The sequence below is a fragment of the Aedes albopictus genome, chromosome 1 (genome assembly GCF_035046485.1).
Source record: "Aedes albopictus strain Foshan chromosome 1, AalbF5, whole genome shotgun sequence".
Taxonomy (NCBI): Eukaryota; Metazoa; Arthropoda; class Insecta; order Diptera; family Culicidae; genus Aedes; species Aedes albopictus.
Genome location: NC_085136.1, coordinates 144153012 through 144224121, shown reverse-complemented (window position 1 = coordinate 144224121; position 71110 = coordinate 144153012). Strand labels below are relative to the sequence as shown.

The 71110-nt window shown below is 42.4% G+C and overlaps 5 protein-coding genes across 9 annotated transcripts in view; 2 read left to right on the top strand and 3 right to left on the bottom strand.

Moving 5' to 3' along the window:
* Positions 1-22150, top strand: part of LOC109422772 (uncharacterized) — a 141298-nt gene extending 119148 nt beyond the window's left edge. The window contains exons 4-12 of one of the 3 annotated variants that reach the window (XM_062845541.1): positions 8480-8978; positions 9034-9350; positions 9434-9569; positions 9658-10269; positions 10336-10839; positions 19143-19529; positions 19587-19756; positions 19842-20231; positions 20739-22150. In XM_062845541.1, coding sequence (XP_062701525.1) covers positions 8480-8978; positions 9034-9350; positions 9434-9569; positions 9658-10269; positions 10336-10839; positions 19143-19529; positions 19587-19756; positions 19842-20231; positions 20739-20922 — 3199 coding nt within the window. In that variant the 3' untranslated portion in view covers positions 20923-22150. Of the gene's footprint in view, positions 1-8479; positions 8979-9033; positions 9351-9412; positions 9570-9657; positions 10270-10335; positions 10840-19142; positions 19530-19586; positions 19757-19841; positions 20232-20738 lie in introns of all 3 variants that reach the window. The other 2 variants (XM_029861737.2, XM_062845540.1) reach the window with 2 other exon arrangements.
* A 5476-nt stretch (positions 22151-27626) lies between these two features.
* On the bottom strand, positions 27627-29204 carry LOC109421838 (prostaglandin reductase 1). 2 transcript variants are annotated; one of them, XM_062845537.1, is made up of 3 exons: positions 29060-29204; positions 28696-28866; positions 27627-28580 (listed from the first exon to the last, which is right to left on the bottom strand). In XM_062845537.1, the coding sequence occupies exons 1-3, from the start codon at positions 29136-29138 to the stop codon at positions 27694-27696; spliced, it is 1137 nt and encodes a 378-aa protein (XP_062701521.1). In that variant the 5' UTR covers positions 29139-29204; the 3' UTR covers positions 27627-27693. The 2 variants fall into 2 exon arrangements, with proteins under 2 accessions (XP_062701521.1, XP_029717596.2); XM_029861736.2 differs by lacking the exon at positions 29060-29204 and adding an exon at positions 28923-29050.
* Positions 29205-29517: 313 nt separating this feature from the next.
* LOC109421839 (prostaglandin reductase 1-like) lies at positions 29518-30817 on the top strand (the record flags this gene model as incomplete). Its single annotated transcript, XM_029861686.2, has 1 exon — positions 29518-30817. A coding segment is annotated over one exon (1179 nt), but the record flags the coding sequence as incomplete, so codon positions are not given.
* An 8705-nt stretch (positions 30818-39522) lies between these two features.
* LOC109421829 (zinc finger protein 675) lies at positions 39523-44748 on the bottom strand. 2 transcript variants are annotated; one of them, XM_062845535.1, is made up of 6 exons: positions 44499-44747; positions 43879-44439; positions 43537-43611; positions 42434-42887; positions 41148-41622; positions 39523-40869 (listed from the first exon to the last, which is right to left on the bottom strand). In XM_062845535.1, exons 1-6 carry the CDS (start codon positions 44634-44636, stop codon positions 40452-40454), a joined length of 2121 nt encoding a protein of 706 aa, XP_062701519.1. In that variant the 5' UTR covers positions 44637-44747; the 3' UTR covers positions 39523-40451. The 2 variants fall into 2 exon arrangements, with proteins under 2 accessions (XP_062701519.1, XP_062701520.1); XM_062845536.1 differs by lacking the exon at positions 43537-43611 and having other exon boundaries at positions 44499-44748.
* A 1964-nt stretch (positions 44749-46712) lies between these two features.
* Positions 46713-70866, bottom strand: LOC115253884 (sushi, von Willebrand factor type A, EGF and pentraxin domain-containing protein 1-like). The gene is made up of 9 exons (XM_062845534.1): positions 70718-70866; positions 62451-63048; positions 61304-62219; positions 53134-53397; positions 51783-53065; positions 51420-51564; positions 49451-51358; positions 47089-48564; positions 46713-47024 (listed from the first exon to the last, which is right to left on the bottom strand). The coding sequence occupies exons 2-9, from the start codon at positions 62994-62996 to the stop codon at positions 46864-46866; spliced, it is 6699 nt and encodes a 2232-aa protein (XP_062701518.1). The 5' UTR covers positions 62997-63048; positions 70718-70866; the 3' UTR covers positions 46713-46863.
* Between the last annotated feature and the right edge of the window lie 244 nt (positions 70867-71110).

Here is a 71110-nt window from a genome sequence, read left to right as displayed (position 1 = left end):
CTTCTTGTGCTGATCGGATCCATAGCGAATCCAATTTTGTAGAGTTGTTTTCCGGAATTTTTACAACGCCCTGGCCACCGTATCCGTCTGGCTTCGGCCCCTCTCTGGATGCTGGGTTCACCGTAGCGTGCAGCGAGCTCGTGGTTTATCCTTCGTTACTAAATATGTAACGTTTTCCTACACACTGCTGAAGATCATCCTTAGAAGGGTGACGCGCTCGTTATCAAGACTGAGGAGTCTAAGTACTCGGAAGTCTTGAAGGCGATGAGGAATGACGCCAAGCTCGTGAATCTGGGAGCCGACGTGCGTAACATTAGACGTACTCGTATAGGTAAGGTACACCTGACCTCAAACTCAACCTCAACCACACCTCAACATCAAGAAATCCCATTGCAATTTTGCATACACACTTTAGAGGCACAAATCTGAAGAACGAAGCATCAAATCAAGCCGCACTTGTTTATCCTGGCTTTGCTCACTCGGAAAAAGAGGCAGCTTTTCCAAATCGAGCGCATTTGTTTACGATTTTTTAGTATTGGTGCTCTTGAAAACGTGAGTAGGGGTCCAAGCCGGCCATTGTGGCAGCCATATTTGTATTATCTAAAGTTTCTCCTTAAGTTCGACAAGCAGCGTAAGGGAGCGTCCATAAATTACGTCACGCAAAAATTTCCCATTTTCAAGCCCCCCTTCCCCCTATGTCACACTTTTTGTATGAGACCTATGAAATTTTTGTATGGGTTGTAACATTTTGCTGAACCCCTCTCCCCCTAAAAGCGTGTCATAATTTATGAACGCTCCCTAAGGACGCCGCCTACAAAAGTTTGGCGGAAGCAATCCTTTGCGAAGGTGTCCAGGTGAGGGCTGTAGAAACTAGACTTGATCGTTTAATGGTGGACTCTTACAGCGGAGGCGACTCTGAAGGTAAAAACTCTAGACGAGATCATTGACGCGGAAGAGCTCGTCACGGCACTGCGGCAACATTGCGAGGTGCAGGTGATCACTGCGGCCGTTAGGCTATGGAAGGGCCCGGCATAGACACAGGTAGCCTTGGTACAGATACCTGTGTCGAACGCTAACAAGTCCGTTTAAGTAGGGAAGCTCAAGGTGAGCTTGTCAGTATGCCAGCGATCGAGCAGTTCATGCAGATGTTGAACTGTATGATGACCGTGCTGACAGGTCGAAGGTCAGTGGTAATAGCGAGTGACTTCAATGCCTGGACCGTGGAATTGGGAAGCCGCTTTTATGAACCATGCATCGGTGTCAAATCCTGCTAGAGGCACTGGCCATGCTAGATGTCGATTTGGCTAATGGCCAAAAGTACCTTTAGTCGGAATGGAGCGGAGTCGATTATCGACGTTACTTTTTGTAGTCCTGGCCTAACAAGTAGTTCGAACTGGAGGGTAGACGATGGCTACTGAGTGAACGATCAGCAGTTTGCTACAGTATCGACTACCGACTACCGACCAGGCTCTACCTCTTCCATACTTCTGGGAAAACTTCTTCGTCCAGGAATTTCTACATAGTCGACCTGAACATATCGGGAGCCTCTTCAATAACTACTTTTAAGGCCAGGTTCGGAACTCCGGTCGGACCTGGGGCCTTACTTTGCTATTCCCGCCAGTTCCACATTGGTTACCCTTTCCTTATCGCCAGCCCCAGTCCCCGGCTGTCCTACGAAAGGAGGTCATGAATTAGGATCATGACGCGGGAGAAGCCCCTTGATGATCCCCTCCAACATCTCTGGAGATTACTCTGTAGCCGCCATTACACATCTCGTCTTGGCCATCACGATCCTGTAGGCATCACCCCACGGATGCCATTGCCAATGCGCATTGGCACTCTGAACCCCTCACAGAAGGCCTTTTTGATTGCCCTTATCTCGGTCTTCAGCGCAACTTTTGCAGCGGCGAACAGCACCCGTCGTTCGTTTTGCTATTCCTCAGACCGTGCTCGTTGCATCTTGCGCCTAGCCCGTAGGCAGGGGCGGTGCAGGTCCGCAAGCGCTTGAGTCCACCAGTAAGCCGGCGGCATCCCATTTCTAGGGTAGACTTGCCTAGGCATGGCCGCATCGCGAGAGCACCGCTACCAACTCGTCGTCGTCTAAACCAAGCAAGTTTCGCTCACAACGGAGCGCCTCCCTAAATACCCCTTCGTCGAAGTATGATGCCTTCCACCTGTGAAGGTTTGGACTTGGCCTAGCCGCCTCTTCCTCTACCCGCTGCCTGCTGCTGTTGGAAACGGTACTGTAGCTAACCGCCAGGTGATCGCGTTGAGTACAGCTATCGTCTACTCTCCAGTTCAAACTACTTGTTAGGCCAGAACTACTAAAAGTAACGTCAATTATCGACTCCGTACTGTTCCAACTAAAGGTACTCTTGGTACCGACATTAGCCAGGTAGACATCTAGTATGGCCAGTGTCTCTAGCAGGATCTGACCCTGCTGGTTTGAGAAACGGCTTCCCCATTCCACGGCCCAGGCATTAAAGTCACCCGCTATTACCACCGGCCTGTTAGCACAATCGCCATACAGTCCAGCATCGTGAACTGCTCGATCGGCCACCGCGGACACGCATAACAGTTATAGAAGAAGACCTCATTTACTTTGGTGACCACGAAGCCCTTATAGGTAGTAGACACGAACTCCTGGACGGGGTATTCACTCATCGCCATATCTCCGCCATTTTTCTGGTCCCATGCGCGACCCAATTGTCGTTGCCGGCGGGTACTCGGTATGGGTCCGCTATAATGGCGATATCCGTCCCCCACTCAGAAACCGCCTGCCAAAGCAGTTACTGAGCTGCGTCACACTGGTTCAAGTTGAACTGCGTTACCTGCACTGTGGTTGGTTTAATGCGGCTTTCTTAAAGGCTGGGCACCTTGGACCACCCGTTGGATGCCTGTTGTTCACGGATTTCCCGGAACAAATCAGATAAATGGGTGGGCTCGTGTAGCCGTGTGGCTTATGGCCTTCGGCACCGCATCTCCTATACAGTTTGCTCCTGTCAGGTCTTTTGTAGTCCCATGATTTGTGTCCTGGTTCCAGACACCTGAAACAAACATCCGTTGGCTCGTGGAATATCAGATGACTGCACCAGCCTTCCTTAATCCTTCCTACCTTAGTGGACTTTTTATGTCCACCACAGGTAGCTGAACCAAAGCTTCCTGTGTCCCTGCCGGCCCCTTTCCGTAACCTAACGGCTGCGGTGGCCATCTGCACGTTGCACTGTTGTCGCAGTGCCGTGACAAGCTCTTCCACTTCGTTGACCTCGTCTAGGTTTTTCACCTTCAGAGTCGCCTATTGTGTGAGAGTCCTCGCGGCGCCCTTGCGTTCCTTATCGCGCTTCAGCTCCAGGATCATCTTTCCCGTACGAATACGTCTGATACTGCGCACGTCGGCTGCCCGATTCACGAGCTTGGCGTTGCTTCGCATCGCCTTCAAGACACTTTCAAGTACTACAACTGTTTGGTCTTGATGACGAGTGCGAACGTTTAGAAGTAATCATACCATCTACCAGAGCTGCGGCAACACACGCGAGCTGGAAACAGCTTTCATCGTGATGGGTGATATGCAGAGGCGCGTGATCGATTGGTGGCCGATCGACGAAAGAATGTGCAGGTTGAGAATCAAAGGCCGATTCTTCAACTTCAGCATAATAAACGTGCACAGCCCACACTCCGGAAGTACTGATGATGACAAGGACGCATTTTACGCGCAGCTCGAACGCGAGTACGATCGCTGCCCAAGCCACGACGTCAAGATCATCATAGGTGATTTGAACGCTCAGGTAGGCCAGGAGGAGGAATTCAGACCGACGATTGATAAGTTCAGCGCCCACCAGCAGACGAACGAAAACGGCCTACGACTCATTGATTTCGCCGCCTCCAAAAATATGGCCATACGTAGCACCTTTTTTCAACACAGCCTCCCTTATCGTTACACCTGGAGATCACCACAGCAGACGGAATCTCAAATCGACCACGTTCTGATTGACGGACGGCACTTCTCCGATATTATCGACGTCAGGACCTATCGTGGCGCCAACACTGGCGTAGCCACGGGGGGGGGGGGGTTTAGGGTTAACCCCCCCCCCCCCCCCCCAGCCAAAAATTTTGGAACAAATTTTCAGTATAAAGCGCTTTGCGACGAAAAAATTTTTCGGCTGTGCCGCTATTTTCAAACTACGAATACAATTGCTCATTACTGTTTACAAAATGTAAGTGGCAAATCAAAAAAGGTATCATTGACCGTTGGAAACCCCTCCCAGAGACAATTTCTGGCTACGCCGCTGGGCGCCAACATCGACTCCGACCACTATCTGGTGATGGTCAAACTGCGCCCAAAACTCTCCGTCATCAACAATGTACGGTACCGGCGACCGCCACGGTACAACCTAGAGCGACTGAAGCAACCAAATGTCGCCTCAGCATACGCGCAGAATCTCGAGGCCGCGTTGCCAGACGAGGGTGAGCTCGATGAGGCCCCTCTAGAGGACTGCTGGAGTACAGTGAAAGCAGCCATCAACGACGCAGCCGAGAGCACCATCGGGTACGTGGAACGGAATCGACGGAACGAATGGTTCGACGAAGAGTGCAGAACGGTTTTGGAGGAGAAGAATGCAGCGAAGGCGGTAATGCTGCAACAAGGGACTCTACAGAACGTGGAACGTTATAAACAGAAGCGGAAACAGCAGACCCGCCTCTTTCGGGAGAAAAAGCGCCGCGTGGAAGAAGCGGAGTGTGAAGAAATGGAACTGCTGTGCCGTTCCCAAGAAACACAACGCATCCCGCAACGGCTTCGTGCCGCGAGCCGAAATATGCAGGGATAAAGACGGAGGCCTCTTGACGGACGGACGTGAGGTGATCGAAAGGTGGAAGCAGCACTTCGATCAGCACCTGAACGGCGTGGAGAACGTAGGCACGGGAGTCCACGGCAACGGAGGAAACGACGACGCCAGTGCAGCGGAGGACGGAAATGAACCAACCCCCACGCTGAGGGAAGTTAAAGATGACATTCACCAGCTCAAAACCAACAAAGCAGCTAGTAAGGATGGTATCGCAGCTGAACTCATCAAGATGGGCCCAGAAAAGTTGGCCACCTGTCTGCATCGGCTGATAGTCAGGATCTGGGACACCGAACAGCTACCGGAGGAGTGGAGGGAAGGGGTAATCTCCCCCATTCACAAGAAAAGCGACCATTTGGAATGTGAGAACTTCAGGGCGATCACTATTTTGAATGCTGCCTACAAAGTGCTATCCCAGATCATCTTCCGTCGTCTGTCACCTAAAACAAATGAGTTCGTGGGAAGTTATCAAGCCGGCTTCATCGACGGCCGGTCGACAACGGATCAGATCTTTACCGTACGGCAAATCCTCCGGAAATGCCGTGAATACCAGGTCCCAACGCATCACCTGTTCATCGACTTCAAAGCGGCATACGACAGTATCGACCGCGCAGAGCTATGGAGAATCATGGACGAAAACGGCTTTCCTGGGAAGCTGACTAGACTGATTAAAGCAACGATGGACGGTGTGAAAAACTGCGTAAGGGTTTCGGGTGAACTATCTAGTTCATTCGAATCTCGCCGGGGACTGCGACAAGGTGATGGACTCTCATGCCTACTCTTCAACATCGCTCTGGAAGGTGTGATGCGACAAGCCGGGCTCAACAGCCGGGGAACGATTTTCACAAAATCCGGACAATTTGTGTGCTTTGCGGACGGCATGGACATTATTGCCAGAACATTTGGAACGGTGGCAGAGCTTTACACCCGCCTGAAACGCGAAGCAGCAAAGGTCGGACTGGTGATGAATGCCTCAAAAACAAAATACATGCTGGTAGGCGGAACCGAAAACGACCGGATCCGTCTGGGTAGTTGTTGGGAACCACTGATCAGCTCAGCATTCTCCCTCTATACTGTCCCCACTGGCACAACAGTCCCATGTGAATAGGAAACCCAGCAAACATGGGACTGTTATGCGAATAGGGGCAGTATACTGCTCGCTCACCGAAGGCGATGAGTCTGCCTTTCGGTTGATCCACAAAGTAGTTAATTAGGATTAGAAGTATTGTAGTCGTCATACCGTGTACGTGTCGCGTCAATGTAATGTAGCTTGTACGTTCAATAAAGTACATTTTTATTTGTTTTATGTTTACACCTGGAGTTATCATTACACTACTATGTGTCTCGGCCACCCCGAACCCCAGGATGTAACAGTAGTAATGTTACGATAGACGGGGATACTTTCGAGGTGGTGGAGGAATTCGTCTACCTCGGATCCTTACTGACGGCTGACAACAACGTGAGCCGTGAAATTCGGAGGCGCATCATCAGCGGAAGTCGGGCCTACTACGGGCTCCAGAAGAAACTGCGGTCGAAAAAGATTCACCCACGCACCAAATGCACCATGTACAAAACGCTAATAAGACCGGTGATCCTCTACGGGCACGAGACATGAACCATGCTCGAGGATGACTTGCAAGCACTCGGAGTTTTCGAGCGACGCGTGCTAAGGACGATCTTCGGCGGTGTGCAGGAGAACGGTGTGTGGCGGAGAAGAATGAACCACGAGCTCGCTGTACTTTACGGCGAACCCAGCATCCAGAAGGTGGCAAAAGCCGGAAGGATGCGGTGGGCAGGGCATGTTGCAAGAATGCCGGACAACAACCCTGCAAAGCTGGTGTTTGCAACTGATCCGGTTGGCACAAAAAGGCGTGGAGCGCAGAGAGCACGATGGGCGGACCAGGTGGAGCGTGACTTGACGAGCATCGGGCGCGACCGAGGATGGAGAGCGACATCCACGAACCGTGTATTATGGAGAAATATTGTTGATTCAGTTTTATCTTGAATTCGATGTAATACTACCCTCCCCCTGGATATTCAATCTTGACGCGATGGGAGGGCTTAACCCATTAGCATTTTAGCGCCAGTTTATTCTCCACTGCTTGGACTTTGAGCTAGATATATCTGGTTTACGAGTTGATCGCAAGTGAAGGAATCGGCCGTAAATGCTAATGGGAACCAAAGGAGTATCCGTAGTGCATTTATCACAAGTTATAATTCAGCTTGCATAGACCTAATCTTTGCATTCTTTAAATCTTCTCAAATTTAACAATAATAATTGTTAAATTTAACGTAACGCAAGAGTGGGTAGGGGAGGTCTCTGCGTTACACTCATCATTCATCACTTGAATTCGAAAGTACACAGGATAGGGGACGCTAGGATAAGTTGACTTACAGCCTTACAGATTAGGTAACGTTAACAATTAAATTTATTACCTTTAGAAAATTCTGGACCCTAATCAGTCAAAACTGCTGATTTTACAAATGAGTTTATATTTGTATTTCTTCTTTTTATAGGTTTTGTAGTAGCGATGAATATATAGAAGTTGACAAATAATCCTAATCATTTTAATTTTTGACACAAAAATCAGCTGACTGAACTTTTTTGTTTTATATTCTAGACGGTATTATAACACTGACCAAAAAAGCAGGAATTTTGTTTCATGTTTCTTTAGGACTTAGGACGGTTGACAATCTAAAGGGTTACGGTGGATGTAATAATACTTCGGACTTAGATGATCACAGATATGCAGAAGACGACTAGACGAAATTAAGAACGGATTATAGACTATATTTCGACGTATAGGGTTTGACTGATTTCATTACAACATCGAATGGAAGCTCAAAAAGTGTTACCTAACACTAATATGAGAGTTATTTGGGGATGATGCTGGTGCTGTCAATGACCAACATCGGTTATTGACACTATTGGTAATCAGCTTCAAATAATTTTCAGAATGTATTGTAAAAAACTTAGGTTATTATTTGATTTATTGTTTAGAGATGCTGTCAGAAAACTAGTTGCCCATATCGGCTAAAAACGCTACCTCTGGCAGTTGTCTCCGAATAATTTTCAAAAATATCAAGCCTGTAAACATTAGCTATGACAAATTTTTTGCTCTTCTTTGTAATATTTCTCAGGAATAGTACCTTGAAGGCGTTAACATGTACAGCTTTATTTCTCTGAATGTTGTCCAGTGATCTCGGATATTTTCGATTATTGAAATATTGTTCAATTATCATATCATCTTTGGAGCTTCCATTCGGTCAAAACACTAGTGCGATGGGAATAGTTAAAACACAGTAATTTTAAAAACTACTACGACCCAATACTAATTACTACACACATTGCTCAAGTTGACGACATCGTCTAGTCCATCGTGAGTATTGGTACTAGTAGGGGGAAAGTTAGGAAAGGGTCCAGGCTTTGCTATCAGCTGTCATGCAGCTCCACCTGGTCACTCTACAAAAAAAAAAAAAAAAAAAAAAAAAAAATTCGATGTAATACTAAATAAATGAAATGAAATGCCTATCTTTTGGGTCTGTCAATTACTAAATAACACACATTTAAAATATGGATTTTTAAACCTACAATTTTCAAGCCTGACATTAAAGTTTTGATTTCTCTTTGCTTTCAGACCTCCTCCGAAATATCCTCGAAGGGCGGCGCCGGTCGAACCTCCAGTTATTCCTGCAGCCGCCATGCACAACCTACGGAGGGACCAATCATCGGACGGTACACCGGATAGTCCCGGCAGTTCCCTGGAACGCAACATCAAGCCATCGGAAATATACCGACAGAAATCGTCCGACTCGTTGGACGTTAAGCTGGGTTCGCGATCTTCCAAAGCGTCGGCCGAATTGACGGAGGAGTTCGGCAAAAAGCTACTACCAAAGTCTGATAGTCTCAAATCGAAGGCATCCAGCACCGATAGTCCGACGGGATCGTTGGGAAAAAATGTTGGTGCTTCACCGACCGGAAGCCTTGGGAAGCTGGCGCACACCACCGGCAGTAGCGATAGCCCTACGGGGAGTCTAGGCAAAATGAGCCACCAAGCCAACGATAGTTTGCAGTCGGTAGGCTCGAAAGAGTCGTTGGCATCTGCGGGTGGCGGGACAGGTGCTATTTCTGAAAGGGTAAGATCGTTTGAAAGTTAAAACTTTGGTTCAACATTTCTTGTGTTTTTCGCAGATAAAGAGCTACGAATCGATTTCATCGCTCAGTTCGGATAGCATGCGGGTAGGACCAGGTGCGGCGCAGGCCGAAACGGAACACTACTACGATACGGTTCCGTTGGAAAATGGCGACGGAGACTATGTATACATTCAGGCCGGCGGTACCGGAACCGGCTCCACATCTAGTCGAGATGATATCTCAACGGCGGGTAGCACGTTACCCATGCCGGTTTCGCACCCGCGGAGTCACAACAGTAGTCAGACGAGCGTTCAGCTAGAACCAGAATCTCCGGGACGAAGTTCCAACTATGTCAATATTGATTACTTCATCCAGTAAGTGTATTTTTGTTGTAACGTATTTTTGTGTGTACTGATGTCCATTATTCTAACGCAAGTTCCATTTGTGCTGGTAGCAGTCAGAATCACGAACACCGTACCAGTTCAATCGATAGCGACGGAGAGGCCGACGGTGGGCCACCAGTGCTACTGCGTGCAATCTCCAACGAGACGGATTCCGGTCAATCCGGACTCGGGATATTTCGAAAGATTTCTGTAAGTATTTAGATTTAGAGACATGTTTTGACGGAAAACTTTGTAGATGTTTATGACAACACTAACAAACTTATCGTAACCCCATCAGAACGCTAACCGCAACACAATCATCCGGCACATCGTGACCAGTATTATTACCAGCGAAACGCTGTACGTCGAGTGTCTGAACAAAATGAAGCAATACATGAAGGCGATTCGGGCCACTCTGACTACGTCTCAACCTGTGATATCTGAAGAGGAATTTCAGACGATATTTTTTAAGATTGAAGAACTGCACGAAGTGCATTCGGAATTTCTGAACGAACTGAAGATCAAACAGCAACCGCTGCCCGACGGCGAGGATCTTTGCGTTGGAGAGGTGTTTCGGCGCCTGGCGAGTCACATACACCTGTACGGAGCTTTCCTGCATAACTATGGCCGGGCGATCGACACGGTGAAGAAGTGCAGTACCCACAGTCAACAGTTCAAGGAAATTGTCTCCAACATAGTATTCAAGAACCAAAACGAACAATCGCTTTCGCTGGAAGAGCTCCTACACAAACCAGTTGCTCGGGTACAGAAGAACGCTCTGGTGCTGGAGGATTTGGTCAACCAGACGCCAGAACAGCATCCGGATTATCACCCCCTGCGGCAAGCATCCAAAACCATTCGGACCTTCCTGTCCGAATTCAATGTAGTGCAAACCAAATCCATGTTTCCGGTAAGTTTACTTAGTTTACTGGATACTATCAAGATAATTCTTTGGAATTCTCATTATCCCTTTCAGAGTGACGACAAGGCTCTTCGTCGTCTGGTGAAAAACTCCTTCATCGTTGAACTGGCGGATGGCCACCGGAAGTTGAGGCATCTGTTCCTGTTCAACGACGTTATCGCTTGTGCCAAATATAAAGCCGCCGGACGGGACCGCAACGGGTTCGAGTTCGAGCTGAAGTGGTTCATTCCACTGAAAGACATTGTCATCTGTGAGGAATCTGCCAACGATCCGAAGGAAACCAGTCCGATCAACATCGTTCATCTGAAGTCGCAGGCCTGCACCGTACGGGATCAAATCATGCTGGACGAGAAGGACGAACGGAAGCAACGGGTCAGTGGATCGAGGGCTGGCGATAAACATCGGAAAAAGTTGGCCGATTTGGAAGCCCAGCTGGTACTGGCATCGCCGAATCTGGTGTTTAAAATTGGGAACAAAGCCACTGGGAAGACGATGACGTTTTTCCTCAGCTCGGACTTTGAGCGGACGCAGTGGATCGAGTCGATTCTGACGTTACAGGTTGGTACTAGCATAGAACATTATTTTTGGGCCTATTTTATTCCATGTGCATTTTCTTGGGAAAATAATTCCAGAAACCTGTTTTTACAAACCATGAATCAATGAAAACATTAACTCTGAGTTAAAACTATTTTGACAGGCGTTTTGTAATGTAAAGAAGGGTCAAATAATCTTTTCAGAATTCCTTCCGAAATTCCTCTAAGGTTTTCGCCCAGAATTCTAAACAACTATATTCATTAAAATTTCTTCGGGGGTTTCTACTGTTATTTGTTCTTTAAATTCTTCCGCAGTTTTGCACATAATTCTTTCCACAACATCTTATGGAGCTCTCCCTTGAACTTCACAGGGTTTTTTTCTTCCCTAAGGTGCGCCGGTTTTTTTTTTGTCTGGTTTTTTTTCCGAAATTACATCCGGTTTTCCGCATTTTTTCCTAGGTTTTTTCCGGCGTTTTTTCGTGATTTCTGAGGGTCGTTTTTGGGAGTTCTATCAGATTTCCTCCCAGAATAAATGCAGGAGGTTTTCACGGGGCTCTGCAGGAGTCCCGGTTTCTTCCAGAGATTTTCCGATATGCCTCCAGAGTTTGTCGCTGGATTTCTTTCGGAGATCCTTCAATAATTCTTTCAGAGAACTTTCTGGGATTTCTCTTGAAGTTCCTCACAGGTATACTTTCGGTTTTTTTAGATGTCCCTGCAGGTTTTCACTGGATTTCTTCCAAAGTTCCTCTCGAGATTTTTCCAATAGGTTTTTGCGGAGTTTCTCGCAAGATTTTATCTGGATTTCTTTCAATTTTTCTCCGGGAATTTCTTACAGGGAATTTCATATTCCGAGAAAAACTTCTGAGAAACCCCTGCAAGAACTTTGAAAGCAACTCTGAAAAAAAAAATGCGGGAAGAATTTCTTGAGTAAACGCTCTTACTGCAGAAATCTCAATAAAGAACATTGGCAAAACCTCGGAAAAAGTATTGGGGGAGAGTCCAGCATAAATCATGAAAAACTGTGAGAGACATTTTAGGAACATCACTGAAAGGAATATTCTAAGTGAAGTCCCGGGAAAAACTTAGAAAGAAATCCGAGGGAAACTCAAGAGAAATCCCGTCAGAATTATCTCCGAGGATACTCCTGTAGAAATTGCGGGAGAAATTACAGGATAATGCTGTATAGAAGGAACTTGGGTAGAAATCCCGTGAGGAACTCTGGGAGCCCTTGACTAGGAAAACCTCTGAAAGGAATCCCGGAAAAAATCTGCAGTGAAAGCTTGTGAAATAAATTATCGGAGGAATTATACCGTGAGGTGCCCATATTTCGTGCACTTAAGAATTCTCGAAATTTGATAAACGACTGAAATTTTACCATAAAGTATATCAGATTAATTTCTTCAATAATAATTAGTGCTGGCACTGTAGCTTTCAAGAAAAATATAAATTAGGCAACTTTATATTATACAAGATAGTTACGACATTAGTTTCGATTTGTTAGAAAGTGCCAAATTTCGTGCACGGGTTCCAAATTTCGTTCAAAATGGGTCCAAATTTCGCTCACTCTAAAAGATGTAGAATTCGCCTAAATGTGTTAATTTTCAAAACGTAGCATACTCGTATAATACTTATGAAATCTTAACGTGTAGATAAAATTGATATCTGTGACGAAATATGAGTAAATATTTGCTGTTTTCCATGTTCGTTTCGGATGTTTACATTATGATTTTCATAAATCCTCCTGTAGTTTTAGATTTTATTATTTTTGAGGTTTGTTTTGCTCTTTAATTGATGTCTTAAATAAACAATATATTGTTTGCTATTTGCATCAAATGTTCACTAACTTTACTGATGGTCAGTAATGTGAACCAATTCATTTTTTTAATTGTAGCGTTTTACCTTTCTATTATGTGCCATTAATAGGCACATTCCTCGAGAGGTTAGTTCTAGTAATGTAATTTGTGTTCTGGCAATAAGGCATACCGCAATAATTTGCTTGAATGAAACTAGCGGCTGTAAGCTACTGATCCTAATGTTTGGGTAAATAAAATCATCCCAAGCTTACTTAGTATTCCCACATTTATAAATTTGTTTATTTTTTCAGTTTCTACGTAGTTTATGAGCAGTCCCTAGTTAATTTTGAATCAATTAAAATAGTTATTAGAACTATGATTAATAACCGAATCATGCGATGGCCACAAGTACACATGAACCTCCAAAACAATGTTATAAAAAAGAGTGCACGAAATTAGGGGCCCATACAAATTGTGGGTTCCTAATTTCGACAACAACATAAATGTTGAAACAAAGTAAGAAAACAACAATTTTACTTAACTTTATTGCGTATTATAATAAAACATTCTTCTTCTTCTTGGCGTAACGTCCTCACTGGGACAAAGCCTGCTTCTCAGCTTAGTGTTCTATGAGCACTTCCACAGTTATTAACTGAGAGCTTCCTCTGCCAATGACCATTTTGCATGTGTATATCGTGTGGCAGGCACGAAGATACTCTATGCCCAAGGAAGTCAAGGAAATTTCCTTTACGAAAAGATCCTGGACCGACCGGGAATCGAACCCGTCACCCTCAGCATGGTCTTGCTGAATACCCGTGCGTTTACCGCCTCGGCTATATGGGCCCTTTATAATAAAACATTTGGATTGAAATAATTAAACATAAATTGGAATATTTACTTTTGCTAGAGATCGAAATACTTGTTCGCTTCTGTGAGTGTTGATTTTCTCGTATCTCTGAATATGGCATCTGCTATTTGCATACATTTGCAATTTATTTTTCAACCTTTGACAAAAATCAAATTTTTCACTTCTTTTTTTTGTGAATTGTATTGAGATCAAATGCAGTTTTGAGATTATAGCAAATTTTGGATGATTCCGCTGTTAATTAGATAATAATGCTCTCAGATGTCAGAAGTTAACGAAGTTTGGGCCCGCGCGAAATTAGGGCACCCCACGCCCATTAAAAACACCACCCCCGGCGAAGACTGGCGCTCGAGCCTAGCTATTTAGCACTGTAGTTGGAGGAAATGCCAATGCAGAACCCATAGCTTCCGGGAAGGTAAGCCCAGCTCCCTGGGTTAGTGGGTTGGTGTCAGGCCCTGCGAGCCAGCCGTAAAAAAGACTAGCACCGGAAAATCAACAAGAGAAGAATGCGAACCGATACCAACGGCGACGACCACAGCGACGAAAAGGGACCTGCGATTGGAAGCTCGGTACGTGGAACTGCAGATCTCTCAACTTCATCGGGAGCACCCGTATACTCGCCGATATACTGAAGGACCGCGGGTTCGGAATCGTAGCGCTGCAGGAGGTGTGTTGGACAGGATCTATGGTGCGAACGTTTAGAGGTAATCATACCATCTACCAGAGTTGCGGCAACACACGTGAGCTGGGAACAGCTTTTATAGTGATGGGCGACATGCAGAGGCGCGTGATCGGTTGGTGGCCGATCGACGAAAGAATGTGCAGGTTGAGGATCAAGGGCCGATTCTTCAACATTAGCATAATAAACGTGCACAGCCCTCACTCCGGAAGCACTGATGATGACAAAGACGCATTTTACGCGCAGCTCGAACGCGAGTACGACCGCTGCCCAAAACACGACGTCAAGATCATCATAGGGGATCTAAACGCTCAGGTAGGCCAGGAGGAGGAATTCAGACCGACGATTGGAAAGTTCAGCGCCCACCAGCTGACGAACGAAAATGGCCTACGCCTTATCGATTTCGCCGCCTCCAAGAACATGGCCATTCGTAGCACCTTCTTCCAGCACAGCCTCCCGTATCGTTACACCTGGAGATCACCACAACAAACGGAATCGCAAATCGACCACGTTCTGATTGATGGACGGCACTTCTCCGACATTATCGACGTCAGGACCTATCGTGGCGCTAATATCGACTCCGATCACTACCTGGTGATGGTTAAACTGCGCCCAAAACTCGCCGTTATTAACAACGTATATTACCGGCGGCCGCCCCGGTACGATCTAGAGCGACTGAAGCAACCGGACGTCGCCACCGCATACGCGCAGAATCTCGAGGCAGCGTTGCCGGACGAGGGTGTGCTCGATGTGGCCCCTCTAGAGGACTGCTGGAGTACAGTGAAAGCAGCCATCAACAACGCAGCCGAGAGCACTATCGGGTACGTAGAACGGAGTCGACGAAACGATTGGTTCGACGAGGAGTGCAGAGCGGTTCTGGAGGAGAAGGATGCAGCGCGGGCGGTAATGCTGCAGCATGGAACCCGACAGAATGTGGAGCGATACAGACAGAAGCGGAAGCAGCAGACCCGTCTCTTCCGGGATAAAAAGCGCCGCCTGGAAGGAGCGGAGTGCGAGGAAATGGAACTGCTGTGCCGTTCACAGGAAACACGCAAGTTCTACCAGAAGCTCAACGCATCCCGCAAAGGCTACGTGCCGCAAGCCGAAATATGCAGGGATAAGGAAGGGAGCCTCCTGACGGACAAACGTGAGGTGATCGAAAGGTGGAAGCAGCACTTCGACGAGCACCTGAATGGCGAAGAGAATGTAGGCACGGAGGACCAAGGCAGCGGAGGAAATGACTATGTTGGTGCAGCAGAGGACGGGAACGAACCAACTCCCACGCTGAGGGAAGTTAAGGATGCCATCCACCAGCTCAAAAACAACAAAGCGGCTGGTAAGGACGGTATCGCAGCGGAACTCATCAAGATGGGCCCGGAAAAGTTGGCCACCTGTCTGCACCAGTTAGTAGTCAAGATCTGGGAAACCGAACAGCTACCGGAGGAGTGGAAGGAAGGGAAAATCTGTCCCATCCACAAGAAAGGCGACAAGTTAATGTGTGAGAACTTTCGAGCGATCACCGTTTTGAATGCCGCCTACAAAGTGCTATCCCAGATCATCTTCCGTCGTCTTTCACCTAAAGTAAATGAGTTCGTGGGAAGTTACCAAGCCGGTTTCATCGACGGCCGGTCGACAACGGACCAGATCTTCACCGTACGGCAAATCCTCCAGAAATGCCGTGAATACCAGGTCCCAACGCATCACCTGTTCATCGACTTCAAAGCGGCATACGACAGTATCGACCGCACAGAGCTATGGAAAATTATGGACGAGAACAGCTTTCCCGGGAAGCTGACTAGACTGATAAGAGCAACGATGGACGGTGTGCAGAACAGCGTAAGGATTTCGGGTGAGCTATCCAGTTCATTTGAATCTCGACGGGGACTACGACAAGGTGATGGACTTTCCTGCCTACTATTCAACATCGCCCTGGAAGGTGTTATGCGACGAGCCGGGCTCAACAGCCGGGGTACGATCTTCACGAAATCCAGCCAATTTGTCTGTTTTGCGGATGACATGGATATTATTGCCAGAACATTTGGAACGGTGGCAGAACAGTACACCCGCCTGAAACGTGAAGCAGCAAAGGTCGGACTGGTGGTGAATGCGGCTAAGACAAAGTACATGCTGGTAGGTGGGACTGAGCGAGACAGGACAAGCCTTGGCAGCAATGTTACGATAGACGGGGATACTTTCGAGGTGGTTGAAGAATTCGTCTACCTCGGTTCCTTGCTAACGGCTGACAATAACGTGAGCCGTGACATACGAAGGCGCATCATCAGTGGAAGTCGTGCCTACTATGGGCTCCAGAAGAAACTGCGGTCAAAAAAGATTCACCCCCGCACCAAATGTACCATGTACAAGACGTTAATAAGACCGGTGGTTCTCTACGGACACGAGACATGGACGATGCTCGAGGAGGACCTGCAAGCACTCGGAGTTTTCGAGCGACGGGTGCTAAGGACGATCTTCGGCGGTGTGCAAGAGAACGGTGTGTGGCGGAGAAGGATGAACCACGAGCTCGCTGCACTTTACGGCGAACACAGTATCCAGAAAGTGGCCAAAGCTGGAAGGATACGGTGGGCAGGGCATGTTGCAAGAATGCCGGATAACAACCCTGCAAAGTTGGTGTTTGCTAACCATCCGGTTGGTACAAGAAGGCGTGGAGCGCAGAGAGCACGATGGGCGGACCAGGTGGAGCGTGATCTGGCGAGTGTTGGGCGTGACCGAGGATGGAGAGCTGCAGCTGCAAATCGAGTGTTATGGCGGCAAATTGTTGATTCAGTATTATCATGAATGTGATGTGAACTAAATAAATGAAATGAATGACGGTAGTAGAAATTAAAACCCTCTACTTTCCATGGTTGCTCTAAATAAAACACCATCGATTTTCGACGGACTCGAGACAAACGGAATAAGATAAATATGATGCAATAGTTTTTATAATATGATTGTTATCTCATTATGTAAACCCAACTCCCAAATACTTGTTTCAATAGTTGAACTATTGATAAACAACCAAAATACTATTGATTTACAACTATTTTTTTTTTCGTTGATTTCGAAAAAAATGGTCAATTTGCAATAATTTTCGTTCAAGCCCTTTTTTTGGAAACGCTTTCTTGGCATAGAAATAGTCGTTTAAAGTCGTGGGAAAGAAAGGGTTGAGGTATAGCTATGGTGTACTACTCTGAGATAACTCCGGAGAAGAACTCCAGGAAAATTTCCTAAAGAAACACCGGAAAGAATAACGATACATCTTTTACGAAGAATCCTGAGCTAAACTCTAAGAGAAATTCCACGATCACATCTGAGAAATATCCTGTAGTAAAACGCAGAAATTCCGGTAAAAACCCGTAAGGGATTCCGAGAGCAGTATTGAAAAAAAATCTCAGGAGAAATTCAGGAGTGAAATAAAAAGGCTAGTAGGAAAAAGGAAAAACCTAGGGTCTCCAGTTAGCCTAGTGGTTAAGGCTGGGGATCACCAATCCGGAGACGACGGGTTTCGTTGGGAAAATTGTCTTGACTTTGTGGGCGTAGTGTATCATTGTGCTTGCCGCCTCACAATATACAAATTCATGCAATGGCAGACAAAGAAAGCCCTTCAATTATTAACTGAGGAAGTTCTCAAAGAACACTAAGATGAAGAGAAGCAGACCAAGTTCAGTGGGAACGTAGAGCCATAAAGAAGAATAAGAAGAAGTAGAAGGAAAACCCTCCGGAAGGAATTCAAGAAGGAATACTAAGAAAAATACCGTAAGAAACCTCGATGGAATTTCTGGAGAATCTTTCTTAGGCTTCTGGAAGCAATCTATTTTACGTACACTACCGTCGTAACACATGCCCAGAATACTTTGCTAAATACCAAAGACAGCAACTTTTCATCTGGCTAGTTTCTGATGGCCCGTATGAATAAAAAGTAGTAACTACTCGTGCTTTGTAGTTACTACTTTGAAATATGATCCACGCCAAAGTAGTAGCTTTGGTATGAATAAACCATTTTTCGAACATTGTAGTAGATACTACTTTCGAAAATTTCGATGTAGTATTTACTACATTGAACATTTGTCAAAATGTACTTTGTTTTTGTTTTGGTTGCCCTTCCACCAATAAGCAATCCAGAACAAATAAATTATTATTGAAAAATAGTGGTTTTCGCACTTTTTGCAGTAGTTTCCACATTAGCAAAGTATTTAAGTTATCAAATACAAAAAGAGTACTCCACATCCGACGCATACGGCGCCGCGACATCGGCCGGAGGCCGCACCAGTACGGTACAATATATTTATCTCAAACGAGCAATGTGCATCCGCATTCTCCCGTGTTGGCGTGCCCACGCCGCGCCACGGTCATAAGATCCAGATCACTCCCCCTACACTTAACTGAAAATAACCACTATTTTCCAACAAATTCCATGGCAAACGCAACACCATCACGCCGCACCATCTCCAGGTTATGTTACGGCAGGTTAAGTCAAGTCCGTCGGAACTTGCATTTGAATGTTAGCTTATTTTTTGTGTAAATCATATCTGAAGGATTTTCCGGAAGAAATTGGAATATCCTAAGGAGAAATACAATAACTAACTGAATAATAACTCATGTTCTTCAATTTAAAATATAAGTTATGATTTCAGGCATACGCATCGCAGAGTTTGTAGCAACCTCTTGAGCAGACTACAAATTTCTTGTAGTAAATACTACTTTTATTCATACCAATTGTGGAACATGTTCCACAAAAGTAGTAAGTTCGAAAGTTGTAGTGTAGTAAATGCTTTATTTACTTTTATTCATACCAATTAAAGTAGTATTTACTACAAAATTGTAGTAAACTGTGGATTACTACTTTTTATTCATACGGGCCATTTGTGCTGTAAGGGCCTGTTCATTAACTACGTAGACTCTCATAGCGGAGGGGGGTTCTGTGCAAAGTCTACGCTCCTTCCCTTTTGCAATCTTCCTAAATCATTTCCATGTCATTTGCTCCTCCACAGCAATCATGCAACCTGCCGGGGCAAGTTCCAGTGCAAATCTATGACCTTCAGGCGTGGATAACCGCCTGCCAGGCGCTCATCAAAACCGAAATGGGTTCCTATCTGATGCGGAACGCCCGCGACGAAAGCCTACTGGTGGGCGATCTGCACCTCACGATACAGAGCCTCAGTGGGTTCGAGCAGCCGTGTGATCTCTTCATCTGCGTGGAAATCGACTCCTACGGACACTACTTCCGCAAGGCGAAGACGAAACTGGTCTGCCGCAGTGCTTCACCCAATTGGAACGAGTCGTTTGTGCTGGAGCTGGAGGGCAGCCAGAACCTTCGGATATTGTTGTACCAGGACGATGTCCAGAGGCCCATTCTGAGAGCGAAGCAGATTTTAAAGGTATGCTGGGTATGGGAGCGATGGTTGACAATGAATTAACCGAAATTCAACTTACAGCTAAGTCGACAATGGCTCCAGGAAGCGCCCATGACGAAGATTCTGAAGCTCTCGGAAACGCTTGCCCTCAGTACGGTGATACGGTTTGTCCCGGGTGAAGTAACTCTGCGACGAGTGCCTACGTCGAAGCCTGGTGCGCTGTTCGGTGCCAAATTACAACAAGTCATCAAGTAAGTTTGGGTTTATAAGGTTAAATTCGGAGATACTTCGGCCTAAATTTACGCGACATCCTAACAAAAATCTATTTTTATCTAGGCGCGAGAAACGTGACATTCCATTCATCGTGAGTGCATGTGTGCGAGAGGTCGAACGACGGGGCATGTCCGAGGTGGGCATTTACCGGGTATCCGGTTCGGCGTCCGATGTGGCCAAGCTGAAGAAATCGTTCGAGACGAATGCCTACGAGGCCGAACAGCTGCTCAAGGAGGTGGACATCCACTCGGTGACCGGTATCCTCAAGTCGTACCTGCGCGATCTGCCGGAAGCCCTCTTCACCGATCAGTATTATCCGAAGTTCTTCGAAACGTTCAATCGCCATTCGAATCTTAACGAGGCGTCACGGATCGAGGCGCTACAGAAGATTTTCGTTGAACTGCCACCACCGAACAAGGCGACCATCAACCTACTGCTGGACCATTTGATGCGGTAAGTTCTGGGTATTGATTGCATTCATGGGTCGTGGCAATAAGGGTAGTATTGATTCTATGCCGTTATGAGATTTCAATCCGTTCTCAATTCTTAGAAGATTCTCATCTTAGTCGTTAATTGCGTTACGTAATTTAAGAACAAACGCACGGGTATTCAGCATGGCCATGCTGGGGATGACGGGTTCGATTCCCGGTCGGTCCAGGATCTTTTCGTAAAGGAAATTTCCTTGACTTCTTTGGGCATAGAGTGCCTGCCACACGATATACGCATGGAAAATGGTCATTGGCAGAGGAAGCTCTCAGTTAATAACTGTGGAAGTGCTCATAGAACACTAAGCTGAGAAGCAGGCTTTGTCCCAATGAGGACGTTACGCCAAGAAGAAAGAGAAAATTTAAGAACAACTCTATCAGAAACTCTATAGTTTACAACCCATTTTAATTAGGTTTTATAACCTTAAATAATCATGAAAACATCGATAACACCGATCGTCTTTCTCGTCTACAGGGTGCACCAGCAAGAAATCGAAAACAAGATGTCGCTGCATAACCTGGCGATGGTCTTCGGCCCGACGTTGCTGCGGCCTGGCCCAACGACGACGAAGCAGAAAGATTTGCTCGAGTCCAGCACGGCCGACGTGATGACCCAAGCCGGCATTCTTTACAGCTTTCTTCAAGCCAGACTGAAGTGAATGAACACATTTCTATTGCAATTACATGATACTGCTGCTGACTACTACATGGATAAATAAGGGTATGTATGAATACAATTTACTTTTTTCTATCGTATTACTGATAGTAGTGATAGTATTTATTAAGTATTGCGAGTTTGCAAAGAATGTTATCGAAACAAAAGACAGTTGGATTGATTTAACTAAGTTAGACTGCTTTGGTTCGGTTCTAAAGATATCGAATTAGTGTGAGAAATCCGCGCTGCTAGACTTCGTTAGCAAATTATTTCATAAAGGCCGATTCATCGTTCTTCGGTTATGTTCTGTCTTTTCTGCTGTAAGCAAATTTTGTTTTACAAAACTACTTTAGCAATTTGATTTGCTGATTCATCGAGACGTTATATGTTTATGTTAGTCTTATTTAAAATATGGAACTGTTAATTTTAAAATCCACCATGTGTAAGAACATAACCAAAATTTAGTCACACTTTGTTTTCATTTCCCCTGTAAATTTTTATTTTCTTGTATATTTGCTTTGGTTGTATATATTAATGGTTTGAATTAGTTTTTAAAGAAAATGAAACAGTCATAAATACTTCTTGGCAGTTATTTAAGAAGATGGCCTTCCAGGCAGAGTATAGATGTGTTATAGAAATAGTTTGGAATGAGTTGTTCTGAAAATATATATAATATAGGTTCAAACGCGCGATAAAAAAAAATCAAGTACATTCGCATTATTCAATATCGTTACAAGCATAGATCTATTAATCATGTGTATTCCTTAATGCAATTTACAAATTGAGTTAGGTTCTGCCATTATATGTCAGAATTGACTGCAAAAGTTAAAGCTCCTAAATTTAATACTGGCAATATACATACAATCAAGTATCTTCTTATTAACAGCCAAAATTATTGATCCTTGATCAAAACACACACACACACAGCATTTGCGAATGTAATAAATGCAATCTTCATATGCGAAATTATTAAAACATAAGTAAATATTTCTTGGACACAACTTATTTCGTAAAAAAGCATCAACAATATCGGTATTTACCAGAGGCAACACAGTATGCAACTGTATGACCCAATAGCAACAAAACGTATTATAATTATGTCATATTAAGACATTACACACACACACACACATACAATGGCAAATTAGTGCTGAATTTATATAGTAGGACCTTTTCCTCCATGCATAAGGAAAATCGCAAAATAAAGCGAAGTTTTCGTATTGTGAACAGTGCTGAATCGGATTCTAGTTGCGGAGTAGATGGTGAAAGAAAGCCCTCGACATCGATTCGAACTGTAGTCTTATTTAAGTTCATTCATTACCTCATTTCTACATATGGCTACACTGGTCCGTCCATCCTGTAAGAAGAAGCTTTCAGCCCTTACCCGCTGTTACCCGGCAGGGCGGCCTTAAGCAGGGTACCTCCACAAAATTAAGGATTTCGGATGAAATTAAATGTTTAAATAAATAATTTTGCAATTTTAAATACTTATATTCTAATCTGACCTTTTACCCCGTTTTCCCCTTTGCACTTCAGCTTCGGTCGACTCGTTGGGGCCCTTCGATGAACAGCAGCGGTGGTGGTGATCGTCGTTTGTTTCGCTCCCGCACGGTCTATGCGGAGCTTCTTCTTCTTCTTCTTTCTTCTTCTGCTTCACTTTTGGGCACTTTTAGACTGTAAAACCAGTCGTCCTTGACTATTAGCTAGGGGGAAGAGCGGGCTCCTTTGTCGGATCCCCCCTAGCGACGGTGGTGTAAAAACACCGAACTGCCTACTCGCCGTAGACAGTTCCGGCCGAAACCGCAGTTTCCAACCCAAGAATAGCACGCCCCTTTGTGCTTTCTTGCTTCGTCTTCCTTGGCAATTAGCTACACGGGCGAGACAAAGCTCTATTGGCTGAGCCCGTGTAGCGAAGACGGTGGGATATTGGACACTTTGCGAACCGCAATGGCGGTGGTCCTCACCCTAGCACAGCACTTTCACTGCACTTCACTGTGCCCGAACCACGGGCCGGCACAAATGTTCGGGGGAATTACTGTTCACTTTCCACTCCCGACGAGGCTAGGAACAACCATCTAGCCTACGGACAACGCGAAAACGGCACTAAATTAATTACTTCGACACGTATTCCTCGGAGTAAAACAATGCGTCCGTCGCGTTTCGTGGTTCGACACTTTTTCCTTCTTCAATCCAAAACAAAACAGCCACACACCGCAAACGATTGTTCTGCTGCTTGTTGCTGCTCGATGTGTGCCATGTGGTGGGGAGATTGGGGGTCAAATGCCTCACCGATACAATATAATACGATTTTATTTTCCTTATACTAATTTCACAAATTAAATAAAAATGACAAAATAACAAATTAAAATGTTCCAAAACACAGTGGTGTTCACAAATTTAGTGGAAAATTGTAACCACAGGTTACAATCCCTCCTCGCTCCACGCCTTTCTTAGCCAATCGAATCAGTTGCGAGCCCCAATTTTGCATGGCTGTTATCAGGCAATTCGCAACATACCTTGCTCACCGTATCCTTGCGGCTTTGGTCACCTTATGGATGTTGTTTTTGCCATAGAGAATGCTTGCGGGTAATCCCCGAGTATGGTCCGTGTCTCGTATCCGTAGGGTACCACCGGTTTTATTACCGTTTTGTGCATGGCAGCATCCATTTATTACGTAACGCCAAAATCAAAATTTTTTACCGTGCCTGCTGTTTCCGTTTCTGTTTATAACGTTCCACGTTCTGTCGGTTCCCTTGCTGCAGCATTACCGCTCGCGCTGCGTTCTTCTCCTACAGAACCGTTCTGGCACTCTTCGTCGAACCATTCGTTCCATCGATTTCGTTCCACGTACCCGATGGTGCTCTCGGCTGCGTCGATTGATGGCTGCTTTCATTGTACTCCAGCAGTCCTCTAGAGGGGCCTCATCGAGCTCGCCCTCGTCTGGCGACGCGGCATCGAGATTCTGCGCGTATGCTGAGGCGACATTCATTGTTGATGACGGAGAGTTTTGGGGCGCAGTTTGACCATCACTAGGTAGTGGACGGAGTCGATGTTGGCGCCACGATAGGTCCTGACGTCGATAATGTCGGAGAAGTGCCTTCCGTCAATCAAAACGTGGTCGATTTGCAGTTCCGCCTGCAGGATCTCCAGGTGTAACGATAAGGAATGATGTGTTGAAAAAAGGTGGTTCGTATAGCCATGTTTTTGGAAGCGGCAAAATCAATGAGTCATAGGCCGTTTTTGTTCGTCAGCTGGTAGGCGCTGAACTTTCCGATCGTCGGTCTGAATTTTTCCTCCTGGCTTACCGTGGCTTGGAAAGCGGCCGTCATTGCGCTCGAGCTTGATCCTCAACCTACACATCCTTTCGTCGATCGGCCATCAACCGATCACGTGCCTCTGCATGTCACCCATCACGATAAAAGCCGTTCCCAGCTCACATGTGTTGCCGTAGTTCTAGTAAATGGTATGATTATCTCAACTCTAAACTTTTGCATCATGGATCTAGCACACCTCCTGCAGCGCTACGATGCTGAACCCGCGGTCTTTCAGTAGATCCTGGGCATTCGGACGTTGATCAGTCGCCCCTAACATCGGAATCAGACGCTGTTGTGAACCGCTCCTTCTGGAGAACAGACGCTCAGGTTGTGAAGCAAACCCCCTCCTTCTCTATCAGCCTACGACCAAAGTTCCAACCGGGGTGAGTTACCCGATCTTCCCTAAGCTTGATCGCAGACCGGCCGGTGCCTAGGGAGGTAGGGATAGGAGTTGCTGGGCAGAGGCTTGTGATCTCAATGGAATCTGTATTGCGCGAATCACCCAGCCTTTAGCGTGCCGAATATCGGCATCGGAGCATTTTGCGGTCTTCGACAAAGTTGTTTGGCATATAGTCACCTACAAGCAGGCTTGTCCGCACTGAGCGCATGAAAATTCTGCTCTTTTGATTTACATCCCCTAAACCATCGTATTTATTCAATCTTCCTATCTTACCTGATAGTAGGATGTTGAAATATCCAAAACGTCATTTCGAACTGTCAAAAAATCGCACCGCAGTGCCACACTGTTCGCGCAAAGAGAATTTCACCCGGGTGAATTCACCCCAGTGAATTTCTCTTTGCATGCTCAGTGCGGCGCTGCGGTGCGATTTTTTGACATTTCGAAATGACATTTAGGATATTCAAACATCCTTCTATCAGGTAAGAAAGCAAGATTGCATAAATACGATGGTTTTAGTGGTGTAAATCAAAAGAGCAGAATTTTCATGCGCTCAGTGCGGACAAGCCTGCCTACAAGAAACCCAAAAGTTTTAATTATTGAACGCTTATAGCGCCACCATGCGGAAAAAAAAATCGATAACTTAAAATTTCTGCATACATTTGGCCAAGTTTTCCCATACAAACTTCAAGCTTAGCCGGGGCCCGTGGCTCAAGTGGTCACACGTTTGCTTTATAAGCAGATGGTCATGGGTTCGATCCCAGCACCGGCACTTTCGTCAGTTGCTCTTTCCCTTCTGAGTGTAGCTGACACAGACCCTTTTCTGAGCCCGTAACTCAAACTCGGATACTTGAACATCGGCGAACGGCAACACATAATGGACCCCCAATCGGACTGGAAGAAGCAACAACCAATAGCCACACATCAACATTCTCGTTCTCATCATTCTATAATGATAGGGTAGAAAGTGAAAGCAGCGTGAATAGCAACCAGTTCGATATAGAAGAATAATCATGAGAATAATAGCATAAATTTAGGTGTTGTACAAAAGTGGAAGTGCAGCTGTCAATAGGAACCGCTCACGTAGTGCCCTAGTGAACTAAAGAGCTGTAATTAGGTTAAGTGGTTAAGAATAATAAAAAAAAAACTTCAAGCTTTTTGAGCGCCCCCTTAGACCTAACCGATTTCACTCAAATTTTGAACGTAGTTTCTAGGAGTTCACAAGAACTTTTTCAGGAGATAGGACTAGGCATTTTTCGATTTTTTTTTTTGTGAGCCACACTAATTGACATCTAAGCCGAAAGAGAGATGGATTTGCGAGAAAAAAAAAGTATTCGTTCATGGTATGGCTTCGGAGTTAGTTTGGATATCTATTCCGCAGAATCGGTACTTTTTCTGTTGCTATTTAAGTTGGTTAAAGCTCCGATCTAGCGAATACGGAGTCGTGGGTTCAAATCCCACCAGAACGCAATTTTTTCACAAATTTTATCTCTCAATTTGTCAATTGGCAAAATTCTGTACCTTCTTATTACAAGCTTTTCCAGTATGAAGTACGGAGCTGAGAAGAAACTTTATTCCAAATGGAGCTTACTGTACATACAGAAAAACTTGTGTATGTTTATGGCATACCAGCTAATCTGGTAAATGCCAGTAAAGGGCAATATATATCAGAGCTTACTGTATTTAGGGGAAAAAATGTCAGGATAAAATAGGGGCACTGAACTGAAATTTCTCGAATGATGAATTCTGAACACGATCAATACCATAACCCTAAATTACAGAATATGACTTATAGAAGGAAAAACACGATTGGCAGTGTTCATACCAACTAGTTCCTTAACGATAGAACTGAAAAGAATAGTACATGTATGGTTTAGAGAAGGAACCATTTTTGATTACATATTACAGTAGCAGTGAGAAGGCCAAAAAGTGTCTTGTAACAGTATGTGTTCAAAGAAGAAAGAGTACAGGGGATAGACAAATTATCGGGACAGGCAAAATTTTCACTTTACAAAAAATGTTCAAAGCGCATCGAATATTCTCAAGTGGACAAAATTCGGAAAAATCGGGCAATTCTTCACGAAGTTATAAAGATTTTTGGAAAAGATAACATTATCCGATAGCCAACTTTGAGCTGTTATACCTCCGGATTCAATGAACCGATTGCAATGAAATTTTGACCATTCATGACTTATATAATGAACTCTGGAAAACATTTTTGAAATTTTTAACAAGCGAAAAAGTCATAGCGATTTTATTTTTTTCACGATTGTTCAGTAAATTGGTCTATTTTTAATATGCATCCCATTACTTTTTCAATTTATTGGCGGCTATGTTGTTACTTTCCTTCAAAACGCATTTATATATAAGTCAATTAGAGGGAAACTAAATGAACAATAATTTGCATCTTGAATTTTGAAATGATGTTGATGTTTTGGATAATTTGGTGTTTTATTAGAAAAATCGTTATAATTTTCTTCCGTGTTAAGAATATTAAGTTAAGTAAATGGTTTTTCATAGCTCATTATATAAGTCATTAATGGCCAAAATTTCATTAAATTCGATTAATTGAATCCGGAGATATAAGAGCTCAAAGTTGACTATCGGATAATTTTACCATTTTCAAAAATCTTTTTAACTTCGTGAAGAAATGTCCAATCTTTTCCAAATTTTGTCCACTGATACACAACTAGTTGAATAACTTACAGTAAAAATTTGAGAATATTTTATGCACTTTACGAAAAGTTACAGCTAATTGAACATTTTTTGAAAAGTGAAAGTTTTGCCTTTCCCGATCATTTTGTCTATCCCCTGTATATTGTTTAATATGGTAGCAAACACTTTTAGAACACCAAAATTAAAAAAAGAACTAAATGTACTCGCACCCACCGTTCTCAATTTTTATAGGATTACTGTCGGAAACGTTCAACTGCAACAAACTTCAACTTCTTCCGTATATGGGACATAGTGATAATTTGAACTAATACGTTTGTAAGCCAAGTTTCAAATGCATTTAATATTGCAAACTTTCAGCATATTTCTCAACAGAAACACAGATTAGTTTTTAATTAATTTTCACAACCGCCTTACCCGTATTGCCACCCTTCAACATGTCCATAAATGCTATTGGTAAATTGTCGAAGCCTTCCGTTACCGTTTCGTGCCATTTCAGTTTGCCCTCGTTGATCCACTTCAAATTGGCTTCGATGCCTTCCATCCATCTGTCGTTCCAACGCCACACAACGAAGCCTTCCATCTTCAGCTGTTTGAAGACCATCTGCCTCAGAGGATCAGTTACCTTCTCAACTGCCGTGTTGTAGTTCGATATTGTTCCACAGACAGCGATCCTGCCATGTAGATTCATAAGTTTGATAACCGTTTCTGATATTTGTCCTCCAACGTTGTCGAAATACATATCCACTCCTTTCGGGGCAGCCTTTTTCAATTCTCCAAATATGTTAGCTGTTTTGTAATTGATGGCTTCATCGAAGCCAAGATCTTTCAACCATTGGCATTTTGCATCAGATCCAGCAATTCCCACTACTCTGCATCCTAGGTTTTTGGCGATTTGCCCAACATGATTACCCACAGCGCCTGCCGCGCCACTTACGACAACGGTTTCTCCCTTCTTCGGCGAACACAGTTCCAACAATCCAAAATAGGCAGTGTTACCCGGCATTCCTAGCACACCCAGTCCCAAACTAATGGGCAGATTTCCAAAGCTAGGCAGCACGTAAGGCTGATCTGCTTTCATCGTCGCAGGATTGCAAACGGTGTGCGTACGCCAGCCAAACTGACCGAAGATTGAAGCTCCTACGGGGAATGCTGCATTCTTGCTATCGATCACCTTTCCAACCTGACCGCCGATCATAAGCGATCCAGCCGGGTAGGCCATCATGTATGGCCGCATGTACGGATCAACGCTGATGTACTCGGCCTGGGCAAGAAAATCTGTAAAAATTGAGTAGATTGATCAAATTTCTCGAGTTTCTTGACTCGATCAAGTTTCGCAATTCATCCGATAGCTGATCGCATATGATTTCTCACATATTTGTTTTTGACTCACCTCCATCTTTCAAAGCTGGCAAATTTTCGGTGTGCAATTGAAAGTTTTCCTGCGTTGGTTCTCCTTTGAATACTTTTGCGTAGATCCACTTCTTGGCAGCGATCGCAGATGAGCTGTAGCAGCGCCGGCCACTAACCAGTGCGGTTTGCATCATTTCTGATAACAAGCTATCTGTGTTCAATAAAGTTAATTATTTATTTTGATTATACCATCGGTATGCAGCTTACTTCTCAGGTTGAAGCTGAGAAATATCACATAATATTTTGTAATCAATGTTATCTTTTAGAGCGATAATAAACTACAGGCACCCGAAAACCAAAAAAGCTTTCTCGGTTGGTATTAGTGTGAATCGATCATACACTACCTGTCATAAGTGTTGGACTCACAAAAATATAGCAACGCAGTAATTCAAGCGTTTGTTTGAATAAAGGCGAAAGTAACATGGTCAATTGCTTTTCATCTATCCCGTCTTCTTCACATTAGAGTGACAAGGTGTTATGATTGCGTTAAATCAGTGATCATCAAGCCTATTTTTTCAACTACTTGTGGATGGGTGGATTTGGATGGATTTCTGAAACAACCAGTTTTCTTAATTATTTCGGGTGTAGAATAACTTTCATAAGAACATAGCATGGACCGAATGGAATCAACCGATTATTTTCGCTGAATAATACATTTTGAAATATTTGGCATTCCACCAAAAGCCAGGTAGGCTATTCGGTGTATCACTTTTATAAATTGTTATAGTGTATCAAAAATTCCGAACTGAAGTTAAATTTGACGAAAAACGATCAGCTACAGGAAACAAAGATGACATGACAAATTATCTACCAATATAGCGCGACCCTTATCTCCAACCTATGCTTACAGCAGAATCTTAGTCAGAATGACTTAAACATTCGAACGCTGATAAGCACGGGTATTAATATAGCAAACGCTTATTACTATGATATCATTCACCATTCTGTCTCAGTGACGTTGATATACCCGTTTTTGGCCGTGAACATGGGCGTTGTGTCTCGGAATTGGTTGTACGTGAAAAAATTCGATGGAGAACCTACGGACGAGAATTTCCAGCTGACCGAGGAAGAACTACCAGCCCTTGAGGATGGAGAATTTCTCGCCCAGGCCGAGTTCCTCAGTGTGGATCCCTATATGCGACCGTACATGGGTAGGTTCCCGGTTGGGAGTCTCATGATTGGTGGACAGGTTGCGAAAATTGTGGAAAGCAAGCATGCCAAGTTCCCGGTAGGAGCAAAGGTGTTCGGACAGTTCGGATGGCGAACACACACAGTGTGCAATCCTGATAAAACTCAAGGTGATAAACCGTACCTGCTTCCAGACTTTGGAACACTGCCATCGAGCCTGGCTCTCGGTATTTTGGGTATGCCCGGTAATACGGCATATTTCGGATTCCTGGAAATATGTACCCCGAAGGAAGGAGAAACTGTCGTGGTCAGTGGTGCAGCGGGTGCCGTAGGAAGTGTTGTTGGCCAAATTGCAAAGCTTAAAGGTTGTCAAGTGATTGGTATTGCTGGATCAGACGACAAGTGCCAGTGGCTCAAAACGCTCGGTTTCGATCACGCGATTAACTACAAAACCGAGAATGTCCTTGAAGCGTTGAAAACGGCAGCACCTAAAGGAATCGATTGTTATTTCGACAATGTCGGCGGAACAATTACCGAGTCGGTGATGCGGCTTATGAATTTATTCGGTCGGATTTCTGTTTGTGGTACCATTTCAAATTACAACACTGGCCCAACCATGGTCCAAGATCCCCAGAGAGATTTTGTCTTCAAGCAGTTGAAAATGGAAGGATTTATCGTCAGCCGATGGCGCGACCGCTGGCTGGAAGGCATTCTAGCAAACCTGGATTGGATAAAGCAGGGTAAACTGCAATATGAGGAAACCGTTACAAAGGGTTTCGATAACATGCCGAAAGCATTCATGGATATGTTGAAAGGTGGAAACACTGGCAAAGCGATTGTTAAAGTTGAGTGATACTATTACTATTAAGATCTAGTTCTATAAATGTCGAAAAAAATGCATTTAGTTAATTGTTAATGTGTGAAAAAATAAATTGTTAATAAAAATTATAATTTCACGGCAGCTATGAACCTAATGAAGCTTTTCAACACTGATCTTCACAATCCTTTACCAAATCAAACCATTTTTTAGAAACATCATACCTACTTCTCATGTTTCCACTGCAATCAAATTTCTTATTTGAAATCCATGTCTAAGAATAGAGTAAGGTGGGGCAAAAGTTCGACCCTAGTTGAAAATTCAATTTTTCTCAAAAAATCGAGGCAGATAAAAATAAATGAATACCGTGTGGTGATTCTACCATCCATCAGCTAAAATTTTGCTGAACAAAGTTACGCCAAATGTCTTTTCAATTTTGAGTTACAACACTGTTTGTATGTGTGTGTCTTATTCGAACTCTTGCCCCACCACTGGGGCAAAAGTTCGAATCTTGTGTTTGTGGAGTTTCGCTAACCGTAGCACACTATTTTGATACTTTGGTATTAGGAATACCTAAAACCAATTAATATTTGATGTTGGAACTGGAATACACGTTAAAGTTCGATCTAGATTTTACCCAAATCAGGGTTAAATTTACTACACCAAAAATTAGTAGTTTTCCGCCAAATTCAGATAAAACAACATTTTTTTTCAACTTTGATCGAATTTTCTCACTAATTCCATCATTTTTAGAGATAATATGTACATTTTGCCAAATTTTAAGTTTTTACCTAAAGTTGCCACATGACTCGAACTCTTGCCCCACAATTCGAACTTTTGCCCCACTATGTGTAAAATATGAATTCCAAATCATTTTTGCAAAAAGTTATACATGCTAAAGCTTCTTCGAAATATACCTAGTTACGCCCCAAAATAAAATATTGAAATTGATTTCATTATAATTCCATTCCATGCGTTGGAAGGATCATCGCATATTACATTTTTTTGATCAAAAACCAACATTTTGTCATAACTTTTCGAAATATTGATTAATTTTCATAATTTTTGAAGTGAAAGACTCTTTTTCAAAAAGGCTTCGAACAACCTTGACACCCGAAAGTAATAATATGAATTGAGCTCGAAAACTTCAAAAGAAACTTTTGCCCCACTCGAACTTTTGCCCCACTTTACTCTACATATCTATAAGTAAAAGATTTCAAATCAGATAATTGCTTTCTCGATATTGCACTGCAATTTGAACCCATGGTGGTATCACATTTCCCGGAATGCCACTTCCCGGAATGCCATTTCCCGGAGTGACATTTCCCGGAATGACACATTTCCCGGAATGATAATTTTCCCGGAATGCCACTTCCCGGAATGATCATTTTCCCGGAAAGCCATTTCCCGGAATGCCATTTGCCGGAGTGACATTTCCCAGAATTATTAATTTCGAGAAATGAAGTATCAAGTCATTAGGGAGCTAGCGTGCTAGGTTATTGAATTGAATGGCTTAGGGGCGATTTCTTCACCCTAGCTTAAGCGTTAAGCCAGGTTTAACTGTATGGGTAAGCCTGGCTTACCGGTTAAGCCGAGGTGAAGAAATTGGCCCTTAATAGCTTCTAAGGACGGACATTGGGCAGCCTAGGCGAATAGTTTGATTTTGATATGTGCTCGAGGTATGTGCACTAGCGTGGTTCAAAAAATCGTTTTTGCTCCACACCACTTGTTCGATTCCTAGCCAGATTATATACCTTCTCACAAAATTTGAGCTCATTTGGTCTAAAATCGGTAACTAATTAATGAGGCGTCCGATTTGAATGCGGTCTTCGGCAAAGTTTTAGCATATAGAGTAGCCTATGATTACCAAGGGTCGACTAACCCACTAGGGCACTTGGGGAAATGCTACGGTTGATTGAATGAAAAACATCGTTTTCCCATAGTAATTCCCATACAAACTTTGACGGGCTTGTGCAGTCTCAATTTTCAACCAAATGAGCTCAAATTTTGTGAGAAGGCATATAATCTGGTTAGGAATCGAAAAAGCGGTGTGGAGCAAAAACGATTTTTTGAACCACGCTAATGTGCACCTTGAAAGAACAGCCTATTTTCAAAAGAAGGAAAAATATCTGATGGGAGAGTTTGTGATGTGGTCAATGCATCCTAATTAAATGAATTGCTAATGTTGTATACATATACTTCGAAAGAACAGCCTATTTTTAAATGAAGGAAAAATCTCTGATGAGAGAGTTAGTAGTATGTATATGCAGCTATGATAATCAAGCCATTCAACTCGGCTGCTATACTGTACTATTGACGCCACTCTACTAACTTTCCCATCAGAGATTTTTCCTTCTTTTAAAAATAGGCTGTTCTTTCGAGGTGTATGCTGCCTATAATCGCATAACTGTCATACGAATAGGAAACCCAGCAAATATGGGACTGATATGCGGTATGTGTTTCATAATAATACCATTCCATTAGACTGCCCAGTGGCCGTCCTTTTGAAGCTGTGGTAGTTTACTTCAAAATGAAGTACAGGCTGATAGGTTGGTTGCATTTGTTGTTTTTTTTTGGTATGTACTTTGCTATGTTGGATGAGAAGGTCTAAGGGCTTTCGACTAAAACACCATCGATTTATCACAGACAACCGGCTGGTTGGTCCGATGAGAGCACGACATACGAAGTCCTTCACGGACAACCGAATGGTTGGTCCGATGAGGATATGCCAATCAAGTTCCCTCACGGACAACCATGAGGGCACGATAAAATCAAATTCCATCATTTTATATATTAAAGGCTTGACAAAAAGCTCTTCCAATTATAAAGAAAAGGAGATGTGGTGTTTTTGTGCTAATTAAAGCTGAGGATTATGATTGAATTCACTACCAGTTCAACTGCCAAGAAGATAACACGCAATCCACCAAAAAGTCATCCGACCTGTAATATCCTATTCGGCCTATTGACACTTTCGTTCTGAAGTAACATAGTTCAGCCTCAATGATCCAGCATCATTCCGGGAAATGTCATTCCGGGAAATGGCATTCCGCGAAATGTGTCATTCCGGGAAATGACATTCCGGATAATGTGTCATTCCGGGAAATGTCACTCCGGGAAATGGCATTCCGGGAAATGTGTCATTCCGGGAAATGTGTCATTCCGGGAAATGACATTCCGGATAATGTGTCATTCCGGGAAATGTCACTCCGGGAAATGGCATTCCGGGAAGTGTCATTCCGGGAAATGTCACTCCGGGAAATGGCATTCCGGGAGATGGCATTCCGGGAAATGTGATACCACCGAACCCATGCATTCACACTTACTGGTAAAAGGTTGGGGTTGCCCTTGGTCCCAGAAAGTATGGACACGACTTCAAATATGTAGTGTCTTCCCGATGGAAACACCGAAAAGCCATAATATGGGAAAAAGAAATACGGGATAACAAATTACATCTAATAAGAAATTACTCTTACTTTCGCATTACGTTCGCCATTGGACTGTATACTTAGTATTCATAAGTGCGAATACCTACATAAATAAAAGTGCGGGATTGCATCAAATCGAGTTGGTGTCTTTAGCACACTATTTCATCGAACCATGCAGAATAATTGCTCTGAAGACGCCGGATTCATTCGATGCAATTGCATACTTTTATTTAGGTTTTCGCACTCGTGAAAACGTCTGCGATAGTCCATGGATATGCGTAACACTAGATAACATTCAAAATATTTAGATTGACTTGAAAAACAAATTAACTGAAAGATGCAATATCTTACTTTTAATTATTTTAGTGGTTTCAGTAAAAATGAAATGGAACTAATGGAACTACAGATAGTGGATATAACGCTACTTAACATATTGGCAAAAGCTATTCTCCGTGCAGTTGAAACCCGGAATTTTCGACTAGCGAAGTTGGATTTTTCTCCAAATCCGTGCGTCGGACCTAACTTCGGAAGTGGTGCGCTGTATAGCGGACCAGGTTTACTATACAGCGCACCACTTCCGAAGTTAGGTCCGACGCATAGTTTCGGAGAAAAATCCAACTTCACTAGTCGGAAACTCCGATTTTCAACTAAATTGAGAATATTATCACAAGTGAAGACCTAAAGCTATGGTCTCTGAAGTACATGGGATACTCAAAATAACTGGGACAGGTAAAATTTCCACTTTTCAAAAAATGTTCAACTCGCTGTAACTTTTGGAAAAGGGCATCAAATATTCTCAAATTTTTACTGTAAGCTCATCAACTAGTTGTGTATCAGTGGTATTTATTCAGTATTTGGAAAAGATCGGGCTGTTTTGTACGACGTTATAAAGATTCCAGAAAAAGGTAGAATTATTCGATAGCCAACTTTGAGCTGTTATATCTCCGGATTCAATGTACCGAATGCAATGAAATTTGGATCATTTATGACTTATATAATGAGTCATTCAAAATTTTTGACTAAACTTAAAATTCCTTACACGAAAGAAAATTATTACGATTAGATTATTTTTCTAATATAACATCAATTTATCCAAAACTTCATCATCGTTGCAAAATTCGAGACAGTAAATTATAGTTCATTTAAATTCCCTCTAATTGAATTGAATATTTTTATGTTTGAAAGGAAAGCAACCAAATAGCCGGTATTAAATTAAAAAAAGTAATGGGATGCATTTGAAAAATAGATAAATTTACTAAAAAACATGGAATAAATGAAAACGCCATAACTTTTTTTCTAAATAATAATTCCAAATTAAGTCAACTGTTTTTCAAACTTCATTATATTAGTCATAAATTATATATTCATTGAATTCGGTTCATGGAATCCGGAAATATAACAGCTCAAAGTTGGCTATCTGATAATTATACCTTTTTCTAGAATCTTTATAACTTCGTGTAGAATGGCCCGATCTTGACCAAATTTGAACCACTGATACATAACTAGTTGATGAACATACAGTCAGGTCTTTTTTTACGCGGTTTTCATTTACGCGGCCGCGTAAATGAAAACTCCATACAAGTTTTTTTTTTCATCGTTTTATTTTTGCATGATTCGTCGAGAAATGATGAGACTTTTTTTACGCGGTTTTTCGAATTTTGAACTGAGTTTTATTTTTACGCGGTACGTATCCCCCGCGTAAAAAAAAACCTGACTGTACAGTGAAAATTTGAAAATATTTGATGCCCTTTTCGAAAAGTTACAACGAGCTGAACATTTTTTGAAAAGTGAAAATTTTACCTGTCCCAGTTATTTTGAGTATCCCCTGTAGTTTGGTTGATCTGGAATACCTCAACACTATTTTAGAATGGAGATTACAGATTCAAGTTGGATGTGTAATGTTACAGTTCTGTGAAAATAACTACTGTTACTGTCATTATTTTTACTGTTATTTATGGTGAAAACACGTAATGATATTCTTGTAGACTTTAAAGACAAACGTCTTGAAATCCCGCTTCAACAGTGCATCAGAACTTCAAACGCACAAATCTCAAGAAGCAAACTTCACACAACAGTGCATTTTATTATTCTGTTCTTGCTCACTCGTAATAAGCTTAAAATAAGAAGATCAGGTGCGCTGGTTTTGTTTACAAAGAGATTTGTGCCCTCGAAATCGTGAGTAGGTATCAAAGTCGGCCATTGTGGCGGCCATTTTGGGATTCTAACAAGTCTGTCCTTAAGGACTTCATTATAGGACAGTTTGGACGACCCTGAATGTCCCAAAGGTTTATAATAATATCAAGTAGACTTCACATAGGTCCAGTAACCGCGGTTGATTATGCAACGATACTCAGTATAATAGATCTAGATATCTAGATCTAGATATAATGGATACTGTTACGGCTAACCTGGAAAATCCCTATAGTGTCTATTAATGACATTGTGGATTTCAAGATCTTCACGGATCCCAGTACACACTTAAAACCAAATGCCGAGATCGGCTGTGCAAATCTCGGTTGAAGTTCATTTGCTGAATCTCGGCTAAACGTTTGACGTTTGAAGTTTGATGTCAGCGGCACCCATAGGTGCTGCTATGAATAAATTTGATTTTTGCCGATATTTCAGTCAAGGATGGGAACACTCACTTGCAAAGAGTTACACTCACTTGCTATTTTATCAGCTCAGATGCGTGCAATTAAGAAACAATGTATGGACGACCTTTGCATTGTGGTTTTGTCTAAAATTTTGCCGAATAGAGTAGGGGTCGCACACGCATACCGAAGTCGTGAGGGAGCTGCGAAGGCAACTCTCCACGAGGTGAATGTAAATTACACTCACCTCGTAGAGAGTCGCTTTTACAACTCTGTCACGACTTTGTTATGTGTGTGCGACCCCTACTCTATTCGGCAAAGTTTTAGACAAAACCACAATGCAAAAGTCGTCCACACATCGTTTCTTGATTTCACGCTTCTGAGCTGAGAAAATAGCAAGTGAGTGTAACTCTTTGAAAGTGAGTGTTACCATCCCTGATTTTAGTGAAATTTAGGTTGCCAAGCACTCGGCTGTGCGGATCTCGACAAAAGAATGAAAATTAGCCGAGCTGTAGTAGTGTGTAGATTAAACGTAACCCATATCCTAATTCAGTTTTTAGAACAACTGGTATGTTAATTATTTCGTTTCTTTAAACTATAGTGTTCAGGATGTTCTAGGTTGTCAGTAACGTCTCAAATACAAATACTCCAATTTGTCCTTAAAAGAGGGTAAAAAAATCTGTTTTATTAAATGTGTGAATTAATACAGCCGTTTCTATGTTGGGGTCATATATGACTCTTCCGGCTTCAAAAGGTTATGGTCCGCCATGTACTCTCGCAAATGTAGGCATCAAGATATACAAGCATAATTAGTTAGTCGTTGTTACATTACTGATACGAAGCAACATCTTACAGGTCCATCCATGGTTGTTCTCTAAAGAACTAATTTTCAAAGTTGTTCTAGGTCATCCAAGAACATCCGAAAGTAAAGGCCTTAAAATCTTGAAGCGTAATCAATGGATTGTTGTTACATTACTGATACGGTGCAACATCCTACAGCTCCATAAAGCATTGTTTTGTGAAGAACTAGTTTCCAAAGATCTTTAAGGTCCTCTGAGGAATTCCGCATATGAAGACCTTAAGATCTACAACCGTAATCAATGGATTGCTGTTACATTCCATTGCATCGAATCAGTACAACTTCCTAAAAGTCCATTGAGCATTGTTCTGTAAAGAACTAATTTCCAAAGATGTTCTAGGTCCTCCAAGAACTTCCGCGTGTGAATACCTTCTTATGATCTATAAGCGTTGTCGATGGATTGATGTTACATAACTGATACGGTGCAACATCCTAAGGGTCCATGAAGCATTAGGGGGATTCACTTAACAGCGTAAACTGATTAAACGGATTAAACGTCGCGATCACCAAGGCAATCTTTGATTATTTCATTCGCAAAATCATGAAACATTTCAAATAAGCAGAAAATTATGGCTTACGCAGCAATTTAATCTGTTTAGTGAGTACCCCTATTGTTCTGTAAAGAACTAATTTCCAAAAATATTCTAGGTGCTCCAAAAACTTTCGCGAATTAAATGAAGGCCTTAAGATCTACAAGCGTAATCAATGGATTGTTGTTACATTACTGATACGGTGTATTATCCTACAGCACCACCCAAGTAACAATCTTAATTCTATTTGGTTTTATTTGTTTTTATGATAGTTTTATCGGAACATTGCATATTCTAGTTGATCTTATCGGAGTCTCAGCTGAGCACAACTATTCTTCGTCAATATGTGGTTTTAAAAACACCTCCAAGAATACTTGAGGTTCAGTTCATAAAACCATAAACACAACAAGAACTGTTGAACTTATTTTCAGTTTTATAAGGTTCTTGTAGTTATCTTCAATCATCCGTTCTTGATCAAGGGTAACTGTTCTCGCATAAGAACAGTTTGGTACATGAAAAATACAAGAAAAAACTCAAGCATCAGATTTTGATTCTCATCGTTCCATTATTGCTGCCAATCAAGAACACCTACCCGGAAACCCAACCGCAACGCGGTGCAGTGTCAAGTTCCTCCGGTTGCAGCATTCGAAATGAGGTGGGTATGGTCATCTAGGACGTCGTTTCCCGTGCAATCGGGGTTCCAATCATCGATCTTCAGAATCAACAACTACTTACCTGTTGGAAGTGCTGACCGGAGGAATGAGGCACTGCACCGCATCAAGGCCGGTTATCGAAAAAGGTCTGCCTGGTTGGCAACGGTACCGGGCTGATAAATAAATTCATCGGACGAGATTCACAAAATCCACCGCGGCGCGATAATTTATTGTTTGTTTACAAATGGGCGTACATGTTTTATGACGTTCTTGGCGGAGTTTTGATAAACCTATATCAAGAACGTTATAAACCTGAGTACTCTTGAGTAATACTTCTTACCCTTGCATAAGATGAAATAAATTTAAGGCGTTCTGGATGAAGGCCAACCAGGCTGCATGGAGAACGTTATAAATCTTAGTATTCTTGAGTTATGCTTTTAGCTCTGGCATGAGTTGAAAGAAATTTAAGACGATCTTATGGTGATGTTGATTAAAACCATCGATGATGGACCGACCACCGGCCTAGATTTCAATGGAAGCCATGTTGAGAAAACTCATGAGCAATGTTCGCATGACCAGGAATAATATTTTTAAATATTTTATTAGTGCGTTATAATGGAAGCGCGTTGCAATTTTTGGAAGTATCTTGCAATATATATACGATGAATTTCGCTTGGCATTTGGCATCCTTGTTACACCACGGAAATATTTCCAATTTGTGTAATAAATTAATCCCGATTACAATAATGTGTCATTTTCATTGTGTTTTTAATTTCAATTTAATTCACCAAACTTTTCTGTCGACATCAAAGCTGCATCAGCAACATCACTGACAAATTTATTATCGTTTTATCGTGCACTTGAAGAATTCTACAAGGAGAGAGCAATTCGCCTTGAGGACAACTTGGGAAGTACAACAAGTTTTAAGAGAAATTTAAAAACAACTCTCCAAGAGCATCTTAGGATGGGCCTCTTTGGTCTTATGGCGGGTTTATGGTTGAGTTGATGTCGTGTTGCAGAGCAATTTGGTTTATGCATGGTTTTAAAGAACAGGTGTTGAAGAATACTTCAAAAGCATTATAAAATTAATTTTGTTACTTGGGCATGGAGCTTTGTTCTTATTTCCAAAGATGTTCTAGGTCCTCCAAAAACTTTCGTGAATGAAGCCCAAAAGATCTACAAGCGTAATCATTGGACTATTGTTACATTACTGATGCGGTGCAGCATCCTACAGGTTTATGGAGTATTGTTCTGCAAGAAACTAATTTCCAAAGATGTTCTAGATCATCCAAAAATTTCCTCAAGTTAAGGTCTTATGATGTATAAGGTTAACCAATAGCTTTTTCTTATTTTGCTGATTCGGTGTTATAGCCTTTTAGATGTCAATGCCTATAACTCAACTGTGTTCCTAGTTCATAGTTTATAGTCCACTAATCTGTTTAGAGCTGCAGGGAAATTCATAAGGTTGTTCGGATAGGCGTAAACTTAGATAATTCCGTCCTACCTTCAGTGATGACGAAGATCTGTTTAGGCAGGATTTTAGTATGCTGGTTAAGTCTAAGACTTTGCTGACAAGTCAACAATCACAATTCAAATTGACGTATACATTCATCGTCTAATGTTTAAATTCTAACGAATAATACAAACCCTGGTTTTCTTTTGTTTTAGTTTTATTTAATTTAAATCATATTTAAAAATTTGAGCAGTACGTAACCAATTCAAACAATAATACTTCAATATGAATACTCTATCTGCACAGCTTCTGGCGTTCCGTAGAGCTGAATACTCGTTGAAATCGATGGCACTTCTTGTTGGCTCTGCGGTTCTTTCCGCTGCGAAACTGAAGTCTGGGAATGATATGGCAAACTATCTTGGACATCTTCACTATCCAAGGGTAGCGAAGGGGTAGTCAACGAGTTGCTATCGACTGCGTTTGCATCATTATCTGCTACCGTTGTTGGTGGTTCGGCTTGTTTCGGCTCATCTGCCGTATCCAGTTTTCGAATCCGTGTTGGTTCACGGTAGTCCTGATTGTGCTGGTTTTTCATGTGCGTTTTCCAGCACGGCTTCATGGCAAACGACCGACCGCAGAGATCACAAACGAAAGGACGTTCTCCGGAATGTTTTTGCTCGTGGGCCTTCAGATAGCTTCTGTTGGTAGAAACATGATTATGTTGAAAATAGACTTAAGGGTTCGCACACTTTGGTCTTGGACCATTTGGGCAGGGGACCTATTTTGGGCGATTGCTGCTATAACTCAGTCAATTTTTAACAAATTGACTTCAATTTTTGTACATGGTTAGATACTGTAGATATCTAACCGTGTCCCAAAAATCAGCTCAATATGTTTGAAATTTACTGAGTTATAGCAGCAAGTGCCCAAAATAGGTCCCCCTGCCCAAATGGTCCCAGACCCTATATGTACTTACTTTGACGTAAACTTTTTCCCACAATGCTGGCATTCGACTTTCATAGCCGAATTGTGCATAATAACGTGTCTCTTGAATGTTCCGGCGCCCTTAATCGAACGGTTGCAGATGCTGCAATCGTAGCGCAAAACTTTGTCCGAATGCACCACCATTTTGTGTTCCTTTATGCCTCTCAGTGCATAGAATGCCAACGTGCAGCCAGGCACATCGCACGAATAAGGACGCCGCTCTAGGTGTTTGTTCACGTGACCCTCGATATCTCGCTTATGGACTGATTTTCCGCACGTTTCACATGTAACGTGATGCTTAGGTCCGGAACTCTCTGACCGCGTGTAGTACTTCCAGGTCCGTTTCTCAGACGCATTTTTCTGCACTTTTTCAACCCCTTTCTTCTGGTGGCGTTTTACGTGGGCTTCCAAGTTGTACTTCAGTGCGAACCGTTTGCCACATGTTTCGCACTCGTGAGGTGTCAAGCCTGGAAAATATGGATTATTAATGGAGAGATTATTAGGTGTCACAATATTTTGGTGTCACAATATTTTGGTACAACATCCGGAGTATCTGCTTCTTTTCATAAAATTTCTGAGGTGGGTTTTTAATCGGATTCCCAAGAAAAACTACTACTACCACTTAACATGATTAATAAATATATTTTGTATAGGAATTGAAATAATCGATGAGCTTTAATTTTTTTTTGAATAATTACTGGTGGATGTTAATTTCTAGATTTTTGCTTAGGCTAGCCAAGTGGAAATTTCAACGTTTGATTGCTCTGACCTTCATGCACACAACAGAAACACGAGTTCGATGAACATATTTGGATTTGGATTATGAAAAGAAATGCACGTGCTCCGGTGGGAATCGAACCTACGACTCCCAATTGGCTAGACGGGCGCTTCTTTTCTCCAAGCTACGGAGACACTTGACCATTTCCGTCCCCTGAAAGGCATAGAACTGAACATGATTCCACTAATGCGCATGGTTTGGTATAGTTATAACAGATTTAACCGTGATTGTCTGTTTTAAGGTATTCGTGAAAGGAATCCTATATAGTAATATTTAGAAAATCCTAAACATGAATCTTGGGGAATTGTCTCGAGCGTGATAAATTCTTGAAGGAAGCTGAGGCGAGATTAAATAAAAACTTCTTGAGACAATGTACTTGAAGCTATGTATGGAGCAGAACTAGCTGTAGAATTTTTATTTGGATTTCCAAACAAGATTTCTTGAGAATTTCGTGGAGTAAAAACGTCGAATGGTTCGCAATTGTTTATAATCCATCTTACCTGTGTGCGTCACCATATGCGTTTGCAGTTGAGCTTTCCGGCGAAATTTACTTCCGCAAACTTCACATGTGAATTGAGGAACTTCGGTGTGCGTTTTCATATGTCGTCTAAACCATTCCACCCCTTTGATGTTGCGTCCGCATATCTCACACACATGATACGTGATCTTATGCCGCTTGCTGTGGGTTCGTAAATCGTTTTGCGAAAAATAAGTACGGCCACATCCCTCGTAATCGCACTTGTACGGTCGTATCCCGAGATGCTGATTGTGGTGCGATTCCTTGACGAAATAGGCTACCATCTGTCCGCAGATGTCACATACACTGGGATCCGATTTTCGAACCTTTTTGCGACGTGGTCCGCGTTTTCCGGGAATTTTCGGTTCGTATTCGTCCGCACTCTGGTCGTTGTCTTCAATGGGTTTAAGTCTCGGTCTGCCTCTTCGATGGGGTACCTTAGGAAAAAATCATATCATACGGTTTGGATTAAATTTGTACACTGAGCTACATACAGACTAATTTCTGAATTACAAAATCTTTTAGTAAAAACAAGTACCGTAATCGGCGTTAGGGTTTATCACTTTTCATCTATTCCAATAAAATCAGGTACAATACATATGATTTGAAACATGTTGCTGAATTGCTGAACTGCACATGTTTCATTGGTCAAAGTTGAAAACTTTGAATCCGAGATGAAGTAGATCAACCAAAGACATATTTTCCTAAGATTGGACAATTATTGAGCATACTAAAATGAATGATGCTGAATCTGAATAAGGTTTTAAAATCAAGTTTAAAATTCTTACAACTGGTGTATTTCATATGTAAACAATAAAATAAATTTCAGTAAATTACAAAATGACTCACATTAAACGCCTAAAGGTAGGCAATTTATTTTAAAATCTTCTGTTTTTCGCAAAATATGCTTTTCCAAATAAAATTTATATAATGCCAGTTTTTACTCAAAGCCAAGTTCAATAAGCCTAGGCAAAGATCAAAACAATATCAATGTTACCACGGATTACGGTACCCGCACAGTCGGTTTCTGACAGACTTTCAAATAACCTATATTATTTAACATAACATCATAACAATTTTAGTTACCAAACTGCTGTTTTCATTTCCTTCTTTATCACTGGAGGATTTCACTAACTTAGGTTTCCTTCCTTGCTTTTTAGGCTGAAAATAAACCAAATGTATTATTCGACAATGCTAAAAACAGTGAAATATATCACAACAAACGCTTACAACAAAGCAAAACCCAGCAAAACGATTTGCTGAATTTTCAGCAATATTTTGTTGGGATCCAGTACAACTGTGTGCCCTATCGGCCTAAATTGCAGGATGTTTCAGAAAATTGTGCAATTTTTATTGCAGGATGCATTCAGTATGGCAAAAATCAGCACTGCTTGTTAGCTGTCAAAAATGTTTATAGGGTGTACTCACTTTGTGACTTTCATTAATTAGTCCCTCTTCTTGATCGGGTTCCGAGAAAGAATCCACTTCTAATTTGAGATCGTTGTCCGATGATTCTATATCACAAATGGGCAGTGCAGCTGTTTCACCTTCAACCGTTACTTCCAAATCGGATTGGAACTGTATTTGAGAACCACTGTCCAGTGGTTCGTCCTTGATTGGAGGTTCGCATATGACTATCTCAGTTTCAAAAACTTCAGTCGAGGGTTGTTCCTTCGCTACCTCTGCAGGTACTTCAACAGATGGAATCGCAATCGGCAGCACCACGGCGTCGGTCTCCTTTTTCAAGGAATTGATTGTAGTCTTGCTCATGAATTTATCTACCTCCGATCTGTGACTTAAAATCATCTTTTCTGTTACATTCACAGCCTCTTGTTCTTGACTGTTCCAAAATTTATCATACAGTTGAAATTCTACATGTTTGTGATATAATCGGTTGGTCTGCTTGCAGACAGCTTGAAAGCTTTGAATAATATCTATTACGGTTTCGCACACCGTACATATTCGAGCTTGTTTCTCGCCTCGATTGATCTAAAAAACTCATAAAATTGTGTGATATTTCGGGTGAAATTGACTTTTAGAATAAATACCTTCACTCCAAGGGCACTGAGTATCCGTTTGGATAGATCTAGATTTTTATTAAAAACTTCAACGAGTTGTGCACTTGAACCAGCGTGAAAACACAAACGACATCGCAGTCTTTGGATGTCATCTGGTATCGATTCCATGTTTTCACTGATGAATGAAATCAACTAAATTTAATGTATTGCATTATAGTAGTTCTATGAGATGAATTCCGGCATAGTACAATGTAAATAAATAACAAAGAGCTGGTTCAATAGTTTTGTGACAGTTTCAGCATGACAGTTCTGTGTATGCAACAGCTCTTCAACCCATAGTTGTTGACAAAGGCTGACACAGAAACCTGTCACATGAAAAGGCCTGCAATGGGCTGCAAAAATAAATTCAATGGATCGTTCATAATAGATGTTTGAACTTTTAACATCAGTCACAGTCTAACTTAATACACCTGATTTGGTGAAAAATGTATTTAATAAAAATTAATTAGATATTTAAATAATAAGATAATAAAATAATATCTTTCGTAGCTTTGTGGGAATGACATGGAAGCGCCCGTCTAGCGGATTGAGAATCGCTGGTTCGATTCCCGCTGGAGCACATGGATTTCTTTCCGCAATTTAACTCTCAATTTGTTTATCAAACACGTATTTCTATTGCGAACATGAATGTCAATGCTAAAATTGCAAAAAATAGGGCTGATCTTCTATTTATATGCGGCCATTGCGCCTGCCACGTCAGGTCGAAGGGGAAGGGGAAGGAAGTGATGATTGCAATAGTTCGTAACCACATCAGATTGAATACACTTCTGCGTCTGCACAAATTCATGCGGATGTCGGAGTGTCGATGGGATATGGTTGGCAGAGGGTTCGTACATTCGTGCGTGGATGCCAGATGTAAAATGTGCGTTTTATTATTATGAAGATGTGCGGCACATTTCTCTTGATTGCATAACTCGTAGGCGATATCTGATAGATTGACACTGTGCTGTGCAAGTTAGCAAGGAAGAGAAACGACTTTTTCAACCCGTTTCTATGCTAGCGATGGCTATGAACATGTGAATTATACATGAGTTGTATATGTAGAGAGGAGGGAGAAAGAATATAGAAAAATACAATGGAGAAAAGGGACGGACCAGAGAGGGGCTGTTCATAAACCTCGTAGACCAAATTTAGTCGTAGACTTTTGCCCATACAAAAAATTTGAAATTTGTATGGAGCGTAGACTTTGACCAGACATCCCCCGCCCTCCCCTCAAAAATCACGTGGTTTATGAACGGCTCCAGAGTGAACTCAGGAACTTCTGCGTACGAATCAGAAGCGGTAGCCACTAGACCACCAAGTCAACTCACAGTGAGAAAAAATAGGTATAAAACGCGACTCTGCTCGGAGTGGATGGATTTGAATGAATTTTTGACACAAACTGTTAAAATCTCTTTGACAGATAAGAAGGATGTCATTCGCCGAAAAATGCTGGAAATCAGTGTATTGAGCTCGTTTAACCCCGCTCTCTCTCTCACACCATTTTGAGAAAATCTTCATTTATTCCCGACTGGTGTACAAAATAAATGAAACTCGTATATGTGTCAAAACTGTGCATGTGAAATTTCATAGAAATAGGGCATATCAGGGTTACTTGAAGATATTCCAATTTTTAGGGCCGTGTGGTGAGCCAAACCAGATCCATTCGATACTATGGAAGTTTTTACACAAACACGAATTAAATAAATTGTTTATTTTGCACTTCAGCATTTTTATAAAATGGTGAAAAAAAGAGTGGGGTAAAACGTGACCGATGCACTGATTTCCAGTATCGTGCGGCGAATGACACCCTCCTTATCTGAAACTGTAGAGATTTTTGCAAATGTCAAAAATTCATTGAATTTATTCGCGTTTTATACCTATGTTTTCCCATTGTGCAACCCATATGCAACAACTCCTACTTTTTTAACATACAATTAATTGATTAATATCATAGATAACAGACAACCAAGCATCTAGTTTCGGCATCAAATGATCGGCTTTAGAGGCACAATCTCCTACATTTGGGAGATATACCATAGTTCAGCATACATTTCATCTATTGTTACTAGTAACAAGGATGTCGTGATTCCGATGGCTTATTGAAAACAGTTCGCACATTTAATTTGATATGAGATTATTATTGTCAAACAATATTCATAAATTTTATTTAAAACATCTATCATGCTTAATTTACTTTTAAAGTTTGTTTCTGCAAAATTTATTAAGCTTGAAATAATTCGAGAGTATTGAAAAGTGCTTCAAAGATCTAAGTAATCAAACATTGAATTTTAAACTCTAGAAGTAGTACGTATAAATATCAACATTTTACAACTACATATCGTATCGTTATCCACTAACAATCGCCTATAGGTGACCATTTTCCATTTGCTTGGCAAATCGTTTCTACAGTTCGCTTGTCCTCACAAAGAATCTTCAAACGCTCTCCAAATTGGTATGAACTCCCCGAAATAATCTTCGCAGTGCTGGTCGTTTTTGGCCTTCCACATGATATTTCTGAAAGTAAATCAACGAAATAGTTTATATTCTTGAATATCGAATTTTACGACAATATGCTTACTTGTACATCTCGCCACAATAGGTGACCACTTCCCGTCGATTGAGCATTTGATAATGGGATGACCCTGCATGGCGTATCCTTCCTGGCAGCGATATTCGATTTCGTCATCATAGTAATACTGCGAGTCCACTGAGCTAGCGGCAATTACCATACCCGGAAGTACTGGCGGCTGTTCGCAGATGACTCCCTCACAGAAACTGCTAAACTGACTCCAATGGCTTTCCTTTGTACATTCCACAAAGCCGTCTCCTTTCATTGTGAAACCAGAGTTGCAGCCGTATTTAATCTTGGATCCTATCTCTAGAGTGTCGGAGCGTCTTCTAAGTTTCTCTATACGAAGGTCAATCGTCCGAGGTTCTAGCGAAATGGTCTCGATAGCCACTATTCTACTATCGATCGGAGGTTCCGGTACCGCGCTTAATCTGCAACGCTGAGCTAGGATGCGTTCTGCTTCGGCAAGAGCAATAATCTTCTTCAGTGCTTTATTTTGGTTTTCCATCTCCTGTTGCCGTAGTTCGTCCTGTTCTCGCTGATGAGTTTCATAAATAGGTTGAACGACATTTTTCAGTAAACTTTTGATTTTATCATTTGTGTTTTCCCTTGAGTTGATGTCTAAGAATATTTCGTCGTCAAAGTTTACCTCTCTGTCCATCATAATGATGTCTATGAACAGACAAATCACGAAGCGATACGCATTTTCTGTTTCCTGTGTGAGCCTCACATAATCCATCGCTGAATCTTCAGTACCATACAAAATGTAGTTCATTAGATTCTCTACTTTCAAATTTGCGTCAGGTTTGGTTGTCTTTGAGAGTCTTTCAAGAAGTTTAACATCCATATTTTGGTAATCGTTCGATATAGGTAGGTTAAATGCTGATAGATCAGTAAGGCCTGATTGTGAAACTTCTGATTTCTGGCAGAATATGGAAGTTTTTCTAGATTCTAGTGGCATGCATCCATAGAACAAATAGTCTCTCAACTGCTTCCAAAAACGAATGTCTGGTTTTCTATTGAATTTTATAATGTTTGGCACTTTAGAAACAGCATCCGTGGATGATTGACTCGCCTCTGTTGTGGTTTCCATACTATCTGCTATGCATTCTGGAACTATCATGTCCCAATTACCAGTATCCAAACACGTTAACAAGTTTTCTCCATTCAATAAATATCCTTCGCTACACTGTACCTCAGCCAGGGTTCCCACAGCATAATTTTCGTATAGCTGATTCAGTACTCCACTTTCAGTTGCATAGATTATGTATGAACCGTTAGATGCAGTTAGCGCCGGACATTTCACCATACTTATGCACTCGGGTAATGGTTCGGACCAATTTCCATGGATTGTACAACGGGCCATATCTGCCCCGGACAGATAGAATCCCGAATCGCAGACAAAACGAGCAATTCCTCGGTAGCTTGATTTGGACATAATCACTCTTCCGTTCAGTATCGAACTCAGGGAGCCACACCGAATCACTAGAGTATGAATTTGGTAAGAAGAAAGAAATTATTGTTATTTCTATCGTTTTCTATCGAAAATGAGAATGTTGGAAGTCGGTGTTGAATGATACACTTCAACCTTATTTTACGTCCATAAATAATATCTACCGTATAAGTAATGACTAAACTAGACAATTTTATATTTTTGACAAATCTACTTGACCAAGCAAAGTGTTAAAATATATAGAACTGTTTAGGTTTGCCATCGATTTTACGGTAGAAATTGTATTCGACCAAGAAAGGGTGGACGTAAAATAAGGTTGAAGTAATGTTCTGTGTACATAACTGCTAACAGGAATCATATTTTCTTTTTAAACCGACGGGTTTCACGTAATGGTCTCTGCTTACGGGTCTGACACCCACTTTTTGGCCCTTCATACAGCGGTATGTTAAATTCGAGACTAAGGCTAGGATGGTGGCTTTACTACATATGTATCAGTAGGTCGGCTCCAGAGGCACATTCTCCTCCATTTGGTAAATTTGTACCACATACTACATATGTCAATCGTTTGACTCATTTCAGTATAACTCATTTGAGAAGCATATTACAACAATGTGGTATTCGGTAAACTAGTAGGTTAGTGTTTTACCTACAATTATCACAAAGGCAAGGACGTCATATACTAACTTCCATGTTTACGAATTTTTCCATCATTTTGTATTATAGGTAATACTAGCGCTCTACCAGTTTAATTTGCCGAACTTCACTTCACATTGTAATAATAACCTTTTGAACTGAGTTATAGTGAAATGAGTCAGACGATTGCCAGGTGAGTGAAAACATCCTTGTTAAGAATTACCATATCGATCCCATCTACCATCTATACGACCATCTATCTGCGGTTTGGTACACTATACTTACACTTGCAAAAACTGCTCGTATCGCTCCAACTGGACGTCCGTAAGCACACAATTTCCGATGGTCCATGAAGTTTGTATCCTTCTTCACATCGCAAATATGCTCGATTGTCGAAATAACCTACAACGCCATTTTGTAGTGTAAGGTTCCTCTCACATTCCTGACAAAAATCCGATCGTTGAAGTTTAACTGTTCCAACTGTTTTAGACTTCAAATCGGTCCACTTTACCAAGTCCCCCTGGTAGGGCTCACAGCTGTGGTAATGGTCTCGCACTTCATATCCACTCAGGGCTCTACCCCACAAGTCCAGATATGCAAGTTTACCGACGAAGGACTCTGTCTCGCTGAAATCTCCACCGAGTGAGTCTTGTTCTTGTCCAATTATGAACAATCCGTTTGCTTCTATCGATCGGCCACTGCTCAATCCATATCCTGTGGTGTGAAGTTCTCCATCGAGGAATATTTCATATAAGCCTGTACTGCTGACCCATGTAAGACATATGAAATGCCATTTACCGTCGTTTATGTGTACATTGGTTATCACGTGTTCTCCGGATACATAGAGCACAAATCCGCTGTAGTCGGTGAAGGTGAAAGCATTATCCATGCTCGAGGTGGCATAGGATATCACTGAACCATAGTTAAAATCATCACTTGTTTGTATCCAAACACATAGTGAAATTTCGGTAAGATTACGTCTAGGGCCCGCTATTTTGGCGTAATCGTTTATACCGGATTTCTCAAATGACATAACAAAGTCCGGAGTAGTAAGAGTTTCACATCGTTTTCCATAGAAGTAAGGAGGACACTCGCATGTTACATCCATGTACACATCATCATCTTCCAAATTTGTGTTCTGCGCATTTGCATTTGGGTTCCGAAGTTTAACAGGTTTACAGTGACCATTGTTCCTGCATGGGTTCCGATCGCACGGGTTGTCAATTTCGTTGCAAAGATTACCTTTAAGACCCTTTGGACAAACACATCGGTAACTATCTTTATCAGCTCTAACGTGTTCTACATTAACGCAAATGGCATTACTTGGACACGGCATGTAATCGCAAGGCGTTAAATGACAACGTTTTCCCATTTTACCAGGTGAACATGAACAGTTGAAGCCTTCTCCGTCGCTCCAGCAAACCCCACCGTACTCGCATGGATTGGGAGTGCAGAAATTCTTCTTGATTTCACATCGGCTACCATCGAAACCCGGCGGACATTCGCAGATGGACACGCCTCCGATTTCGACGCAGGTTCCTCCATTGAAGCATGTATCCTGTCGGCAGGGATCCACAAATTGTTCGCATAACTGACCACTGTAGGGACTTGGGCAAACACATTTGAATGCGGTTGCGTTGAGCGTGATGCATGTGCCCGCGTTGTAACAAGGTGCTGATGAACAAGCACTTAGCTGTTTTTCGCAGTGCGATCCAACGAAACCTTCCTCACACAAACAACTATAAAGTTCTTCGTTCGAAGGTTCCGGAACACATTGGCCATGCGGCCCACAAACCGGAAATTCCGATGAGCATGGCCTGGAATGCTTCGGAAAGCAATCCTTAATCGATGTTGATCCTCTCAAAGAAGTATGATCCGGTGGACACTTGTCGCAACTAATCCTGTTGTACAACCCCTGATATTCTCCGGGGTCACACTTCCGACAGAATGGCATGAGACTCTTGTGATACTTCTGTAGTTTCTCCTTCTTCATTAGTTTCAGCTTTGCAACAGTACCTGGTGGGCACTGAGGTTTGCACTCCGATGAATGCTTGCTGTTCGGTTTCCTAGTAGAATGATAAGGTGCGCACTGAATACAGCTCATTTGTCCTGTCAGCTCGTTGTAGCTTCCAATGGAGCAGGAATTGCAGGTATTTGTGGTGAGGTTGTGATATGTTCCTCGAGGACATTGCACTGAAAACAGAGGATGGTTGAAAACTATGATAGATTGTAAATGTAGAAACATAATACTCACCGCACACCAGCTTTTTGGCTACACTACCGTCAGGGCAACGTATGCTTTCGTCCAACTTCAGAATGCTGAGATCCATATTCAATTCGCCAAGTCGTTTTCTCAGTTTTTCGTTGCTGTTGATATTCTGAAGCTCGGTTTTCAATCTCTGGAGAAATGGTGTCACAAATTCGAAATATTTAAAAGGTTTTTTTTTGTTTTTTTTGAAAAAATAGTTGCTTTCAAGTGACAGAAGCTAAATTAATTATTGATGTACTACTATGACAGGTAAGTAAGGTAAGTAAGGTAAGTACTATGACAGGGGTTTTCAGATGTACCTCTTAACTACTCTGACCACTATATGATAGATCCTCTGTTACTACTTACCTTGATGTTGTCCGATTTCTTGCCATCTTGCTTCCACAGCCCAAGTCGTTTGGATAACTTAGTATACACGTTGATTTTAAGCGTCGCACGATCATCCCGTTTAACGTTTTGTTTCCGTGATTTAGCTCGGTTCTCTCCGCTGGTTTCTCTCTTCACTATGTGGTACCTAGATTTGTCGTCAGGTTTCGGTATATTATCTTCACACGCTGGAATTACTGTGGTTATAGTACAGTCTTCTTGCGATCCACACAAGTGATCCCTCATACTACTCGTGAATACGTCTTTTAGCTCTTCTTTAGCGTCTCCATCGTCACAGAGGTCATCTGCCTCCGTACCCAGACTGATTGTTATAACTTCTTCAACGGCGGTTGGTTTTTCAACTGCTGTACACTCCGGAATGGTATCGTTGTGCCATTTTGGATCGCGATTGTTACAAAACAGGACAGCTGTGCTGTCCTCTCGATCGTGAAATGTATGGTCAAAGAAGCATGAAACCTCACACCAAGTATGGGAGGCATTTTTCGCGCACACCGTTTGACCATTGGGAGGCGAAGGTAGGTTTTCACATTTGTACTCCTTGATAGTGATGTTAAGTACGCATTCAGCACTGTTGCCCGAGGCATCTTCCGCTCGATAAATAACTTGGTAGTCTCCTACATCCAAGTATCCAAAGTCTATGCTGCGAGTTACTGTAACGTTATTATCAGAATTATCGAATATGATGGGCTCATCCCACGTTATCATAGTTTCATTATGATTTTCTGACGATGAGATATAAAATGGAGCCGGGTCATTGCAGTTTTCAATTACCGGAGCAGTTGTGTCGATCACAGTGACTGTGAAATTACATTTGGCTTTATTTTTAAACGAATCAACTGCTACGTACGTGAAAAGGTGAGTCCCATTGTACAGCTTAGTGCCGCTATCCTTGATAGCAGGTTTTGTCCAGAAGGTAAAATTGTCTCCGCCATTGTCGAATACATAGGGCCTGTTGAGTCGCTTGACAAGGGCGTAATTGAAGTCGTCGTGCATTGGCAGGGTGTAATTATTTGGGCACATAAGATGCGGAGGAGTTATATCTACGCAGCGAGGGGTCTTCGTTTTCTGAGTCCAAACCCCATTTCGTTTGCCGCCGCAAGACTTAGTGGAAGGACCTCCTTTAAGTTCGAAACCAAAGTTACAAATCAATGTACAATTGGATCCATGAGCTGATTTCTGTTCGGCGCAATCCGTCGGATCATATTCCCCAAATGGAATTTTTGGCAAAGGGGAGCAAAGAATTTCTGGAATTAAAGGCATGAATTACTGTACACTTAGGTATTTAGAGCATCATTCAAATTAGTGATCTCACGTTTACATGAAGTTTGCAATCCGTCCCATTTGGATAGAGGTAAGCAATTCCGACTGTTGGATCCTGCTAGATAGAATCCATGACCGCACTTGAAAGAGCAGTCAGTATCGATTGGCATGGGCTCGGTCGAACGCTCCAATGATGCGCTGTAGTTTAACAGAAATGATTTATTCCGTGGCGAGTAATCGAAGTACAAATTAAGGTCCGGATTTTTACACACAGCTAGTCCGTAATAAGGTATCTTAAGCGGTGGACATGTTTTTACTAAAATGAAGATATGTAAAGGTAATGAATATTAATATAATCAGTCATTTGTTACAAATTAAGAACTTAAAAGTGAAGAGAAAAATAGTATGCAAAACAAAACTTGATCGAAGGGTGATAACCTGGAAAGTCCAAGTTCGTACGTTAAGCTTCCCCGGGTCGTCTAAACTGCAAAATGGTGAGTCGATAAGGAGTGTGTCCAAGATAGCTCTGGTCCTCACAAGTTCCTACCTCATATTTCCACGGGTCAAGCGATGGCAAAGACCGCCAGCTAAGAGTTGTGTGCTTAGCTGGTACTAGAGCCTGGGCACTGTTGTCCTTATAAATTCAGCTAGATTGAGAAGGTACGTTCCGAGCGTCTGTTCACCAAGGAGGCGCGGCTCAAACAGCGTCTGTTCTGGCATTCAGCGGCTGAGTATGGAATACTCCTCCACCGGAAGCTAAGGTGGCAGCCCCACCATGGTGGATAGAGGATCTTACTTAGGCCAACAACCTACTCTTCTCGAAACCCAAAAACCGTTACAGAAACCGAAAATGAAAGATGAAAGAGAAAGAGTCGTCGAATGACAAACATCACCAGTTAAGAGTTGTGTGCACCAGTGCCACACAACAGTTTGCTGTGGCAGTCAGTTGTGGAGTCAAGTAAAGATGTCGACTTGCTGGTGAACCCGTACCGCATCTCCACTGACAACGGAAACTGGGTGGCTGGCGAAACTACTACTTTACAACTTGTCGGATTCTAGTTCAAGTTATGGTTTCCACGTCGAACGAAAACTTCGCAATCGTGAAGATCAACGGCGTGTACTACTAGTACTACTAGTTGTTAAGCCATCAGTTGGCCAATAGGCCAGTTCACGTCCACGCTAGATTCGACATCCAGCTGACTGGTGGGATTGACTCCCGTGGTCATCGGTGGAGGCTTCAACGCCTGTGCGGTCAAATAGGGTGACCAGGCTGAAAGTGGATGTCACAAACGTAAGCGACAAAAATGCCTACAGTAGGAAAGGGATGGGGCAGAGTTCATTGATGTGATCTTTTGAAGTCTGAGTCTAAAGCCTAACTCAAACTGGAGGGGTGACGATGGGCACACGGAGAAAGACAAGTTTGGCCGAGGATCATCGATAACCATCGCGGATGGCTTACCTAGCACTTCGACAAGCAGCCATTTGTGAGGCGATTGCTCATGGAGGGTAACACCGACGACCTGTTCTGAGCCCTAAGCAAAGCGTGTGACACCACAATGCCAAGAGGATACATACACATACACAGGAATGGGTACTGTCGACCAGTGTACTGATAGTGCCCAGAAATTACAGGGACAGGACTTCGCACATTCTGAAGAATGGTGCCAAGAACTCGTATCGATGCGGGTAGACAAAAGCTATGTGAGGCCTAATGGTGGATAAACTGGAACTGAACAAGGAGATTGAGGCTTGTAAACGAACGTGCTTCGATAACCTCTTCCGCACACTCAATTTAGATTACCCAGTATTTTTTTTTTTTTTGTTCATTCTTTTGCCGAGGTTTGCGCTGGGTGGTCACCACAGGCAGGCGCACGATCAACTGCAAACGCTCACTTAAGCAACTGTGGGTCAAGATCGATAACAAGCTGAACTACAGTTGCCACGTGAACTATGCCTTCGAAATGGAAAGTCTGGCGATTATGACATTGTCGAAGATTATGTAAAATAGCTTGGCAATAGTCTCGAGTAAGCGTAAGTTGCTTGCGACAGTAGCGCAGCGGTGGTACGATATGGTGCCGATGATTGGTCGAGTGAGCTAGTGGTCAACCGAAACTCGAGAGCGACTCGAGAGTACTCACAGGTACACACTAAGATCAGCTCGGTATTTTTCCCATCTTTTTACTGAGTTCTCAACAGCAGATTTAACTCGGTACGCTCGGTTGTTTATTTTGCGGATATTCTGTACATGAGTTACCGAGCTCAGCTAAGAAACTGTCAAAAGTTACTGAAACACGGTAAATATCGTTACTGGTGAACGGTAAATACGATTACCGAGTGTACCGAGATATGTAAATCTGCTGTTGAAAACTCAGTAAAAAGATGGACAAATTACTGAATTCAGTGAAACAATTACTGATCTGGAACATCTTCATCTTAGTGTGTAGATGTGGAGGAGGGTTAGCCAGTGCGTACCGCACAATCCCAAAGGATGCGGTATGTGTGCTAGCGAGCATGATGCTCATAGCACTAGATGTAGAAGAAGATGAAAAGTGCTTCGAGCTCCGTTGCATAAGAGGTGCGAGCCGAATCGCCAGGGATTCCTCGAGCAAGCGTAGACGGACGCTTGTACCATGGTAAATTTTTACCTGACACAATTTCTGTGAGAGAGAGAAGAGAGCGCTCATCCATGGTCCTCTCCTTCTCGAAGGAGGGAAAACTTTTAGCGCGAAGCAACGGACAAGAATTGGAACCTAGAATGTACTAACCCTAGCCCAGCAGGGTCAACTGGCACAATTAGCCAATGAGGCATGGCTGAGCGAAGTCAGTATCTAGAGGAACATTTGAAAAGGGCCTATCTTCACTATAACGCCTTCCATCCAGTCGACAGGAAATGTCGCGGTTTCCCATATGTTGCAAAATATTTGTGATGCAGCAGTTGTGCGGGAACTACGGGGTCAGCTTTGAACTTCTCAGCTGATATGCGATCGATTTCATACTACGGATAGCTATTTTTATCTCCTGCACTGATGGAGCTTCGGTGTTAACACGGGTAATGCGTCGACTCTTTACGAATCATGCTGAGGTGTTGATGACGTGGTCAACACTTGAAAAAGGTTTCCAAGGTGCTCGAACCAGCGTCTCAACAGGTCAGCCGGGCCGGGTCGGTCAATAACTGTCCAGACTTGTCCTTCACGGGCACCGTAGCAATCATCTCAGTCACTAAGACGACGCTGAACATCGTACGTAGAGAAATAGGATGTCGTCGGTGATTGCGGCTTTCGCGCATTTGTCGGCTAGCGAGTCTGCCCACGCTCTTATGTCCCGTCTATATGAGCGCTCCACTTCCTTTACGTGAAACCCATGTCACTTTGTGCACTGGTCGATGAGAAAAGAGCGATCTCTTAATCACCATGTCATTTTTGCTACAAAACTCCGCAAACAGCTCTCCGTTCTCGCTCATTTCTCAGAGATCACGGCGTCCCATGACGTGCTCATAGTTCGAGTTGTCGGAACCAACAATCGCTTTGAAATGACCCATGAGGATCTTGATATCACCTGTCGGAATTTTATCCACGACAGCATTCAGTTGCCTGTAAAGTTCTCTTTGTTTTGCATTTCGGCAGCATCGGTTGGCATGGCATATAGGGTCTTGCACCATTTGGGCAGGTATACCTATTTTGGGCACTTCCCTCTATAACTAAGTCAATTTCCAGCCGATTGATTTGAAATTTTGCACAGAGTTAGATACTATGCGTACTAGTGTGGGTCATCGGAACCATTTTCTCAGATCAAAGCTTTTTTTTTTTTGGTTCCGTTTCCGGTCCTTAGTATCTATGCAAAATTTGAGCACGATCGGTTGTGTCTACACTTTGCGCGAGAACAAAAAGAGATGAACCAGCCTAGGGCTGAAAATCTCTATAATAAAGAAATAATAATAAAATACACTTTGCGCATTGCAATTGAAATTTGTATGGGATTTTGTATGAGAAAACATACCTTTTTGCATTTTAGCCATAAGTTGAAAAATTTTGTCTGAAACTTTTTAACCAATACTGTAAAATGATAGCCTAGGATGTTCTGAAAAACTTTGTTGAAGACCGCAAAGCGATCCGACGCTTATGTAAATAGTTATAACCAACGAACCGCATGCATGTGTTTATGTTTTAACATGTAAAGGAATAACAATAGCAACAAAATCATGCTGTTTCGCCAAGCAATGCCAACGCTATATCTTTTTTCATAAGCATCAGATCGCTTCACGGTCTTCGAAAAAGTTTTTCAGGACAGCCTAGGCTATGTTTCACTTTATCGGTTACACGGTTTTAGAAAAATTCGAGCTTGTTATGAGAGAAATGCAAAAAAGTGTGTTTTCCCATGTAAAACTCCATACAAACTTCAAACGCGATGCGCAAAACGTAGACAAAACCGATCTTACCCAAATTTTGCACACTTATTTGAGTCCTGAAATGAGATCAAAAAAGCTTTGATCTGAGGGGATACCATTGAATTTTTCATTTTTCCATATAAACGATGACCCACTCTAATGCGTACCTAACTCTATACAACATATCAAATTAATTAGTTTGAAATTGACTTAGTTATAGCGGCAAGTGCCCAAAATAGGTACACCTGCCCAAATGGTACAAGACCCTAATATTGGATCATTCTAAGGTTTCGAACCAGTGTTCTGAATCTAGCTACAATTATTATCCTCTTATTAACCTTCCGTAACTCGCGCGGTTGACTACCTACGTCAGCACCACGCTAATGCTGAGTACAAAAAGCGAGATTTTTTCATCGTGTTGTACAAAATACAACAGCGCGATCGCTCGAGGGTTAATAGGTTCCCACTTCACGAGCGCAGCGTGAGCGTTAGCGCTGAGCAGGAAACCAAATCCGCGATGGCGAGAAGCGTGACCACCCCGTAGACCAGAGTATAGCAGAATTTGAATCAACGCCAACCCGTGTTCTCCAAAGTTCGGCCAACTCTAGAGGAACATTTGATAAGGGCCTATCTGCTTTTCGTAAACAAACATGTTTCTGTCTCTGTAGGGCCCATCTGCATACACCCACGCACATCAACACCCTTAACAGATAGCTTGAAGAACACTCTTTCTGATAAGGGTGTTGATGTGCGTGGGTGGATACAGATGGGCCCTACAGAGACAAAAACATGTTTGTTTACGCAAAGCAGATAGGCCCTTTTCAAATGTTCCTCTAGAGTTGGCCGAACTTTGGAGAACACGGGTTGGCGTTGATTCAAATTCTGCTATACTCTGGTCTACGGGGTGGTCACGCTTCTCGCCATCGCGGATTTGGTTTCCTGCTCAGCGCTAACGCTCACGCTGCGCTCGTGAAGTGGGAACCTATTAACCCTCGAGCGATCGCGCTGTTGTATTTTGTACAACACGATGAAAAAATCTCGCTTTTTGTACTCAGCATTAGCGTGGTGCTGACGTAGGTAGTCAACCGCGCGAGTTACGGAAGGTTAATAAGAGGATAATAATTGTAGCTAGATTCAGAACACTGGTTCGAAACCTTAGAATGATCCAATATTAGGGTCTTGTACCATTTGGGCAGGTGTACCTATTTTGGGCACTTGCCGCTATAACTAAGTCAATTTCAAACTAATTAATTTGATATGTTGTATAGAGTTAGGTACGCATTAGAGTGGGTCATCGTTTATATGGAAAAATGAAAAATTCAATGGTATCCCCTCAGATCAAAGCTTTTTTGATCTCATTTCAGGACTCAAATAAGTGTGCAAAATTTGGGTAAGATCGGTTTTGTCTACGTTTTGCGCATCGCGTTTGAAGTTTGTATGGAGTTTTACATGGGAAAACACACTTTTTTGCATTTCTCTCATAACAAGCTCGAATTTTTCTAAAACCGTGTAACCGATAAAGTGAAACATAGCCTAGGCTGTCCTGAAAAACTTTTTCGAAGACCGTGAAGCGATCTGATGCTTATGAAAAAAGATATAGCGTTGGCATTGCTTGGCGAAACAGCATGATTTTGTTGCTATTGTTATTCCTTTACATGTTAAAACATAAACACATGCATGCGGTTCGTTGGTTATAACTATTTACATAAGCGTCGGATCGCTTTGCGGTCTTCAACAAAGTTTTTCAGAACATCCTAGGCTATCATTTTACAGTATTGGTTAAAAAGTTTCAGACAAAATTTTTCAACTTATGGCTAAAATGCAAAAAGGTATGTTTTCTCATACAAAATCCCATACAAATTTCAATTGCAATGCGCAAAGTGTATTTTATTATTATTTCTTTATTATAGAGATTTTCAGCCCTAGGCTGGTTCATCTCTTTTTGTTCTCGCGCAAAGTGTAGACACAACCGATCGTGCTCAAATTTTGCATAGATACTAAGGACCGGAAACGGAACCAAAAAAAAAAAAAAGCTTTGATCTGAGAAAATGGTTCCGATGACCCACACTAGTACGCATAGTATCTAACTCTGTGCAAAATTTCAAATCAATCGGCTGGAAATTGACTTAGTTATAGAGGGAAGTGCCCAAAATAGGTATACCTGCCCAAATGGTGCAAGACCCTATATGCCATGCCAACCGATGCTGCCGAAATGCAAAACAAAGAGAACTTTACAGGCAACTGAATGCTGTCGTGGATAAAATTCCGACAGGTGATATCAAGATCCTCATGGGTCATTTCAAAGCGATTGTTGGTTCCGACAACTCGAACTATGAGCACGTCATGGGACGCCGTGATCTCTGAGAAATGAGCGAGAACGGAGAGCTGTTTGCGGAGTTTTGTAGCAAAAATGACATGGTGATTAAGAGATCGCTCTTTTCTCATCGACCAGTGCACAAAGTGACATGGGTTTCACGTAAAGGAAGTGGAGCGCTCATATAGACGGGACATAAGAGCGTGGGCAGACTCGCTAGCCGACAAATGCGCGAAAGCCGCAATCACCGACGACATCCTATTTCTCTACGTACGATGTTCAGCGTCGTCTTAGTGACTGAGATGATTGCTACGGTGCCCGTGAAGGACAAGTCTGGACAGTTATTGACCGACCCGGCCCGGCTGACCTGTTGAGACGCTGGTTCGAGCACCTTGGAAACCTTTTTCAAGTGTTGACCACGTCATCAACACCTCAGCATGATTCGTAAAGAGTCGACGCATTACCCGTGTTAACACCGAAGCTCCATCAGTGCAGGAGATAAAAATAGCTATCCGTAGTATGAAATCGATCGCATATCAGCTGAGAAGTTCAAAGCTGACCCCGTAGTTCCCGCACAACTGCTGCATCACAAATATTTTGCAACATATGGGAAACCGCGACATTTCCTGTCGACTGGATGCAAGGCGTTATAGTGAAGGTACCAAAAAATGGGGACCTGACTGTATGCGATAAATGGCGAGGCATGTTATTACTGTGTATCGTTCTCAAAGTCCTCTACAGATGCAAACAGATTAATCGACGCACCAGAATCCGAATTTTCAACTCGAACGTGAGCACAGATTTGTACGCTAGTGAAACTTGGTGTGTATCAGTGGAGAACACTCAACGGCCGCAGGTCTTCATCAATATATTAATGCGGTATATGATTCGTGCATGGTGGCCTATTCGATCTCCAACGTGATGCTCCATCGTCGATGTCATTTGAAGCCGATAGTGACAGAAATTCGGGAGCGAAAGTGGAAAAGGGTCGGCCACACTCTACGCAGGGGCGGAAACAAAATCAGCAAGCAAGCGATAGATTGGAACCCAGCAGGACATCACTGCAGAGGCAGGATGTAAATAAAAACACGTGATGGCAGATAATGATCGAACATGGTTTTCCGACGATAAGCTGATTAGGTTTATTCATGCAACGCTGAATAGATCGAGTTCTAGCCCGAGAAGTAAAAAGCAAGTAAAATTATGATGATTAACCTGGGCTTGTTAGGGGAATATCTGTAAATAAAAAGGAAATCGTGTTAAGTACTGTTCCTTTGAATTCCACTAAGAATTTGCATCCTTTGACAGATACGTATTTCGACCTGTAAGGTCGTCTTCAGTGTCTTGTTTCAAGTCGAGTCAAGTACAAGACACTGAAGACGACCTTACAGTTGAGGTCGAAATACGTATCTGTCAAAGGATGCAAATTCTTAGTGGAATTCAAAGGAACAGTACTTAACGCGATTTCCTTTTTATTTAAGTAAAATTAATTAAATAGAGATCATGTAGCTTCATTATACTTACGAACGCACTTCGGATCATTGCCAGACCAAACACCATTTTCCTGACACAGTCGAATGCTGTCTCCTACTAATTGATAGCCAGACTGGCATCTTGTTCCGCATGCGGCATTCAGAACTTGACTGCATGCATTCGGTTGCTTGACAAAGTATCCATTTTCCGGAGGGGACAATTCAGGACAAGTAATTACTTCACACCTCTCGGTATCGCTAGGCTTATAACCACCCTTGCAGATGCAATCGCTCACGTTCATGGCAGGAATAACTTGCGTAATGTGGTTTACATCGGGACATTGTCGACACTTTCCAGCTCCATCCCAGTAGGTTCCATTCGTACATGGTTGGCATTTTCCTCGTAGCCCAGAACCAAAGTATCCTGGCTGGCATAGGCAAGAATAGTGACCTGAGTTAGTACTGCAGCTGCACGTGGCGTCTTTATCGCAACAACTATCACCGGTAAAATTCTCATCATCCAAACATAACACATCACAAAGTGTCGAGTTAACGCCAATATTTTCCCCGGTCTTGTAATCGCTATGAAAAGCTTTTCTGGCCAATGTTTCAAAGTGATCGAAACTATCCAGGAGAAAGCTGTGACTATCACCGGGTGAGCTAGACATGTTGTATAGCTCTGCATAGTTTCCGCTTTGTATCCCAATCGAGTAAATAATCACATTCTTGCGCTTCAGTGTCTCCGCCAACGGAATAGGATCACGCCCGTTGGAAAAACCATCGGTTATGAGGAATATTATCTTCTTACTGTCAGCACGTGCGTTTTGAAATATTTCCTCTGCTTCTTTCAGGGCTCCATAGGTGTAAGTACCACCTCCACTGAACTCTATTTTCGGTATTTGGTAGTTCAATAACAGACATTTATCATTGTCCTCAACAGATGTTGATATCTGATCAATGTGGCGGAACTGCAAAAAAAAAACAGATAATTAAACCGTTAACTTATTTACTATGTATTAATAAGATATTTATATCATAAAATGAACTTCATTTGAATTTTTCTGATATTTCTAAGTTTTACATATGATTGAAAATTATCAAAACAAATAAACAGATTAGAAGATTATGTTTTAATTGTAACTGAAAAAAAAACTATTAGGTTATGAACAACTAATAACAGAAATTCAGTGATTACTCACAATTTTCATCTGCGAGCTAAACGTAATAACCGCAACCCTCGTATAGTTGTAGCTGACGTTGAAGTCGGACAGCAGCTTCTTCACGAACTTGATCTCGCTGTGAAAGTTCGCTTTGCCCACGCTAGAACTGGCGTCGATCAGAAACACTATGTCAACTCGTTTATGTTTTATTTTTATTTTCTCCACGCTCTTCTTAAACGACCCGCTCAGTCGGTCGACCTTGGCTTTGATAACGGAGTTTTCGTTCTTGAAAATTTCGCTGCTCATACTGAGCCCCTCCTGCGAACCGCTGCTGTCTACCGCAACATTACGAAACGATAACATATCTCGCATGCTGATGTCTGACGTCGGTTCTTGGCGCGGGGTTTCAACCGCACCAGACGGCACCGATTCGTCATATTCTTGATAGTCCTCTATGGTTGACGGCGACGAAGATGACGATAATGGGGGCTCGTCGCCGTACGCTGTTTGTAGTACGATGATGTTGAGTTGAACGATGAATGACACCAGACAGCATGGTGTCTGGCGTATCGCGGAAATACGCATGCCGCACTCGTTGCTTTGCGCAGATCGTTGCTATTATACGTTGCTTTGTTGCCTATGAAAGTGATAGTGTTATTAGCAGTAAATAGAAGTGTTGTTTTACAGTTATTTGATTTGTTGATATAAATTTTGAAATTGTGTGTGTGTGTGTGTGTGTGTGTGTGTGATCCAACTAACCCCCACTGTCCGGCAGTGATATTATGGAAGAAAGATTTCTGCAATACCATATTGATGCTACTGCAAAAGGCTTTAGTCCGGGAGTTAGAAGGTGATAGCTCTATTGCAGATTCAGAGACCCATTTCAGAATGGCTGGAGAGACACGTCCATTCAGAAGTCACTTTCACTTACAATAAGCCCCGCATGTGTGCATTACCGTTATCAAATGGATAATGATACTGCAAACACACTTCCTGATTCAAAGATAATCTTCGAAACTGGCACGTATTTAGTTTAATTTGTTAATTAATGATCGGAACAATCTCACCGAAAACCATCCAAGGTAGAGCTGCCATAGTGCCCTCAGTGCCATCACCATGGTAACGTCTTTACGCCGCCGTCAGGTTTTCTCCTCTCGCCGCAATCAGGTCACTCCTCGCCCAAACACCTTCGCGCACGCTTTCAGTCATCATTAGAACACACGTCCCTTTATCTCTATTACGGGCATGAGACCACAATGTTTGATTCTAGAACAATTCTCTAATCAATGATGGCAAGATGTATTAGCCGAAAACCAAAAAAAACAACACGAAAAAAAAAACAAAATAAACACTCCAAACATGGATAGCTATGGGCTGGCAAAACGCGGAAAATTTCTACACTCCCGGCACCGCATGCGTTATTCGATCTAAATGATATAAATTTTGAAATTGTACTATGAAATTCCTCTTTGTGCTTAAGGAAAGAGGTCTTACGTACCAGAGTTAAAGAAAAATGAATCCCAGTTCAACATTGCACCAGAACCTCAAATGCACAAATATCATTATGTAACCTTCTAACAATAGTGTATTTTTTATGTTGTTCAAATCAGATCAGATGCGCTGGTTTATGCTTAAAATTGTGAGTAAGTGTCAAAGTCGACCATTGTGGTGGGTCTCTTGGAGTTTTGTTCTAACAAGTTTGTACTTAGGTCTAGACCTGATCAATGAGGCGGTATAGGATGTCTTACGCGTGATACAGGTTCCATTGAGGTCACTAGATTCTTCCCAGCTACTCCTATCTCTACCTCCTATTGGCACTGGCAGGGTTGCGAGCAACCTTATTGAAGATCAACTGTAAACCATGAAACTTACCCTGAAAACTTTAGTCGCTGCATGGAAGAGGGAGACCTTCTTCTGCAACATCATCTGTTCGCTATAAACTCAAAAATTCCGAATTTCGAACTGCCTTCAAAAACATCGGAAAGTTAGCAACAGGGTAACTCTCGCTGAGACCGTCCCACTATTTACACCATGTCTTCAAAAATGTTTAAGGTGGCGATTTTCTGAAAGTCCTCCCCAAAAAAGTAAGGAAAATGCATTTGGTTAATCAAATTGGTGGACCCCCCGTTAGTTAGAGCCACAAGCATTTTGGTGAACCCCTCCATTTTGGTCAATTGTTGGCTCATTTAAACCGTTATAACTCGAAAGTTTCGAAAGAAACCACCTAAAAACTATAGGTTGTTGAAAAGAGAGAAGGTAGGGCTACTATTTACAGTTGTAAAAAGTTGGGTCGGCCATATTGGTTTTGGCCGCCATCTTGGATTTTTATACCAAAACTGTTTTTTCACCATGTTGGCAACCACCGATTTTCAAAATTTTTGGGTCAATCGAAAGCGGGGACATTTTTACACAACATATCAAAAATTTAGAGATGTATCTTTTTCCTATCAAAAGTTATCTGCACTTTTGTGAATCATGCCACTTTTGCGCACTGGGCCAGGTGCCGATTGTTTACATAAATGCAGCGTTATTTCACAGTGTTTACGAACATTTATTCTAAATCTGAATCCACTAATGAAAAGTTGAAAGTTTCAGCTTTTCAAAACACCAAAAAAGTTTAAAAAGCAATGCCCGCATCGTTGAGAAACAGTTAAAAATGAGAACGAACCTCCGATTTGCCCTAATTTTGCTGCAGGTGCGTTTGTGTATACAAGCAGGCGCCAACTTTGATGCTGTTGCGTGTCATTGCCGGTGCCGGTGGAAATGTATGGAGAAAACGTGTCATGATTTACAAAAGTGCAGATAACTTTTGATAGGAAAAAGATACATCTCTAAATTTTCGATATGTTGTGTAAAAATGTCCCAGCTTTCGATTGACGCAAGAAATTTGAAAATCGGTGGTTGCCAACATGGTGAAAAAAATGTTTTTGTAGATAAATTCAAGATGGCGGCCGAAATCAATATGGCCGACCAAACTTTTTATAACTGCAAAGAGTACCTCTATCTTTTCTCTTTCCTACAACCTATAGTTTTTAAGTGGTTTCTGGCGAAACTTCCGAGTTATAACGGTTTAAATGAGCCAACAATTGACCAAAATCGAGGGGTTCACCAAAATGCTTGTGGCTCTAACTAACGGGGGGTCCACCAATTTGATTAACCAAATGCATTTTCCTTACTTTTTTGGGGAGGACTTTCAGAAAATCGCCACCTTAAACATTTTTGAAGACATGGTGTAAATAGTGGGACGGTCTCAGCGAGAGTTACCCAACAGTGTAATACTAACTGAGATCAATGGCAATGGTGGCCGATCGACTAAATAATTTGCAGTGCAGGTTGAGATTCAAAGGAGGATTATTCAACACCAGCAAAATAAACGTGCATGCACAGTCCTCTCCAGGTAGCCTAGTAGTTAAGGCTATAGACTGCCAATCCGGAGACGGCGGGTTCGATTCCCGTTCCGGTCGGGAAAATTTTCTTGACTCCCTGGGCATAGTGTATCATTGTACTTTCCCAACAAATTACAAATTACAAATGCATGTAATGGCAAATTACAAATTCATGTAATGGCAGGCAAAGAAAGCGCGTAGGAAAGTGCTCAAAGAACACTAAGTTGAAGCGAGACAGGCCACAGTGGGGACGTAGAGCCATAAAGAAGAATAAGAAGAAGAAGAATAGCCCTCACTGTGGAAATACTGGTGATAACAAATACGCATTCTACGTGCCGCTGGAATGTGAAAACGATCGTCACGGCTAAAGATCACCATAGGAGATTTAAACGGTTATGTAGGCCAGGAGGTGCAATTTAGTCCAGTGATTGGAGAGTTCAGCGTTCACCAGTTGACGAACGGCAACGGCGTACGACTTGCTACGAAATGCTTCAACATGAATTCCGACAGAATGCGGAACTTTGCAAACCGAAACAGCAGAAGCAGCAGACCGCCTTTGTGAAGCAAAGTAAGAGAAAATGGAAGGTCTGCGCCATTCTCAAGCTACAAGGAAGTTCTACCAAAAGTATAACGTATCCCACAATGGCTTCGTGCCACGAGCCAAAATGTGCAGGAATAAGAAGCTTCTTTACGGGCGAACGTGATTATAAGCTAGGGTGAAGCAGCACTTTGACGAGTACCTGAACGGTATGCAGGCACGGAAACCAAGAAAGCGAAGAATATGACTACGACAGTGCATTCGTTCATTTTATTTATTTAGTTCCGCATCTTTACATACATAAGACAGAGTCCACAATTTTACGCCACACATTTCGATTAGCAGCTGCTTCGAAATACATATGTCTACATTCTTCGCCACAACACTCGGTTCGTGACTGAAGTGCTCCATCTTCGGTCGCGTCCCACATTTACCAGAACGTTCTGCACCTGGTCCGCCCACCTTGCACGCTGTCCTCCAGGTCTTTTTGTATACATAATTCGAATCTCTTGCGAATACCAGTTTTACAGGGTTGTTGTCTTACATTCTCGCAACATGCCCACGCCCAGCCCATCGTATCCTTCCAGCTTATGCCATTTTCCGGAAGCTAGGTTCGCCGTAGAGTACATCGAGCTCGTGGTACATTCTTCGCCGTTACACGCCGTTCACCTGCACACTGCCAAAGCACCCGACGCTCGAACACTTGGAATACTTGCATGCCCTCCTCGTGCATAGTCAAGATCTCGAGCTCGTAGAGAACCACCGATCTTATCAGCGTTTCGTACATGATGCATCTGGTACGTGGGTGAATCTTATTCGATCGCAGGTTCTTGTGGAGCCCATGGTAGGCACGACTTCCACTGCTGATGACGCGCCTTCGTATTTCACGGCTAATGTTGTTGTCTGCCGTTAATAGGGACCTGAGGTAGACGAAGTCCTACACCACCTCGAAGGTGTCCCCGTCTATCGTAACACTGCTACCTATGCTAGCCCTGTCGTTCGTGGTTCCGCCTGCCAGCATTTACTTCGTTTTCGACGCGTTCACGATTAGTTCGACCTTTGCTGCTTCACGTTTCAGACGGGTGTACAGTTCTGCCACCGTCCCAAGTATTCTAACAATAACATCCATGTCATTCGCAAAACAGACGAATTGACCCGATTTCATGAAAATCGTGCCTCGCCTGTTGAGACCGGCCCGTCGCATAACACGTACCAGGGCAATGTCGAATAGCAGGCCTGAGAAACTAGACAGATCGCCTGAAACCCTTAGGCTTTGAACAATCTTGTGAGCTTTTCGAAGAAGCCGTTTTCTTCCTATTACCCGGTGTAGGCAGGTGGCCTACTCTGGGCCCATCTTGATGACTTAAGTTCCGATATCATCCTTGCCAGCCGACTTATTGTTCTTTAGCTTCTGGATGGCATCCTTAACTTCTCTCAACGTGGGTGTTGACTCGTTGTTGCACCCTGCTGTACTGACGTAGGCATTTCTCCCGCTGCACACTGTTTCCGAAGGCCCAATTTCGTGATCATAATAATTTTCAACATGTGAAGTTGGCTTTAGAGGCTTAGTGTCTTTGAAGAAGTTTGTAATTTTGTAGGACATTTGAAAATTCTTAAAAATGTCTGGAGAAAGGTACAACAAATAAACTGATTGATTGATTTGTCTTTATTAAAGAGACTTTCAGCCCTTGGCTGGTTCGTCCCTCGTACAAATAAACTGATTTTAAAGGGTAGTCCACAAATAATGACCCGTATTTCTAAAAGTTTATTGTCTATCCGGTTGGAATCAAGACCGACATTCAATAAAAATTGCCATTTTCTTGGTCCACAAGTGTCGCAACTGTTTCGCATCTAGTGCGCTGTGTTGCTGACAGCAACGGGAAGGATGCGCACTACATTTGACATGATTAAAAAACGTCGCGAGTTGGCTCGCGTCGCGACTTGATTGTGCGAAGTCCGGTTTGGTGGCGGCCCGACAATAACATATATAGCAAAAGTGTGTTGGGTAAGTTTTCTAATAATGACACTTTGTACAACTTTGTAATGTTTTCAACTTACTAAAAAAAATCAAATTTCTATCTAACTTGTAGGTGGATTAATCACAGTAGTGATGTTTTCAAAAGAAGGGCACAGATATACCAAATAACTTCTTCGAAGACACTATCCCTGTAAAATACATTTTTCATGCGCAAAATAATTTCGATCACGAAATATGGCCTTTCGAAACAGTTTCACTGCTACAGGAAACACTTCACTGCTCATTTATCACAGTTCACTTCATCACCGCTTATTCATAGCTTCTCCACTCCTCGTTTCTGGCTATTCTCTACTTAATTCTCACTGCTCACTTATCACTCTCCACTGCTTCACACTCCTTACTAACTACAGCATTTTCCTCACTGCTCTGTACTCTGCATCCTCCATTGGTCACTCCTCACAACTTACTCAAATTGCTCACTCCACATTCTACACTGCTGACTCCCCAATCCTTATTGATCGTTGCTCACTCCTAATTACTCACTTCTCACACCTCATCCTTTGTGGGACAGCTTTTAAAGCATAAATTGAACATGGGACAGGTTTCGAGACAAAAAAATGGACGTGGAACAAATTTTCTTGGTCTTGTTTTCATACAGTTTCCGAACAAACATACGTTAACAGACAGTTGGGAAAAAATATTCATAATCGTCAAAAAGAAACATAGTACTGGAATAAACGTGTGAGAGTAAGTGTGCCAGGAAAACGTCAATAAAAGTTATTAAGACATAAACTCAGTAACAAATTTTGAAAACGACGTATAATCAATGCTACACCATTGATTATACGTCGTTTTCAAAATTTGTTACTGAACTAGTGTAGTGTAAAAATGGCTGTGGTGTTCCTGCATTTGTCGCAAGAATTGCCTCCACATGAGTATGACTGTAGCAAACGTGCCAGAAGCAATTAAGGCGCTGTCCATTTATTACGAAGGGAATTTTCACGATTTTTCCATTTTTATCAGCTACTTTCTTGGTTAACAGCTGATGAATAGTAACCACAACTTCCCTCAGCATTGGAGTTGGATCATTTCCACGCCATTCAGGTGCTGATTTAAGTGCAGCTTTCATCTTTCAATCATCTCACGTACATCTGTCAAGATGCCCGGCCTTTACCCCTGCATATTGTGGCTTGTGAAACGTGTTTCATAAGAACGACACAGCAATTCTATTTCTTCACACGCGGCGTTTTTGTTCGGAACAGGCGTGTCTGCTGTTCTCGCTTCCGTTTGCAACGTTCTGTCGGGTTCCTTGCTGTAGCATTACCGCCCGCGCTGCGCTCTTCTCCTCTAGAATCGCTCTTCACTCCTCGAAACCTTTCCACGTACCTGATAGTGCTTTCGGCTGTGTCGTTGAAGGCTACTTTTACAGTACTGCAGCAGTCTTCTAAAGGGGCCACATCGAGCTTGTTCTCGTCTGGCAACGCTGCCTCGAGATCCTGCGCGTATGCTGAGACGACATCCGGTTGCTTCAGTTGCTCTTAGTTGTACCGTGTGACCATGTTTTTGGAGGCGAAATCGATACGTCGTTGGCCGTCGGTATGTATTCCTCCTTCTCATTTACCTGAGCATTTAAATATCATATGATGATCTTGGCGTCGTGGCTTGAACAGCGATCGTTTACTCGCATTCGAGCTGAAGCTGAAAATCATGCTTTGTCCCAATTGAGACGTTATGCCAAGGGCAGAGAGACAGCCAACATTTGACAAAACTCAAGCGCTCCGCAGAAATCTCATTACCGTGCGGACAAACCAGACCAAACTGACTCGCCTTCAGAATAACTAAGTACCCGCGAACGTTAATACTTGGCCAAGATAAGCTTCATCATCACATACATATGTGAACGATTTCTCTTTAATCAGTCTCCAGCTGAGCTATTTTTTTTACCAAAACTACGTTCTCGATGGTATGAATAGCGTTCTGTTTCTATTTATGACACATACGACGTTGAGTCATCAATAAACTAGCATCTGGAGTAGTAATTAACAAATTCTTTCTAGATAGTCAATCTACTTTGGGAGCATTGCGTTTTCAAATCTTTCAATTAACTTATTACGCATATTCTCTGACAAATGTTTAAATCTTTATGTTAAATAAATAGTCTTTCAACTGAGTTGAGATACTTCGAATTTGGGTAGATACATATGTCTTGATCGAGATTGTGAAGCAGTTTATGCACAGTACAAGCATTTTAATGCTATATTAACACGTGATACACATATGGCATGTTCGCCAAAAAAGTTTTACCATTATGAAACAACAAAAGAAAAGTGTAATACAGAAGCGTTTGCAAAAGAAAATTCAAATAAACTGCAAGTCTTGTCTAGCCAAGCCAACTGATAAGGACCTGTATTCGTTTCCGGTTGTTCCACTAAGTGAGAGCAAATGGCACAGCTGTTCACTATCACACTGCTGGCTTAGTAAGCCTCCACTGGTACGCACTGTTCTCGCTGAAGCATCACTTTCCACTGTATGCTCTTCTGCCAACGGTTCACGACAAACTGAACTTCCCATGTAGAACCCAGCATCACTTCGCAGTATCAAATTATGTTCTCATTGTGTCGGAGGCATATCGATTGCTATAAAAATGTTTGGCATACAGTATTAGAAATTTTATTGAACATTCAAGACAAACCAATACACATAAAAAGGATTAATGAATTTGAGATTCAGCATTTTGCAATATCTTACTTAAACTAACATGATACCATGCACAATAGATCGAAGCATAGGCATACAT

Excerpts from the sequence above, each read along its gene's own strand:
- LOC109421838 (XM_062845537.1), bottom strand. The coding sequence starts at position 29,138 with ATGTTACTTTCGCCTTTATTCAAACAAACGCTTGAATTACTGCGTTGC. Across the intron at positions 28,867-29,059 it reads GAGTCCAACACTTATGACAG|ATAGCTTGTTATCAGAAATG; the intron begins GTAGTGTATGAT and ends TATTGAACACAG. Across the intron at positions 28,581-28,695 it reads GCCAGCTTTGAAAGATGGAG|ATTTTCTTGCCCAGGCCGAG; the intron begins GTGAGTCAAAAA and ends CAATTTTTACAG.
- LOC109421829 (XM_062845535.1), bottom strand. The coding sequence starts at position 44,636 with ATGGAATCGATACCAGATGACATCCAAAGACTGCGATGTCGTTTGTGT. Across the intron at positions 41,623-42,433 it reads GCATATGGTGACGCACACAG|GCTTGACACCTCACGAGTGC; the intron begins GTAAGATGGATT and ends CATATTTTCCAG. Across the intron at positions 40,870-41,147 it reads GGGAAAAAGTTTACGTCAAA|AAGCTATCTGAAGGCCCACG; the intron begins GTAAGTACATAT and ends TTCTACCAACAG.
- LOC115253884 (XM_062845534.1), bottom strand. The coding sequence starts at position 62,996 with ATGCGTATTTCCGCGATACGCCAGACACCATGCTGTCTGGTGTCATTC. Across the intron at positions 53,398-61,303 it reads CAATGATCCGAAGTGCGTTC|TAAAAACATGTCCACCGCTT; the intron begins GTAAGTATAATG and ends TCTTCATTTTAG. Across the intron at positions 51,565-51,782 it reads AGAAATCGGACAACATCAAG|AGATTGAAAACCGAGCTTCA; the intron begins GTAAGTAGTAAC and ends CCATTTCTCCAG.